The following is a 72,089-nucleotide window of genomic DNA, read 5'->3' on the forward strand; positions in this document are numbered from 1 at the left end:
GAGGGCGTGTGGTCTGGACTCTGACACCCAGTCTGTTTCTCCAGACTGGTACAGCCTCAAGGTGAGACTGGACCCTTCACGACTATCTCCCTGTGCACTAGACAAACATTTGCTTTCTGCTGGGCTAAAATCCATCTTATCAGTCTGTTAGGAGGAAGAGCAAAGAAGCCAGCAAATGAATCTCCCTAAGGAAGGCCAAAGTATGCCTTTCACGCACACACCACTCTTACTTTTCAAGAGAACAAAGACACCCTCCCCTCCCACATGTCCCTTTACCAGGTGTATTTAGACCTTCGTTAAAGGGAAAGCAAAAAGAATCAGGAAACCTCTGAAAACGATAGCTATAAAGAAAGATTGAAAAAGCGGTAGAAATGGGTCCCGTTCTGACATTTGAGGGAAGGTCCCCATATCCCCAACGTTTTGTTTGCCCTCAAGCACTCCGTTTTAAGGGGCAATGGCCTGGCAGCAAAGAGGAAGGATGGCCGTAAGTGGGCCCAACGCGGAGCCCCGGACCCCGAGGACAGCAGCTGAGCAGTGGACGCAGCCACGGCTGGCAGAGAACGGAGCGCCGCAGAAGGACAGCGACCCACGAACGGCTCAGGCCCGGCCCATCTGTCATAAACACCGGGTCCAAAGGCCACAGGTGCAGACAGTACTAAAAAGTAAAAATGACACGCAGGCAGAGGCCACTCGATGGAACAGGAGGAATTAAAATCTAGGACTGGTTTCCAATCAACAAACGGGCTGACAACACTCTATTCATCTTTAGCACCTGTTGTTTCTTCCTCTCTCTGGTTCACCATGAATGAAACAGTTTTATTTATAAAAGATGTGTGTGTACCCAGGACCGGCCTTTCGCCTATTGTGAACGAGGCAAAGTTTATCTTGGGTGCCCTCCCCGGCCAGCTGGCTGCTGCTGCGCCCTCTCTGTCCCAGCAGGTGTCAGGGCCCTCTTCCTGCGGCCAAGACCCTGCTCAGAGCCTCCACTCACTCTCCCGATTCCACAAATGTTTCTTCAACACCTAGCATGCAAAGCACCGTGCTAAACAAGAGGTGAGAGTTTGAAAAAGCTGTGAAAGTCAGCCATGTTGCTGGCACGCAGGTGAGGGACGCAAACACAGACACTGGGAGGCAAGTACGGACATTTCAGTGGTCTGCCAAAGCGCAAGACAACGGCCAGGAAACTACAGAGGCAGGAGGGTCCGTCCCAAATGGCGAGATCTGAAAAACCCTAGGGAAGCAGCAGAATGTGAACTCTGGCCTGAAGATGGGAAGGACTCTGGGCAGGATTCTGACTGGCAGAAGAGAGGAGGAAGGGCACCCCCGTGGAGGGAAGGGGATGAGCAGTGGTGTGGAACTGGGCGGGCTCAGGGAGCGGTAGAGAGGCAGCAGACCATACGTCGTTTTGAATTCTGGATCCGCCAGAGCCTAGCTGTCTGAACTCAGAAAATTAATTAGCCTCTCTGAGCCCTGATTCCTCATCTGCTAAATTAAAACGTGCTCAACACATAATTACTGAGGCTCTTGTAAGGGGCAAGCTCTGACTCGGCGTTAGGACATCATTGAATAAAGAGCACCTTCCCCAGAGGGTTCACACAGTGTCGAAGAACATAGATGTGAAGAGCTTAGCACAGTGGCCGTCAAGGAGTGGTGTCGGCGAGTAGCTGCTGATGCCTGTGGGGACGGTGATGTGGGTGGTGAATGGCTGGGGGGCTAGGATCCCAAATTTAAAGATCTCGAATCAGTGACCAGTCTACCTCCCAAGAGGCCCCCGGATCAGCCCCCAGCTCAGTGGAGCCACGCGGTCCACGATGCAGTCCAGGCATCCACTCCTCCCACTACAGGATCCTCCCAGGACCGTCCCCCTCACTGGAGGGAAAACAAGAAGGGAACACGCAGGGGCGAGGGGCTGAGTCTGCAGCGAGAGGGAAGGGCTTCCCGCGGGGACCTCCTGTCCATCCCGGGGCTCCTGCTACCCAGAGAATTGCATCTCCTGTCCTCTTTTGTCTCCCGTTCTGTGAAATCTCCGTCTTCTGCTGAGATAAAGGTTAGCTTGGGATGCCTCTAAGCTTTCTGTCTTCCCTTTCCATCTTCTCGTTCAGTCGAGGAAAAGAACAGTGAAGTTCACTTCTCACGTCTTCCCTTTGGTGTTTGTGAAGGTAATAAGGTCCCTCAGGTTCCATCCACTACACACCTTGCTCAAATGCGAGGGTCAGGTTGTCTGGTCTCTTTCCCTGGCTTCTACACTCATGTTTTAAAAACATGGCACAATGTTATATATGATTCTTTCTAGCTTCTCTCTTTCTTTAACTTATTTTTCTGTAATTGTTATACTTCACTCTATTATCTTATTGTGAATATCCTCGATGATAATTTTAAAGATCCACTTTTAATATTTTCTTCCAAAAGAGGCTGCCAACTGGTTTTTGGGTACTTGGTTTCCTCATCTATAGAATGTGGATATAATAGTGTCTACCTAGGGGGATGTGAAGCTCTAAAGAGATAAGAATTGTAAACCATGGTGTGTGATCCCAGATTAATAATAAAACCACACAACAGACTAGGGTAAATACTAGCAATACTGTATCTCTCTAGACTAATAGTAAGTTACTGAATAGAGGAGATCAAAAAAGATAAGTGCTGGGCTTCCCTGGTGGCACAGTGGTTGAGAGTCCGCCTGCCGATGCAGGGGACACGGGTTCGTGCCCCCGTCCGGGAAGATCCCACTTGCTGCGGAGCGACTGGGCCCGTGAGCCATGGCCGCTGAGCCTGCGCGTCCGGAGCCTGTTTTCCGCAATGGGAGAGGCCACAGCAGTGAGAGGCCCGCGTACCGCAAAAAAAAAAAAAAAAAAAAAAAGATAAGTGCTACCACTTGGCAACCATCATCGTAATAAGGGATACAGGCAAGAATCATCAATAGATGTTAAAACCAGTGAGATAAAAAATCAGATAGGAAACAGAATCTTTACATAGTCTCAAAACATCTCCCCAGGAGTTATTAACGCTTACAAAGGGAAAAGCAGTAGCCGTTCTGTGAAGAACACCTCACCCACTTAAACTAAGCAGGAATGAGGCAAATCAGCGTCCCTGCCTCCTGACACAATACCCTGAGAAGAACACAGCACCTCTTCTACGGTTTTCCTGCCAGAAATGGACCTTGAATCAGATCACGAGGAACCATCAGACAAGCCCAAATCGAGGGCTGTTTCACACAATAACTGGCCCCTACTCTGCAAACGTATGAGGGTCAGGAGAGGTAGAGACTGGGGGGTGCTCCTGATTAACAGACACTAAAGACACACGACAGTTCAGTACATACCCTGGGTTGGATCCCGCACAGTTTTTTTTTTTTTTTGCCATAACGGACGTTATCTGGATACCTGGCAAGTTCTGAATAAAGTTCGTGGATTGGATCCCTATTAACTGCATGCTTTTGATCTGGCATCATGGGAAGATCAGATAACATCCGTGTTTTGGAATACACACTACGGTAGTCAGCGGGAAAGGGGTCATGTCTAGATCTTACCACAAACGTTTCATGAAAAAATAATTTGTGTACATGCGCGCGCGCGTACGCATAAATACAGAAAGAGAGAAAGAGAAAGCAAATTCGGTAAAACGTTCACAATTGGAAAATCTTGGGGACAGGTATTCAGGAATTCTTGATACTCAGAGCTTTTTCTGAGTGTGACATTGTTTCAAAATAAAAAGTTTTGAAACCGTCAGCACGAAAGCAAGGCCTCCTTAGAGACCGGGCTGTTTCGGAGACAGTGCACTGGGATTTTATCCCAACTCCAGCACTTTCTAGTTCTATGGTCTTGAAAATGTTCCTTACTTCTCTAAAAGTATCAGTTTTGTCACCTGTACAAAGGAGATTATAATAACAACCTTGAAGGGCTCTGAGAGAATTAAATGAAACAATACAGCAAAATGAGACCCATGCCTGACACAAGACAGGGCTGGGATATTTGTTGAAAGAATGAATGGCAGGAACGGAAGGAATCTGAGGCATTCGCAGCCCGTGGAGCAAATGCGCCTCTCATTACTTCTCTGGCTTCATAACATCCTAATATTTAACAGATACAGAGCAGGTGACCCCAGGGATGCAGAAGAAGTGGAAGAAAGGAAGACAAAACGAGGTGTGATCCCCAAAACTCATCACTTAGCAGAAGATACCGAGCAGAGCTGTGGGAGAAGACAGCAAGCAAAGTCCGTCTTCCCATTGCTGTCCCTCTTGGCGCTTTGAGAAGCTTAACGCTAACTCATCCTTTGATGTTTCTACCACTTCTCTATAGTTTCCATCACAATAAGAATATCAACTCCTGTTTCATTTTTAACCAAAACGTTAGCTAAAAACAAAACAAATTCAACAACAAGGTCCTACTGTAGAGCACAGGGAACGATATTCAATACGCTGTGATGAACCATCATGGAAAAGAATCTGGAAAAGCACGCATGTATGTGCATAACTGAATCACTCCACTGTACAGCAGAGATTAACACAGCATTGTAAACCTGTGTAAATTAACACAGCATTGTAAAAGCTATACTCCAATAAAAAAAATTTTTAAATATTAAACAGAAAAAAAATAAAATAAAAAACGAGCTCAATCCTATAGATATATTTTAATGCTCACTCTTTTCTGTAAGATAAAAGTATAAATATACACATATTTGAAACAAAACAGTCTTTCAGGATCTTCCCAGTATTCAAAGCAACTTACAACCCATGACTTTAAGTTACCTGTTCCAGGGCCAGTTACTATTTTAACCAGTTTGTATGTTATGACCTCAGAACCATAATTACGTTTATGCCTCTTGAACAAGCTGATGAAAAGAAACATTTGCTTAAGGCTCCCATCAATGAATGCAGAGCTTAGGCTAGTCTTTAGCTTATACAAACGTTATGCTTATTAATTCAGAATATTCATTCAGTTATTGGAATAGGATGACAAAAGTGTACAGCGAAAGGCTGATTTTCTACTATACATATTAGCTTTGCACGAAAACCCTTGGGCTCGGGAAATGTCCCAGCCTGAGGATTCACACGCCTCTCTGAATTTTTTAAACTGTGATTTAGGTATCAAAACTATCTCACCGGGCTTCCCTGGTGGCGCAGTCGTTGAGAGTCCGCCTGCCAATGCAGGGGACACGGGTTCGTGCCGCGGTCCGGGAAGATCCCACATGCCGCGGAGCGGCTGGGCCCGTGAGCCATGGCCGCTGAGCCTGCGCGTCCGGAGCCTGTGCTCCGCAATGGATGAGGCCACAACGGTGAGAGGCCCGCGAACCAACCCCCCCCCCCAAAAAAAACTATCTCACCAATGCTCATCAATGCACAGATAGACTATAAATGATCAACGTAAGTCCACCCTGATTAACAACTCTCCAGCTGAATTTCAGCTTAAGAAATTCTGAAGCTGCCGATGGGCGGTCCACGCCAACAGTCACAGCATCCTTTAATTAAAAGCCAGCGATGTGACTCAGACCACCTGTTTCCTTAACCCTGCTCTATTCCTATTTTGGTCAGAGTTCTCTCTGGAGTATTTAAACTTTTATGAAAACAAATAGCAAATATTTATTCAAATTGATTACTATTATTTCACACCCTGAAAACTACATTTCCTACTATAAAATTACATTTATCTCCATTAATTTTAACAAGCCAAGGGTTATTATTCAAAGTGATAATCACAGTGGTAACTGTAGTTGGTGGAAGGGCTAGTAGCTAAAGCTACCATATACATAGTTAAAAATACATACATTCTTATTATATATATATAATCCTTATTTAAATTTCTTACAGACCCATGAAAGTGGCTTTTTCAAAATTTGCTTACTTAGATACACGGCAATGAGATGGTCATGTCCCAGTGAGTGTATCAGACAGAACAAAATATAACAAATGCAGAGACAGCGGAATGGTGAGGGGAGGGGCTGGGGAAGGGGTGGAGGCTCTGCCTTTATGGCGGGGTCTGGACAACAGATGACTAACCACTCAGCTCTCTGGACTTTGGGTGCAGCGTGGAGCCGGCAAGGAGGCGTCTGCAGAAGCCCCATACTTGGGCAGCAATCTGCTCCCACTTAAAGAGTTCCACTGGGCTTCCCTGGTGGCGCAGTGGTTGAGAATCCGCCTGCTAATGCAGGGGACATGGGTTCGAGCCCTGGTCTGGGAGGATCCCACATGCTGCGGAGCAACTAGGCCCGTGAGCCACAACTACTGAGCCTGCACTCTACAGCCTGCGAGCCACAACTACTGAGCCTGCGCGTCTGGAGCCTGTGCTCCACAACAAGAGAGGCCGCGACAGTGAGAGGCCCGCGCACCGCGATGAAGAGAGAGTGGCCCCCACTTGCCACAACTAGAGAAAGCCCTCGCACAGAAACGAAGACCCAACACAGCCAAATAAATAAATTAATAATAAACTCCTACCCCCAACATCTTCTTTAAAAAAAAGAGTTCCACTGGCGGGATGTGCAGGCTGTATGTTCTATTGCCATATTTGTCAATCTGTCCAGTCACTAGTCAGTCGGTTGTGTGGACAAGAGGCAAGGTAAAGAAAGAAAAGAATCTTCTAACTGTGCTGTCTGCCTAGATGAGGCGAAATGTTTTATTTTAAACGAAACACAGAATGAATCAACGTGAACAGAGGAACCTTCACAGACCACAGGGGTCAGTGACTCCGATTTCTCCCTCCCGCTCAGCTCTTCAGGAAGGATTCTGGGCTGGAAATAAGCCCAGCAGAACAAGACCCTACTCGTGGCCTCACGACGGGTCAAAGCAAACACGATCTGAGACGGGGTCCCTCTCGAAGGTCAGTGGGTGTGACAGCCAACAGGGACCCCGAGGTGCCACTCAGGCCAGCAGTGGTGGTTTCCTGGGGGCCAGAAATCTGTACCTGAAGGTGTTCTTGGGGTGACGTAGGGTAAGAGTTTGGGGCTCAGGAGTCTGTGCAGGAGCCTCGAGCAGGAGTGAAGCAGATCCCAGGACACGGGGGGCTGACTGTGGTCCCCCCAAGTTAAAATGAGAGCTTGACAAAGTGAACCTGCAGGCAGCCAGCTGAAGTCTTAACCTCCAAGTGGATGTTTTTGTGTGAAATCCATCCATCTCTTCACCAAACCACTCACAACAGCCTGTGACATGAAGCCTTTGCTGTCTCTCCTTCCGCTACACACAGGACTCACACCGAGAAGTGAAGTGACTGGGAGTTCAAGGGCACTTTGACTGGGACCAGATGAATTGTAGCAGTTGCCTGGGAAACCTTTGAAGACAACAATACTTGATATGTCAAATATCTAAAGTCAACATGAGGCAAAGTCATTTAGAAGGTAACCCCAAGAAAGCCAATGGCATAAGAGGGACACCTGGCTTGTGAGAGCAGCTCCAATTTCATATGTGCTCAGGAATTGTGGGGAAGAGAAAAGCGTTCTGCAATCCTAATTAGCCGATAAGAATGATCACCTTAAACGCTAACTTCCAGATTACAGGAGAAAACTCAGTATACAGAGATTGAGATTCCCTCAACATTTATGCCTAGACGATTGGACTAGGGTTTTATAATAACCCTGTGACGAAACAGAACGTGTTTTCATAAAATTGTCCCTCTGAATTCTTTGGGATTCTGTGCCAGGTTAGTCTGTCTTATTCTTTCTGGATTTCCAGCGTAAAACGTTTGTCAAATATTGCATATTACATGTGGGCTTTTTTTTTTTTTAAAGAACATCAAATGTTTGCTGTAGTCATTTGGAGGAGAAAAAATTTAACAAGTGGAACAATGTGCTATCATTTTCATCAAGGAAATGTGCATTTAATGGAAACCTTTCCAAAGCTGCGTTTTGTGTCATATGCTGAGTTTGAAAGGGGTTGTTCCATGAGGCTGAATTATGATTTTTTTCAATATTTTTCAACAGAAAAATCACCCTGAAAAGCTTTATAATGAAAATGTGTGCATATTACTGGTATTTGCATTCACAGAGTCTTTTGTAACAAAATCAATCAAAAGTAAAATCACAGGGCTTCCCTGGTGGTGCAGTGGTTGGGAGTCTGCCTGCCGATGCAGGGGACGTGGGTTCGTGCCCCGGTCCGGGAAGATCCCACATGCCGCGGAGCGGCTGGGCCCGTGAGCCATGGCCGCTGAGCCTGCGCGTCCGGAGCCTGTGCTCCGCAGCGGGAGAGGCCACAACAGTGAGAGGCCCGCGTACAGCAAAAAAAAAAAGTAAATTCACAGTGCAAACACCTCTGATAAGGAAATCAAACTTTGTCCTCACACCTCAACACTTTCACAGTGAGAGGGTTATTTAGAGATTGGCACGTTTGGGCCTTTTAACAATTTATTTTAGAGGTGTATGAGTTCGGGGGAGGATGCTGTCCAAAAAGTACCACTTTCATACAGACATTTTCACTTCAGATTTTTAGACATCTGGTCAGAAAGCCTTCTGAGTCCATTGCTCTGCACTGCCCTCTGCTGGTGATGTCCTGTTAAGTGGTCTCAGGCCTCTACCCACCCCACATTACCACCTGAATTCACACTTACGTTGTTTAAGGGGCCCTATTTCTGATGGTGATGTACAAAGCTGTATTTTAATTTTAAATGTTTAAAGAAATAATTAAGGTAAAACTTTTTTTATAAGTTCAGGGTCTATGAATTTAAGTTTTATCGCACGTTGGAAGTAAAGCTTTTCCCAGAAAACGTACACAGTCACAAGTAACACACTAATGACAAACTGAGGACCCTTTTTCCTCTAAAAAAATGGTTATAAAGTTGGTAAAGAAAACAGTGTTACTGTGAACTTATTTAATCGAGGAAGATTTTATGAGGAATGTCATCATTTTACCTCAACTGCACCACCACGGCTTACAGGAGAATCACTGCTTTTGTGTTATATTCTGTGTTGACCTAAAGAAGTCATTGCAATTAACATGACAGCAACTTATCTGAAACAGAAAAATCAAGGCGCCAAGCTGTATACGACAAATGCACCCACCAACTGTTCAAAAACCAGAGTCGACCACATCACAACGCCTGCAAGATAACAACTTCTGCTTGCGTCATAACTTCGTTTTACCCACCGTCAGGAGACCAAAAAACGGACACGGTCCTGAAAACCAACAGCTTGACCTTTAAGCCTGCTGCAAGACAATCTGGTTACAGTGCTAATGTTACCTGTATATAACCTGCCAACAAGTAACAGTGTTACAGATGCTTTGCTGCAGAAATGCATCTAGAAGCCCAAATAGCCACGACGTGACCCTCTGAACTTCACCCAAAGCACCCGCTGGAGAGTTCTAAATGCTGCTCATTTCTAGCAACCGAAATTAACTGGGGATTAAAAAAAAAGAAAAGCTTTTATTGCTCAAGGGAAGCTCCGGAAAGCTTCCCTTGGCACCTGGACTCCAGAAAAGAAACATACAGAGTGCGGATGGCGCAGGTCCCCTATAGTGACGAGCAAACAGCTCCAGCAGGAGACATGCCTTCATGTTTGATGCTTATGATATGTAAGCAACTTATGTACTTCTCATTTGAGCACCGTAAAAGTGATTTTTAAAGAATCCTAAACAGAAAACGAGTCAGTCCCAGGACAACTATAAACCTAAAAGGAATTCCATACTGGACAAGTAACATTTGCAGCGTTCAACCCACTGACGTTTTAGGAGACGTGCCTGCCAGACACCACAATCCTTCCGGTCCCCTACCCCGTCCACGTGTGCTCTGAAACGGCCCCCGGGGACCGCCACCGTCACAGGGGACCAGGGCTACAGGCCCGTCCTCAGCCCCGCACCCACACGTCCATCCTGCGTCGGCCTCTGTCACAGGGGACCAGGGCTACAGGCCCGTCCTCAGCCCCACACCCACACGTCCATCCTGCGTCGGCCTCTGTGGGCTCCTCCCAAAGTTCAACACCGTGTGACGACATGAAATAACTTGAATCTATTTTTCACAGCATTTTCTTTTCTTACCTTTACCTGGAGAATCTCTGCCGATGTGTAGAGAGTTATCTTTTCCGGGATATATTCCAAAAGGCTCTTATGCTATTTCTCTTAGGGTTTCTCCACGCGGCCCCATTCAGAGATGCTATTGCTTTCTACAGGAGAAAAAAATGTGCACATGAAAACGATCATCACAAAATCACTGATTTTTAAATCAGATCTAAAGAAATGCCAAAGCCATGGGAAGAGCACCTCGGGAAACTCCGTGAGGCATGGGTTTGGGGTGGTGGGCAGAAATCTCCTCTCCTCTTGTAGCTTTGTTAAAAGCTGTGTCTTCCAGGATGTAAATCAGTCAGCACTGTCTCAACAACGTTCTCTCCTTACCTCTAGCGCTCCAGGGAGGTCACGGTCTGTAAAAAACATCCTGCCCTTCTCCCCACAAAAAAGTTCCATGGAGTCAGAATGCAGAAGCTGCAACTTGCTAACTTTGCTCTGGTTATTTACCACGCGCACAAAGAAAATGCTGTCCATTCAGAACTCATTTCAAAACTCTTTTCACGGAGAGCGGGCGAACAAGCGGGCTCATGTCCGAGCGCAGCCGCATCCCCGGCGCCGCGTGGTACGGCCGCCGCCTCCTACAAGGACCTCTTGTGAGCGGAGCGCGGGCGCGGGCCGGGGAGGCGCCCTCTCGGCCCCGAGCCCCGCTTGTCCGCCCCGCACTTGGCGGGGGCGGCCCTCTGCCCGGCCCGCTCAGCGGCCCCCGGCCCCCGGGGCCTGGGGCTGAGGCCCGGCCTTGCTGCTGAGCGGCGGCCTCAGGGCAGCTCGTTTAAACCTCGTGGGCTTCCGTTTCTTTTGTTTCCCGAGCCTCGTGGTGGCGCCCTTTTTGTTCCGTTCGAGGTGAAATCACCCCGAGCCTGGGACGGAGGCCCGCGGGGTTCCAGGGAGCCTGGCCGCCGAGGCTCCACCGCCCAGACCTCCGCCGCGGCCCCCGCACGCCCGCCGCCGCGCGGACGGGGCCCAGGGGCTCCTTCCGGGCTCGGGACCCCGCCCCGGAGCAGGAATACAAGAACGATTAGAGGGGGCCGGACCGGGAGCCCGGGGGACAGACTGCGGGCACGCTCCGCGCAGCTGCAGTGGGCCCCCTGCCTTCCCACCCCCGGCCCCGGCGAGGGCGCTTCTGCACGCCCCCTGCGCTCGCTGGGGAGGGGCGAGGGGGCCCGGAGGAACCCCCAGAACCCGTCTGGGACCACAGAGGAGCCACAGACAGCTCTGGAGGCTGAGGAGGAGCGCAGAGTGCAGGGATGCGGGCTATTGGGGCCGCGCCCACCTAGGGTGGGCAGAGCGCGAATGAGCGTTCCCAGGCCCAGATGTGTGTCCCTAGGGCCGGCAGGAGAAATCTATCCAACGGGGCCCCGCGGAGGGCGGGGGAGGCCCGGCCAGGAAGAGGCTGGAGGGCGGCCACGGGATAGGCACGGCTGAGGAAGGCACGTCCGTCGTGGGGGAGGGGGTGACCTAGGAAATGAGAGGCATCCCCCTGGGGTTCAAGGAGACTCGGAGAAGGAGGACCCTTGCCGCCTGGGACTTCCAAAGACTCGGTGCTTTAGAAAGTCCACGGAGAGAGGGTTGGCTCAAACCGTCCGCCAGGGCAGGACACAGGACACCAGCCAGCCAGCGGAGAAAGGGCTGGGGCTCTGACCTCTGAGGCCACACACACACACACACACACACGCACACACACACACACACATGCGCGCGCGCACGCACACACATACACTACAGCTGTGACGGCGGCAGTGAAATGGGGAAGGAGCAGACGTGAGACAGCAGAAGGCCCCCCCAGCCCGGCTGCAGGCAGACAGGCCCCAGGAGGAGGGCGGGACGAAGTAAAGCTAAGACAAGGCCAGCATCCGGCCAGTGCACGGGACCCGACGTTTCAAGGGCTGAACTGAGAATACCTCCCTGACTCACAGTGGCCAGGAAGGGGCTTTTGTATCATCTGAGAGCAAGCAGTACAGCTGGGGGAGCTGCCGCAGTTCACCAGGGGTCAAGGGCATTGGTCCCAGGGAACAAAGTTGACAACAGGAGGGAAAAGCGCACCTTGTATTTTGGTTCCATCAAGGACAGTGTTTTTTCAACATACCAGTTACTTAAGTGACGCGTGATAAACTCCTCTGTCAGACCAGAAGCTCCAGGAATCGGGGACCGTGTGTTTTGTGTTCCTTGAGGTCTCCCCAGAGGCTAATGCGGCCCCTGGCCCGTGGAAACCAACTGGCTGCCCCACCTGTTCTTAGCTGGGTGTTTTACTTGAAGCCCTCCTGTTCATCTTGGTCTTTCTAGAGAAATCTAGATGCATATATTTTCTCACAAACCTTTTGATCACCTCTAAGACATTCTTACTAATAATTCATTTTTTCCTTTCTGTGCTCGCCTCAGATGCTACCTCTCTCTGCTCCCTCACTTTCAGAGAACCTCACATACCTAGAGCATCATTCCATGTACAGAAGGCCCAAGCTGAGTTTTGTGCAAGTTTTGATTGTCGGTAATCCCAAGACCAATGAAAGAGCACCTCGCCAAGCTCACCTGAGGAGCTCAAGGTGCATCAGAAAACCCACCTGCAATTTCTCTTGTGAGCTGCTTTTTCTAGATCCACATCAATTCTTTGTCTCCGGGGGGGGGGGGGGGGGGGAGAAATGACACCAGAACTTTCTGTGACCTCCCTGTTCACCTACCTTCATGCCACCCCCCATGCTGATGAATTCTCGAGAAGGGCCTTCCCTGCTACGTTCTCTTCTGGGTTGCAGAGAAGTTTGAGCATTTTGAGTGGCACAGAAGCAATTTCTCTTTGGCCAAAAGAGAAACTCGGGGGAAGACAAAAAAAAAAAGGCCAGCCTATTTGCGAGCTTCCCAAACGGAGCAGGTCTGGGTACAGCAGATGCAGACTCAGTTCTGGAATCCACAACATGCCATTCATCCCTCACGAGACAACTGGACACAACATCTCCGAATGTTGCTGCTGAACCAGCCCGGGGAAATGTGCTTTGCTGCCTACCCAAAACAAACTCCAACAGAGGCCAACTTCGACTGCGGCAAATTTTCACATGGGAAGGTTTTCCCTACATATAATTTTGAACTCTTTTTTTCCTTTGTGAAGGGAAGATGTATCGTCTGGGAGCCTATGTGGAGAGGTGGGGTTCTTACTTTATGGACTGTGGATCCAGAACAAAAACGGTGTTGCCCAAAAAGTTTCAGGGACAGCTAAGCAAAGACCCTTCCTCGACTGGAGAACGGGTGTGTGCGCCCTGGGGGTAAGGGGCGTCAGAGATACGGGCCTTCCAATACCCACCTTTGGGGCCAGGGAAACACTCACGATTCATTCCCTTTGGTACTGAAAGCCTGCCATCCATTCCTTAAGGAATCCCCTTCACACTGTCTGCTTTCCTGTGTCTTTGCACACAGGCGCTAACTTCCAGGCCCAGGACTAGGTACACTTCCCAAAAAAAGCCGAGGAATCTCCCCTGGGGCCATGCCCAGGGACACCTTTGGGGAGAAGCACCCATTAGGGCCTTCCTCCTGAAGGCAACTCCGGGAGTCTGCTGGTTCTGAGCTCTTCCCTGGCTCTCTCCTCTTTGTCTCCTCTTTGAGACAAAGGCCCAAATAAAGAGACCTGTCTGTCAGTCCGGAGGCAAATCCCAGTTGTTTGTCCATCAACTCTCTCCCCCCTTCCAAAGCACACGGACAAAGCACGATATCACAGGAACCTAGGGTTCAGGGCTCTGTGCTCTGGGGAAGCTGAATTTGCAGTACTCCACCTACAGAGCATACAGGTCCACTCACAAGAGCCTTCTAGCAAGATGGCAGAGTCCAGACATCCTTCCACAGACGGTGCTGTGAAGATGTGAACTCCTGGCTGCTTCCAAGTGTTCATTAATGGATACAACTGCCATTTTACTAGCACTCATTTTTTACACTATCCTTACAACCGTCACACAGCTGGTTCTACTCAGAAATAACTGCTGCTCAGGGGTTCTACTTTTGCTGGTTCTTTTTCTTTCCGAAATACATTTATTTGAATCGGAGGATCGAACGGCAAAGGTTGGCCTAACGTTTATCCTCAAATTGAGGCTCCAGAAGGAGTACTATGACGAGGTGATAACCTAATAATTACTGGCAGGAACGTCATCCTCTCCGAAGGACTGCGCCCAAGCAAAACAGGGAGTGATTACTCATGCTCGGATCCCGTCGCCGTAATTACCAGCCTTCTGAAGATGGCTTCTGGAGTCTGCAGGCAACACTGGCAAAGACGAAGGAAAAAGAAAACGCTTCCCTGGCAACTTGCAGGGTACAACCAGCGCTCCGGTGGCCGGGCGGGTCAGGCTGGGTCACAGCCTCGAGGAGGGGAAGCCGGCCGGGCCTGTGGCCTCACGTCTCCGACACCATGAACCCAGGACCAGGGAGCCCACGGCTTCTGATGCTTTTTCCTTGAGCCATGTGCCAGTTTTTTTAATTATTCTTTGAGAAACCAGTGGGTGGGCACAGATGGGAAGTGGGAAGCTGCAAAGGGAAGAAGATGGTGTTGGAACGGAGTGCGGGGCCCCACGCCTCTGTGGGCGCATCCCCTGCGGCGCATCCCCTGCGGGCAGACCGGGATGCGCCCCGATGCTGGCGCCAAGCACGAGACCGAGACCCCCCCCACCCGCCTGACTATTTGCCATCAACCACACGGCCACTGCTCAGCATGTAGCCTACGGGCTGTGCTGTGCGCACGGTAAATATTTTTAAAACACAACGGGTCAGAAAAAGTGATTAGGGCCACTTTACAATGTTGTGGAAGCGTTATTGTTTCGTCACTGTTTTATATGTACAATTTGATGCCTTAAATCTTTCAAAAAGCCTCCTAACTTCCCGCCTCCTTCTGTGAAACCAAACTCTGCGTGGGGAAGCGAGTTTGCCTCGACACATCCAGAAAGTGCAGCTGTTTCCCAATGAATCCTCCGCAAATGCCATCGACCTTGAGAAAGTTAGGGCACCTGGGAGGAAGGCTGGTGACCGCAGGACTGGCCGGCTTCAGCGCTGGTGTCACAGCGTACCAGGGGCCACACCTGTCCACACGCTTGTCCTCTTCAGGGTCAGCCTGAAGTCAGAGAGGAGTGTGGCCCTGGGCGGTATCTGCTCTTAGATGTTTGGGAGAAGACCCGCGGGGGAGGAGGGGACTTAGGAGGGAACCCGTTTCTCAGGCCCCCTGCTGGCTCTCAAAACCCAGGACCTCTCCCAGTGCAGGCTCACCTCCCTTGCAGTGAGCTGGCGAGGACTCAGGGGTCTCCTAAACCAGAGACAACGGTGTCCAGCCCACCGTCCTCCTTCTTCTTCAGGCCAGACCTGCTTCCAGCTCCGTGCAGCGCGGCACCTCCGCACAGACCATACCGACACCGGAGGGGAAACTCGAGCAGGGCCAGGACACTAAGATAAAAGCCCATGTGCTGCAGCTGCTTGAGAAGACCTTAGGCGTCAGGGATTACTGGCACTGGCAGTGCTTAAGGTTTCGGCTGCCCGACATGGCATGTGGGATCTCAGTGACCCAGCCAGGCATGGAAGCCACACCCCCAGCATTGGAAGCACTGAGTCTTAACCACTGGACCACCAGGGAAGTCCCAATTTTTCAGTTTTTATGGCAGTAGAGCCTTTCCTTAAATGCCAAAGCGTGACCCCAAAACCTGCAAGATCCAGGTGGCTGTGATGAGCGAGGCTCTGGCTGGACTCATGAGAGCGTGCCTCTGGGCCTGACTGCAGCCTCATGGGCCCTGGAACGGCCCCCCAGCCTCGGCTTCCCCAAGGGATAAATCCCCACTTCCCACGTAGCTTTGTCACGGGAATCGAATTAATTCGTGTTAAGTGCCTGCTACACGGTAAATGGGTCTAGACATTTGTTAATTACAAACATTAAGATGAGTCCGGCCTGTGCAACCTCTTGCTCACCCTGCAGGTGCTCTAAATCCTCCCCCCGGCAAAGGGCCCTCGAGCCCGTGAACTCCAAGACCGCGCGTTATTCGGGCTCCTTCTAGAACAGCCCAGAACCGAATACCGATTTCAGGTTTAGCATGCGTTGAACTAACGGATCTAGCGGGGCTGCTCAAAAACAGCGCTGAGTCCGAGGCAGCCTGGCTACCGAGGGGTGGGTTTTGTGGGGCATCAGTCAGTCGATAGCCCAGTATTTACACGGCATATCCTGTGTGCCAGGCGACGCGGAGGGTTCTGGTAACTCACTGGTGAGGAGGAAGAATTCCACCATTCTGAGCTTGCAGCCCAGTGGCCCCAGCAGAAATGGAACAAGTAGCACGTGGAGGTGAATTTGGAAAAGAGAAGCCGAAGGTGATGTGGATAGATCGGCAAGGGGATGCCGCCCGGTTCCAGGGAAGTGGGAAAGGCCTCCCTGGAGAACGGACGCTTAACCTGAGCTGGCGAAGAACGGTCAGAAGTGGCCAGGGCAGGGCTGGCCCTGACAAGGAGCCTGGGGAAGCAGGTGAAAGTCCAGGGACAGCGGGCGGCAGGGGTGGCAGCCAGGTCGAGAGCAAAGGCTGGGCTCCTGGCAGCGTGGGGCCTCCTGACTTCGGAGGCTGGGATGCCTCACCTGTACGTCTGTTCCAAGTTCTCGCTAAGTGTTCCCTCCAAGTACAGAACGACAGACCTCAGGGAATGTTTCCAGGGGAAATTAAACATGTGATTTATCAGTAAGACAAGATCACAAAGTCCTGTGTAGAAACCTGGGCTGGGCCTTCCCCTTCCCTTCCTGCATTTTGTGAATTTCTGCCTTTCCTTCCCAAAGAGGACCCCCCCCCCGCCCCCAGTCTACCACACCATTTTAATTTTTTTAAATGCATTAAAATTTTCCAAAATAGCTGTTTGTTTTCCTTTTTTGTAAGATCTCTTGTTAATGAAGTTTTTTTTTAAGACTAATTCAGTCATCCTGGTGATGGATTAAGATTTTCATTCAAGATCTTAAAAATATGACCAACGCATGGAAGGCAAATATGTAATATTTTGAATTATAGTCAAAACCCGTAGATAGTTGAAGCTGATGGAGAAGCCTTGCTAGAAAAGGTTTTTTACTTTCGTTCTCCTTCTGTCTTACTTATGTGTCGTAGCTCAGGTCATTCATGTTGCCTCTGAAAGCAGTTAACAGCCCAGAGCTCCTGACTCGGGGTGCGATGGGAAAGCCTCACCGCCCACTCAGAGGGGCGTCCTGGGCCCTTTGCCACCAACCAGCCAGGTGAGCGGAGTGAGCTGAGCGACGTATCCGACTAACGGACTCCCTCTCAACTGAAGCAGGAAAGCTAAACACAGACACCCACACCAGGCAAAGCCCTAACGATGAGCCTGCCTCAAAACAAAGTGTGCTCGTGGGCTCCAGGCCACGTGCCCACCACGGTCCCCCTGCCCACACTCCGCGCTCCAGCGGGGCTCGCCCATGTCCCCGTCCATGTGGGCTCAGAAAAAGGGCAAAAACGCTCCATCTCCGACTTCCTCAGCCCCGCTCCCCACCAGCACTCGGTAAAGCGGGAAGAATTACGCATTGAGAGCATCACCTCCTAGGCTTCACTCCCGTCCGCCCCAGGTCACGGATGCCGGCTGACGTCTCCTCGTGTGTTTAACTTCGTCCTCGCTGCAGCGGGAAGACGGGGGAGGGCGAACGGTAGTGGGGTCTCCGTGGTGCCGCGAGATCCTGGAAAAGGCCCTGGAAGCACAGGGCGCTCAGCACGGGACCCGCGGCAAAGGCATCAGCCGGGACTAGTCTGAGGGGCCGCCTCGCGTGCGAGGCCCGGCACCGCCCTGTGCTTCCGCGTGCCAGGACCACCTCCAACCGGAAGGAATGCAGGGGTGCAGAGCCGAAGGCAGCCTCGTGCCTCTGGGCAAATTTTTGGAAGGAGGCTGTTAGGAGCTAGTGAAATTATTTTTACTCATGGTGAAAAGAACGATGGGGTTTTTTTAAAGAACTGTTTTAATGATAGGGTTAGCGTTTTTACTAGATCACAAACGCGTGCACCTGTACACTTAAGTACATTCACACAGACCCAAGAGCCACATAAAGTCGTGAGTGAGAGAGCAGCTGGCACAGTTTTTTTTTTACTATTCTCTCTCAAAAACATAGGTTCCATTATTTGTAGATAATAATGCGAGTTATTCATCCTCCCTCCAGAAAATTAAGAGAGTTAACTAAAATACATGATTTATACAGCCATTCCTGAATAGGAAAGAAGCGAAGCATTCACACGTAAGGAAAAGAGAACCTTTAAAACTAGGATGAGGACCGATACTTCTCATTTGAAAGAACATTTTAAAACCTCATCGTATCAACATAATGTTGTAGGGTCTTGAAGAGAAGTTTGCATCTGATTTATCCATGTAAACCCACAGAACCTAGCAATGTTACTTGGTGGGGATTGGTTAAATAAACAAATAAATGCCCCCCAAAAGCCCCACCCTGAGATAGGGAAGCCCGTGAGACGCTGGAATTGGGGACGGAAGGAAGCAGAGCTCAATTTTACAGAATAATTCTAGCCATCCTCCAACTTTCCTGGCCATAAAAGTTCCTGCAGATTTCTTGTGAAAAATGTAGATTCCTCCCCAATCTCCGACTCCCAGTAGATTTTGGTTCAACAAGTTGGTCCTGGGCCCAGGAATCTGCCTTGGCGGGTGTTGGACAATTCCTGGTGGGGTCTGACGGCGAAATCTAGGCCTGGACGGGATGGCCTAGGCTCAGCCCTCGGGCAGCCACTTAATACCGCAGGCAGGGGGTGTCTTACCCTCTTCCCCACCCAGCCCCCATCACTGGGCTCACTTCCGGCAGGTGGAGGGGAGCGTCTGAAGTTGGCTCTGGAGGCCAGGGGGATTGTTACTTTCCCTTCAGAAACCATCTTCTTTCACCTTTAGACCTGGTGTTTCTGCACCTTGTGGGATCTGGAAGCATCCAGGGCCTGCACATCCCTCCTGGTTTGTCTGTAGGGAGTTGTCCTTCCGGCCTGGGAAGCTCTCCTTTGTGCAGATGCCCCTTTACTCCTGAGCTTGCCTGTCCTGAGCTAAGGTGCGTGTTCCCATCCCCAAAATGAACACTCTGGACAAAAACATTCAAATGCTGGAATAATGTATGAAATTGTCTCACATGCTGTTTGAGACAATGATTCTGGTGTGACGATACATTGAAAGCAGTCATCGTGGCTTATTCATCTAAGTGTCTTCAGTGCCGAGCTCACAGTGCCCTGGACAGGTTCGAGGGATGAAAGAAGGAAGGAAGGAAGGAACGAAGGGATGGGATTTGCCTCAGTAATTATTACACACCGTGATGAGCCACGAGTAAACTGGGGGGATTTCCCATCCTTTGGGGTCTGGGGAGCTGCTGGACTTCCCTCTTTCCACTGTAGCAGTTAGTATGTAATTTGCCTAAGTCCTTTTATTTAATAAAACCACATACAGTAGGAAAACTGCGCTTTATAACAACTTTTCTAAAGTGACCAGAATCCTATAGAAAGAACACCTACCTCAAAACCATCATGAAAATAAAAGTCTCCAAACCTCTTGGGACTTCCCTGGTGGCGCAGTGGTTAGGAATCCACCTGCCAGTGCAGGGGACATGGGTTCGAGCCCTGGTCCAGGAAGGTCCCACACGCTGTGGAGCAACGAAGCCCGTGCGCCACAACTACCGAGCCTGCGCTCTAGAGCCTGCGAGCCACAACTACTGAAGCCCGCGCACCTAGAGCCCGTGCTCCGCAACAAGGGAAGCCACCGCAATGAGAAGCCCGTGCACCGCAATGAAGAGTAGGCCCCGCTCTCTGCAACTAGAGAAAGCCTGTGCACAGCAACGAAGACCCAACGCAGCCAAAACAAAAAAAATTCTCCAAGCCTCTTGCTACAGCAGTCAAGTAAACTCCAGGTGTGTTTATTTTTTTTAATAATATGCTTTTTTTCTGGATTGAAGCACATATTTCTTTCAGGGGATCCAACTTTTACTGTATTTTTAAAAGAATAGTGGTTTGTATCACTAGAGGGAGACACAGTTTACCAAAAAGCTATTATCAGATTGAACTGAAAACTCTCTAGTTCTTAAGACTAAAACACCAAAAAGTAAAGCTGCTACGGTTTGTAACAAATGTGCATCATTTTGTGAAATTAATAGGTTCTTACCTAGAATTACTGAACCAATAGGTTAATTTTTCCTTTCTCAAGTCATATGGAAACAGTGAAAAAAAAGGTATGAGACGGAAATTGCCAAACTTTAGTAAAAGAGTAAAATGCAAATATGGTGACATCGAAATACCAGAATTTTCAACTCTCTCAGGATTAGTCCCCCAGAGTAAAAGTTAGTACTCAAAGGCTCTGTGCGTGTAAGGCTCTGCCTCTGCAAACACTGAATGTGAATTCATCTAAATCTATCTCCCAGGTAAAGAAGTCAAAGCCAAATTCTGTACTCACGTCACCATGCAGAACACAAGGCCCACACCGAGCTCTTGCTGTAGAAGAAACAGGTCAGATTTCCAGTTCTTAACCAAACAAGCAACAAACATCATACATGTGTGTGTGTCTGTGTGTTTCCGTGTCTGTGTGTGTGTCTGTGTCTGTGTGTGTGTCTGTGTGTGTGTGTCTGTGTGTCTGTGTGTGTGTGTCTGTGTGTGTGTCTGTGTGTGTCTGTGTGTGTGTCTGTGTGTGTCTGTGTGTGTGTGTCGGTGTGTGTCTGTGTGTCTGTGTGTGTGTGTCTGTGTGTGTGTGTGTCTGTGCATATATGTTGGGGCTTATGTATAAATCACAGTTCAGGAAAATAAAGGAAACGTGATTAGTTTCTGGCAATTGGATGTTTTTTGTTTAGCTTTGTTTTTTACTTGCAGGCAGCTTAATTCACTTACATTTCCTACCCGGTCCCTGAAGACTTTGTGTGTTTCATGTCTATTCCAAAATGTAGGGTTGGGAGCAATTCAGTATTGGTAAGCAAAGTTAACCTACCAAAGGCAACGTCTTTTAGTTAAGAAGTGAGAGCAACCTGAAGGCCACAGTCCTGGCGAACAACTGGTTTAAATCTTAATATGAATTAACTAATTCTCACTAGAGTGGCCCCTTTCCTTCTTTCCTCCTTTGGGACACTCTACTCCTGTCCCTTTCTCACCACTTTTTCTACTTGTGTGTGTTTTTCTACTTTCTACTTTTTCTACTTTCCCGAGACCGATTCTATCCTCTTTCTCCAAATCTTTCTGTTTTCACCACCCCTTCTATATTTAATGAAAGATACTATTTTGCGGTATGCGGGCCTCTCACTGTTGTGGCCTCTCCCGTTGCGGAGCACAGGCTTCAGACGCACAGGCTCAGCGGCCATGGCTCACGGGCCCAGCTGCTCCGTGGCATGTGGGATCTTCCTGGACTGGGGCACGAACCTGCGTCCCCTGCCTCGACAGGCGGACTCCCAACCACTGCGCCACCAGGGAAGCCCGAAAGATACTATTTTTATCGTAGTATTTGTTCTACTTATTGATACAACATCCTATTCCCTGTTGTCTACTTTTAAATCATATTGGTTAGGCATTTAATGTGCCACCTTTAAAAACTCACTATATTTCCTCTTATGCATGTCACATCAATTGATTTTTTCCTTTCTAACTCAATGATCTTCAACAAAAACAATCCCGCCCCTCCATGTCTTCTCTTCCAAACTCCTATGACTATGACTTTCGGCCCTCCTATTCCTAGTAGCCGCAGTCACTGTTTTCCAGGCCACCGTGTTTCCAGAGAAAGCCCAGAGAGAAATACCAGGGTCCGAGGAGAGGTGGTGACACAACTGCTCCCACATCACAGCCACTGCCTGCAGTGAGTGTCCCTGGGTGTCTGGAATCCTTTGGGAAAGAACTGAGGATGCAAAGCCCTGAAGCCAGCCCCACAGAAACGCCGTGGTGTGAGTGTCGAACTTGGAAACCAAGCCGGCGTCCCCAGCTCTGAGAGCACAGACACACCAGTGCCTAGAGCAAGGGGCAGCTGCTGGCACAGGAAGGAGGTGCCGGGGCTTTGCTGCCGCAGAGCATCCATCCCGTCCGCACTGCCCCGCCCAGCATAACCACAGCCTCGGACGGACGCGTGTCTTCCCAGAAGCCGTCGTTAGAAAGTCAGATTTGCCACGGCATCGTTTGTGCAAGAATAATGCCATTCCCTTTAATGTTGTCCGCAGCCTGTCTCAGTTTGTGATTACCTAGCATAGAGAGAAAAAGGACACCAAAAAGGACATTTGGCGCTAATCACCGCGTAGGCTGAGCTCTGGTCCTCGCCTCCTTGGAAATAAACACCTTCCAGGGTGAGCCACTGCTGCCTGCTTCCTAAGCCGTCAGGGGCTGAGCTGTGGGAGGCATGGACTCCCCTTCCCGTGTTATTTCTCAGATATTTGAAACCTTCTGCTGTGACTGTAAAGCCCATGTCTGACAGCACTACTCTCTGCACGCCAGATCAGCATTTCATAAGGTCTGGCTAAAAAAGAAAATATAATCAATCAATCAATAAAAAATAACAAGTGCTAACCTTTTAGAAAATGCTGAGAGTACAAACTTCACCTGTGTATTAAAAACTCAGTTTATTTATAAAACTATGGTAGCCCAATATTAAAGGTTGCCCCTCCTTTATCAGCTTAATAGTGATGGTATACTTCAGACAGGGCAAGAGAATAATACATCCATGTAGGACAACTTCCCTTCTTCCCTGGGAAATACTCCAAGTGAGATGTCAGAAGACAGCTGTTTTCTTCCAGATGTTTTCAGAGATCGCCAGTGCACAATTAGCCTGCGAGTTAAGCTAAAGACAGGGATTTAAAAATATAAAATAGCTCTTTCATGATGCATTTGAATTAATTTCTTTTAGCATTTAGAATAAAGGAAGAACAGATGGTGAAGACTTAGTTTAAAGTGAGAGCTATTAAAATAATCTTAGCTGGATAGAAGGTTTTCCAGAATAGAGATTCATGAACCATAAAACTTTAAGCAAAGTTTTCATGACCTGTATAGTAAGGGAATCTCTATCCTTACAATTATACTCCGTATACTAACAGATACGTGATAAATACACTCCACATTTCCATGTTATGTTAGAAAACTAAAAATGGTAAAATGTCACTGAGAGAGGAGCTGAAGAAATACTGATACAATGACACATTATTTTCTTCAAAATTTGACTCAGATTATATAATGGTTCCAAGTTTGAAATCTCCAATTATTAGTCATCATTTATATGTAATTTGTATATGTCTTATATTCATAGATAGGAAAGTAACATATAACTTTAGCATGATAATGTTATTTATGACTTCTGTGGTTTTTGGGGTTTTTTTTTCAAAACTTATTTATTTGATTTATTTTTGGCTGCATTGGGTCTTCGTTGCTGTGCACGGGTTTTCTCTAGTTGCAGCAAGCGGGGGCTACTCTTCGTTGCAGTACGTGGGCTTCTCATTGCAGTGGCTTCTCTTGTTGAGGAGCACAGGCTCTAGGCGTGCGGCTCAGTAGTTGTGGCGCACGGGCTTAGTGCTCCGCCGCATGTGGGATCCTCCTGGACCAGGAGTTGAACCCGTGTTCCCTGCATTGGCAGACGGATTCTTAACCACTGTGCCACCAGGGAAGTCCCACGACTTCTGTGTTTTAAACTACCCAGTTCCCTTCTTTACATGGCATTTTTTAGCAGAGGATGGTAGCCAATTTGCATAGTTTCCACTGATAAAGTGATTTCTACCTCCAGATACTGCTGAACAATTTCTTAAAACTCCATAGAAAACCATCCTTGTGCGTAGGTACATGATTTAACATACATACATTCACGTATTACTATAATTCTCACACCCGGGGTCTTGCTGAACGAGTAAGCCTGCAGCTGCTCAGCTCGCATGGCTTAGTCCGTAATTTGGGATTGCAACAACAGCTATCATCTTATTGATAACTCCCAGCGAGAGACAACTGTCAGTGATGGTGACGGAGCCAGAGTTTGATGAAAGGGCTGGGTTGGCCCAGTGATAACAGCCGAGGCATAAAGTTTAAACCTCTTTATTGCGTGGCTGACACCAATTACATCTCAAGACAAATAACACCCTTCACTCGAACACCTGGTACCAAATGTGGCCACTTCAAATTTCTCCCTCCCGGGAGCCTGTAATCATTCGGGGACCGTTCGGACAATAGGCATTAATTACCATCCTTGTATTTGATAAGCTAGACCTCTCTGAAATGGAGCAAATTATTTTTGTAAATGCCTTGGTTTATTGAGCATGGTTTTTAATAGCACTTCCCTTAACTCATGCTTTGTACACATTTTTTTAAAAATGATGCCACAAGCCAAGGTAGAGACGAGGCACATAACAGACAGTTCATGCAAAATGCAGCGTGCTCTGTAATCACACCTGAACGTCCTGGGTACATCAAAAATAGAGGGATTTTTCAGAGATGATAAAAATCACTCAAAACATGAGGAACTGCCACTTGGTACTGACATGGAGCATTTGAACAGAACATTTTAAATTCGGGATTTCTGGAAGGAAAGGCCCAGGTCATTTGTCTCCAGTTATATTTGACCTAAATAACAGAACTCTGGGATCAGGCAGGCAGAGGTTGGACTCAGGTGTTGGGAGCCTGTGCTCAGTATCCTCATCCACGAGACAGAGTTATAACAGCACCTGTTATGAGTTAATAAGTGTAAGGATCCTGGAGCTACCTCTGGGCCATAGGAACATCCAACCTGTATTTTTATTGTTAGGATTATGGGCATAAATCTGGCTCAGATAATGGCTATGGAAGTCTTTAACTAAGCAGTGACTCGTCTCTAACGAAGCGCCTGGACAAACTCCGAAAGGATTGATTTCAAAGTCCTTTATTTGTCAATCAAAGAGCCAGACCCTGGACCAAGCACCTATTCCTTTTCTCAACAGGCTTAGAGTCTAAATCCTTTTTAAGACGAGAAACTCAGTGCTATGGACTGAATGCTGTGTCGTCCCCCCCAAAATTCATACATTAGAGCCGTAACACCAATGTGACTGTATTTGTAGGTGGGGCCTTTGGAAGGTGATTAGGGTTAGATGAGGTCATGGGGGTGGGTCCTCGGGACGGGATTAATAGCCTTATAAAAAGAGGGAGAGACAGAGGAAAATACCTTTCTCCATCTCTCACAAACGAAGGACTGGCCATGTGAGGGCGGAAGGAGAATACTGCAACTGCAAACCAGGAGGAGAGATCTCACCAGACATTGGACCTGCCGGCACCTTGGTGTTGGACTTCCGGCCTCCAGAACCAAGGGAGACAGATGTTTGCTTGTTTGTTTCCCGGTCCTTGTGTTTTGCTACAGCAGCCAGAGCTGACGAGTGCGCGCGGGGGTCACAGCCCCGTGACCCTGTGCTGAGAACAGCAGCCGCTGTGGGTGCCGTAGGGCCAGGAGCACAGGGGCAGAGGCGTGGAGATGCGGAGGACAGGACAAGAGGGACGCGGGACAAGGGGGACGAGGGCAGTGCCACCCAAGAGCAGGAGGACACACGGTCACCAGAAGGAGACCACGCTGCTCTGCGTACGCGCTGTCGTTAGTGCTACGGCACGGTGGGTGCACCCCTTACTTTATGGATCAGGCCAGGGCTTACTAAACTGGGGTCCACCTCGCCTCCCAGATCTTCTCCTGCCAGCCAACCCCCATACAGTTTCTCTCTTCCTGATTATTATGTCCTTATTTAGATTCTGGTTTGTCCAGGGTCTACCTGAAATGTCCTCGAGCTGGTGGAAGGGTTTAAATTTCAACCTAAGGAGCAGTGCAAATAGGATGCGATAACCAGAGAAACCTAGACTGATGTCTTGGTCCTCCAAAAGCAATATCAAAGCCAGGTGACGTCTCCCGGTTACACCATGCTACGACTGTGCTGAAAGTTAAAGCTAAAGACACTGAAATTAAGAGTAAGGGAAAGTGCTGTCATCTGGCATTTCTCTCCCCCTTTCTGACTTACGTCACTCAGTGTGGTAACCTCTAGGTCCATCCACGTAGCCGCAAATGGCATTATGCTGTTGTTTTTCGGCTGAGTAATATTCCATTGTATATAGACCTCATCTTTTTTTTTTTAATTTATTTATTGGCTGCGTTGGGTCTTCGTTGTTGTGTGCGGGCTTTCTCTAGTTGCAGCAAGCGGGGCTACTCTTCGTTGCAGTGCGCGGGCTTCTCATCGCAGTGGCTTCCCTTGTTGTGGAGCACAGGCTCTAGGCGCGTGGGCTTCAGTAGTTGTAGCACGTGGGCTCAGTAGTTGTGGCTCGCGGGTTCTAGAGTGCAGGCTCAGTAGTTGTGGCGCACGGGATCAGTTGCTCCGCGGCATGTGGGATCTTCTCAGACCAGGGCTTGAAGCTGCGTCCCCTGCACTGGCAGGCAGATTCTTAACCACTGCACCACCAAGGCAGTCCCTAGACCGCATCTTCTTTATTCATTCCTCTGTTGATGGACATTTAGGTTGTTTCCGTGTCTTGGCTATTGTAAATAGTGCTGCTGTGAACATTGGGGTGCATGTATCTTTTCAAATTAGGGTTTTCTCAGGATATACGCCCAGGAGTGGGATTGCTGGATCGTACAGTAGTTCTATTTTTAGTTTTTTAAGGAACCTCCATAGCGGTTGTTTTATGAGGTTTCATTACACTGGCTGATTGACTAAACCATCGGTCACTGACAATTGATTCAACCTCCAGCCCCTCTCCGCTCCTCAGAGGTCTGGGAGGGGGTGGGACTGAGAGTCTGACCCTCTGATCCATGGTTGGTTCCCCTGACAACCAGCCTCATCCTTAGGGGGTTTCCAAGAGTCACCTCATTCCCATTAACTCAGTGGTGTTGGAAAGGGGCCTGTTATGAATAACAAGACACCCATTCCACCTTCGTGGTTCTGAAGCATTTTCAGGAACTAAAGACAAGAGACCAAATATTATTTTAAAAATACTCCCATTGCTCTTATTGTTTCCAAGGGTTTGGGAAGCTCTGTGCCAGCAAATGGACCAAGACCAAACATATGTTTCTTATTATGAATCACAACATCCCGGCCAGCGGTCCTCAGTGTGTGGCCCCCGGGGCAGCACCTTCAGCGGCACCTGAACCTGTTAGGAATGCAAGGTGTCGGGCCCCACCCAGACCTGCTGGCTCTGAGCGTCTGGCCATGGGGCCCAGCAGTCCGTGGTCCACCAGGGCCCCAGGTGACCCTGATGTGGGCTGAGCATGGGGACGTCTGGTCTAACGCTGAGGCCAGGGCTGCGTTACAGCTACCTGGGATCTTTTGACAGCAACCAGTGCTGGAGCTCGACTTCAGATGGACTGAGTTAGAACCGTTGAAAAGATTCTGGGGAGAGGCGCTAGTAGATTCGAGCTGTGGAGAAAGGGAAGGAAAGTATGTGTCCAACCCTTAGAGAAGCGAAAGGCTCCAGTGTCGTGGCTGAGAGACTCTAAGATGGTGGTGTGCCGAGGAGAACCCTGGCACCGTGTGAGAATGTCAGGCACCCATGCACGCGGGAGTAGCGCCCCATCTTCCCCGTCCTTGGTCCCCACCACTGCCAACAGCTGGAACCCCAGCTCCGGAGCCCGGCAGGTGAGACGATCCACAGACGGCCCCTCCCTGCCCAGTCGCTCTTGTTTGTCAGGAGTCTGGGTCTTGATCTCAGAGCGCAGCCTAATTAATTTATGTGTTATTTTCTAAACACATCAGGAGCGAGCCTCTGTCTGTTTCTTTGCTTGTAATATGGAACTTACATGCCCAGCGAGGGTTTGTTTTGCCATAAGAAGCAAGACAGAGATCGAGATTAGTTTTTCTCCAAGTATCTAGACAGTCAACCGTCAAACACTCCCTTCCCCAGGAATTTCAAATGCCCTTTTTAACACCTTGATTCTCTCTTTGAATCTGCATCTATTTCTGGGTGTTCCGTTTTGCTCTGTGTACTGTTTATCTCTTCTGGCAGAAGCTATAAAACGTTTTAGCTGCTGTAGGTCTCCAACCCTGTGACCCTGTGACACTACCCTTACTGAGGGTCTTTGGGACCTTTAATCAGAATGTTCTTTAAATAAGGCCTTTGCAGCAGCACAGATGGACCTAGAGATTATCATACTAAGTGAAGTGAGTCAGACAGAGACAAATATGATATCACATAGATGTGGAATCTAAACAATAATACTAATGAACTTATTTACAAAACAGAAACAGACTCACAGACACAGAAAACAAACTTATGGTCACCAAAGGAGAACGGGGTAAGGAATAAATTAGGGGTATGGGATTAGCAGATACACACCACTCTATGCAAAATAGATAAACAACAAGGATTTACTGTATAGCACAGAGAACTATATTCAATATCTTGTAATAATCTGTAATGGAAAAGAATATATATACATACATATATATATATGTATGTATGACTGAATCACTTTGCTGTACACCTGAAACTAACACAACATTGTAAATCAACTCTACTTCAATTAGAAAGACAGAAAGAAATGATACACATTTGGAGCCAGTAACCACTGTATGCTAATTCCTTTTTACTGTTTTTCTAAATAAAATACACCTTTTAAAAAAAGAAATGTTCTTTACATCAGGATTAACTAGAAAACCACTTGTGATCTCATTTGCTTCAACTCCAGCAAGGGTTGCTTTTGGAATCCTTTCTTTCCACTTCTAGAGAGTAAACTAAAGGCAAAACCTGTATTTTGTTCTTTCCTGCCCCCCCCCATAGCATCCAGGCTCCATGAGGAGGCTCAGTGCCTCCCTGCTGAAAGGAAGACGGAAAAACGACACAACAGAAGTGTCAGATTAAAAGACACATTCTTTGGAAGGCATTACAGGCTGCCTGGATTATGGTTTTCTCAGGGTACATGCCCAGCAGAGAGTGAAGTAAGCCAGAAAAAGGAAACAAACATTGTATATTAACCATGTACGTGGCATCTAGAAAACTGGTACAGATGAACCTAGTTTGAGGGCAGGAATAGAGATGTAGACGTAGAGAATGGACGTGTGGACACATGGGGGGAAGGGGAGGGTGGGACGAATTGGGAGATTAGGCTTGACATAAATACACTACCATGTGTAAAATAGATAGCTAGTGGGAAGCTGCTGTATAGCACAGGAAGCTCAGCTTGGTGCTCTGTGGTGACCTAGATGGGTCAGATGGGGGGTGGGGTAGGAGGGAGGTCCAAGAGGCAGGGGATATAAGTATACACAGAGCTGCTTCACTTTGTTGTACAACAGAAACTAACACAACAGTGTAAAGCAGCTATACTCCAATAAAAAACAAACAAGCAAAACAAAACAAACGAAAAAAAACGGGCTGCCTGGGACGAAAGTCAACCTCGTTGGGAATTCAACGAAGCCGGCTCGCAGAGCGAAGCCGTCACTAGGGGGTGCGGGTCAGGGTCATCCTATCACGTTGGAGCACTGCTTGATCCACGGCTCTTCCTGATGTTCTGCCAGAAACCGTCACTAGAAATACCATCTTTCACTTACGTGTAATGCACGAATCACACACACACACCCCCTGCCATCTCTGCTGCTGGAGTAGCCAGTTTCAATGACTGCAACATACTCAACGTAAAGATAAACTTGAAATCTAGCAAAATACACCACTCCATCTCTCTTCAGCGTCGAACTGGGTGAGTACGCATTGCTATAACCTGAGCTGCACATGAAGGAGCTTCTGCACAAGCAATAGAAGGAGTCGAGCTCCTCACCTGGACCCGGGTGACAGGAATGAAAAGGCTCTTTTCTCTCATGGCCAAAACAGTCCCCAGGGCGGGACACTGGGCATCACAAAGTACATACTGGGGCCTCAGTAGTATTCCCCATGGAACCCTTCTTGAGAAGTCTGCAAGTGCAAGAGAATTTCCAGCTCCCAATAATTCCAGGGTGTGCACGGACCTCAGAGTGTCCAGTGACTGTGATCTCTGCCCAGTTCAACAGGGTGGGCCCGGCACACGTGGCGTCTGAGCACCTGAGATGTGCGTCAAACTCAGATGTGTGGTAAATGTAAACCACGCGCTGGGTTTCACAGACGTGGCACGAATAAGAAAAGAAGGTAAAATAACTTGCTAATAAATGTTATACTGATTAGATGTTGAAATGTTAATATTTTAGATATACCGAGTTCAATAAAGTATTTTAAATTTTTACCTTTTTCTTTTTTTAACGTAGCTACTAAAAATTTTTAAATTACATATGCAGCTTGTAGTTGTGGCTGAAATTGTATATTGGATAACGCTCACCAGTATGGCTGTCCATACAGCCTTACTATGTAAATCAGATGATCAGATACGAAGCATATAACTTCCTCTTCTGGCCATGACTAACGGGGATCAGATTTGCCCTCTTCCACCTTAAGCAGCTAGAAAACCACACAAACGCACGAAATAACAAGTTTGGGGTGTGGGCCCTGGGTACGCAGGACGGAACGCTGAATGCAGCACAGACAGGAAGCACCTTCCAAGCCACAGCCCAGGACCTGAGGGTTTGGCTTTGTGGAGAAGACACAGATCTGGGTCCTGACAGGCAAGGCGGGTGGTCGGCTGCACTGAGGAAAGGAGAGAGCCCCTCAGATCTTCAGACTGAAATAAACTCCCCTCGAATCCTCAGCTGATTGCTGGTCTGTGCATGCCCGAGAGGCAAGCTCTCAGGAGAACATTGCCTTAAAAATGGGACTAAATGAGCTCAAGACAAAAGGCTGTTCTAGACCCTCCCTAAAGCATAAAAGCAAGCCTTGAAAGCATCCAACTTGCTACAAGGAACTGCATTCCAGAAGAAACTCCAACACTATTTAAAGAAATACAACACAATCTGGTCCCCAGTGTCATTCACAATGATCCATGATGGCCAACATCTAATCATAATTTACAAGGCAAACCCACAGCTAATGCATACTCAACAGTGAACATCTGAAAGCTTTTCCTCTAAGACCAGGAATAAGACAAGGATGCCAACTCTCACCATTTCTATTCAGCGTGGTACTGGAAGTCTTAGCCACAGCAGTTAGGCAAGAAAAAGAAATAAAAGGCATTGAAATCAGAAAGGAAGATGTAAAATTGTCTCTTTTTGCTGATGACATGATTTTGTATATAGAAAATCCTAAAGACTCCACCAAAAACAAAACAAAACTGTTGGAACTAATAAACAAATTCAATAAAGCTGCAAATTACAAATTCAACATATAAAAGTCAGTTACTTTTCTAAAGACTAAGAAGGAACTGTCCAAAAAAAGAAATTAAGAAAACAATCCCATTTACAAAAGTATTAAAAGGAATAAAATACTTAGGAATAGATTCAACCAAGGTGGTGAAAGATTTGTACACTGAAAGCTATAAATCATTGGTGAAAGAAATTTCCATAAACGGATATTCATATTCATGGACTGGAAGAATTAATATCGTTAAGATGTCCATGCTACGCAAAGTGAGGTGCAAATTCAATGTAATCCCTATCAAAATTCCAATGGCGTTTTCCACAGAAATAGAAAAAATCCTAAAATTTGTAGGGAACCACAAAGACCCTAAACAGCTGAAGCAAGAACAACAAAGTTATAGGTATCACACTTCCTGATTTCAGATATATTACAAAGCTATCTAAACAGTAATCTGAACAGTATGGTATAGGTATAGAAAAGGACACATAGAACAATGGAACAGAATAGAGAGCCCAAATACACACTACATATTATATTAGTTGACATATATAGTCAACTAATCTTTGACAAAATTGTCAATACGCAATGAGGAGAATCTCTTCAATAAATGGTGCTGGGAAAATTGGATATTCACATGCAAAAGAATGAAATTAGACCCTTATACACAAAAATCAACTCAAAATAAAAGATTTAAATGTAAGATCTGAAATGGTAAAACCCCTAGAAAAAAGAAATAGGGAAAATCTCCTTGAAATTTGTCTTGTCAGTGATTTTTTTAATTTAAAACCAAAAGTAGAGGCAACAAAAGCAAAAATAAACAAGTGGGACTACACCAGATTAAAAGGTTTCTGCCCAGCAAAGGAAACAATCAACAGAGTGAGTAGACAACACACAGAATGGGAGAAAATATTTGCAGATCGTATATGCGATAAGGGGTTAATATCCAAAACATGTAGGGAACTCATACGACTCAATAGCAAAAATAAATAAATAACCTGACTTAAAAGTGGGCAAATGGTCATTTTTTCCAAAGCAAACATACAAATGGCCAACGGGTATATGAAAAGACGCTCAGCATCACTAATAAGCAGGGAAACGCAAATCAAAACCACAATGAGATGTCACCTCCCACCTGTCAGAATGACTATCATCAAAAAACAAGAGATGAAAGTCTTGGCGAGGATGTGAAGAAAGGGAACCCTTGTCCACTGTCAGTGGGAATGTAAATTGGTGCAGCCGCTATGGAAGACAGTGTGAAGGTTCCTCAAAAAATTAAAAAATAGAACTATCATATGATCCAGCAATTCCACTTCTTGTTCTATAGTCAAAGGAAATGAAGTGAAATCAGTATCTCAAAGAGATATGTGCACCCCCGTGTTCATTGCAGCATTAGCCACAGTACTCATGATAAGGGAACAGCCTAAGTGTTCGACAAGGAATGAATGGATTAAAAGAAAAGTGATATATATACGTACACAGTGGAATCTTTTTTTTTTTTTGGCGGTACGCGGGCCTCTCACTGCTGTGGCCTCTCCCCATGCAGAGCACAGGCCCCGGACGCGCAGGCCCAGCGGCCACGCCCACGGGCCCAGCCGCTCCGCGGCACGTGGGATCCTCCCGGGCCGGGGCACGAACCCGCGTCCCCTGCATCGGCAGGCGGACCCCCAACCACTGCGCCACCAGGGAAGCCCCCACAATGGAATCTTATTCAGCCTTAAAAAGAAGGAAATCCTGCCATCTGCAACAACATGGACGAACCTGGAAGACATTATGATAAGTGAAATAAGCCAAACACAGAAAGAAAAATTCTGATCTCATTCATTTGTGGAATCTGAAAATCTTGAACCCACAGTAACAGAGAGTAAATGCTGGTTACCAGAGGCTGGGGTGGGGGAAATGGGCAGATGTCGGTCAAAGAGTACGCTCAGTTGTAAGATGAATAATTCTGGGGACCTAATGTATAGCCTGGTGACTGTAGTTAATAAAATACTGTACAGTTGAAAGCAGCTAAAAGAGTAGATCCCAAGTGTTCTCACCACAGGAGAGGAAGCAAGGTAACTACGTGAGGAGATGGATACATTAATTAGCTTGATTGTGGTGTTTATTGCACCATGTATGCATATGTCAAAACATCACATTGTACACCTTAAATATACACAGTCACACTTCAGTAAAGCTGGGAAAAAATGTACCAGGCATGAAAGGAACAGGGAGAAGTGACTCATTAGTAAGAGATACATTAATTAAAAGAACAGATTCAGAAATGTCGGAGATGATGGCATTAGCAGATAGGAACACTGAAATAACTCTTTTAAATGTTTCTTACATTCAAGAACCTAGAGGGAAACAGGAGCATAACTTAGCGAGAAAAGGAAGCTATAAAGAAGACCCGTGCAGAATTTCTGGTGATCAAAAAACACCACGTCTGAAATGAAAAATACATTGGGTGAATATAAAGGATACTATTGTGCTAATTCCTTAGTGTATCATTCTAACCACGAAATATAAGTCACTGGACCATCTTTGTTCATAAACACAAAAGCTCTCCAGTGGCTCCACAAACAAACAAGCACAACGTTAATCGCACTTTCAGGCTGGACCGTCCGAGCCACCCCTGTGCCAGGAGCCCTAGTCCCCCTCCAGGTTCATGGACGTTGACGCTATGGAACATTGAGACACACTTGCCTATGCGTGTCAGAATCCACGAGTTTAATTAAAGTTATGATGTGAACAAAGAGTGTCCATTAGACAAGAAAAATTTGGTCCTGGCGAGGGATATTTGCATCAATTTGCTTAATTAGATCAGTACTTTTAAAACAATTTGTAAAGCATCGGATTAAAGGCCTGAATTTCAAAGGATTTAGCAGAAGCCACAATCATGGTTTCAAACAAATCATCTGCAAGAAATTGGAGGCTGAAAATAGCAATTAGCAGCCCACAGAAAAAAAATTTAATGGAGACCGCTTCTATCAGTTGAATAACCATGTCTAACGTGGCTTGGCTGGAATCGCGGGTAACTTAACCTTCACCAAATTTCTCAGAGTGGAAGCAAACTGCCCCTCTTGTTTATTTCAGAACTCGATTTCAAATAAAAATTCATCCCAGGTGCAATAATATGGTGTCATTTTGGCTTGGAGGGGAAAGCAACAAAGGAGGCAGGGCTGGCAAAGCTCAGTCCTCGCTCTGCTTCTCATCCTGACGCTGTAAAAAAGTCAACACAGCCCTCCACATATGGGGTCAGTCAGAGCCACTGACTCGAGACGTCTACCTGCAGTTAAAGTTATAATTCAAAAGCCCATTGAAAATGCAGTTTATTAAATAGCTTAATCCGTAACCTTGACCATTCCTCTTCCTAAAAGAGAAAAGAAATATTTGAGGGGAAAGTAATTCTGTGGAGGAGGTGATTTTTTAAAATTTTACTGGAAAATAAAGAATATCCTCTGGTTTACGCCAAATCTTGTTTCAGAGGCTTTCCGAGGACCGCAGAGCAGCCTCACTGTCGTCAAGCAGCTTCCTACCTGACCTCCCTCTAAATCCATCCTTCAGGGTTTTCCTGACTCACTGATCACCATTATTCGTAAGACCCTGAGATTCTCCCAAATCCTGAAGTCTCTTCGGACTCAGAGAAAGAGTGAAAGGGTTCAGTAAGTCTAATGCATCTCCGTTTAAAAAAATAACGTGCATGTCCCTATTTTTTCCTGCTGCTCTCCCCTCACTCACTGCCTCACAGATGACAGATCCAAAGAGTAGTCATTATAGACACTGACACAGAAGTTCTCTTCCGACAAGTGTCAAGGGCAAAACGGATGAACTATTAATATAATGAGGAACCTTAAATCAAAACTGAAACCAACTTACGTCTCCCAAGATGAAGACGGGACTTAGACCCTGCAGACGCCCACCACTTTCCAGAGCTATGAAGCTGTTCTTGGGGCACATTCTTTACGCTCAAAGAACGTCTCTTTAGGATGTCTCTTTAGTATAAAAGCCCTGTGTGGGTTCCTGCTGGTGTTTGGGGGGAGGGATGGGGGACACAGAGTCATCTTGTTCACCGTCGGTTCCCTGCGAGCAGCCCAGGCCCGAGGCTGCTCTGCAGCCGTTGGTCTCATAAGGACCCACAGGATATTCATGTACTGTGAGTCATTTTGAAGACAATTTTCCAGGCAAATGAATATGAGGTGCAATAAAGACGCAGATGTAGAGAATGGACTTGAGGACACGGGGAGGGGGAAGGGGAAGCTGGGACGAAGTGAGAGAGTGGCATGGACATATATACACTACCACATGTAAAAAAGATAGCTAGTGGGAAGGGAAGCAGCCGCATAGCACAGGGAGATCAGCTCGGTGCTTTGTGACCACCTAGAGGGGTGGGATAGGGAGGGTGGGAGGGAGACGCAAGAGGGAAGAGATGTGGGGATATGTGTATACGTATAGCTGATTCACTGTGTTATACAGCAGAAACTAACACACCGTTGTAAAGCAATTACACTCCAATAAAGATGTTAAAATAAATGAGGTGCATATATTAACTGCATTGAAATAGCAAACAGGAAAAGGCATTTAAGACCATATTTTCAAACACATCTATATTTTGCATCTTGGCTGAATATGTTTACTTGAATAATCGACAGGCATTTTTAAACTGAATAAGCCCAATTCTCACTCTTGAATCACACACCCCATCCCCTCAATCTGCTCCCCCAGTTTTCCCTGTTCCAGGAAATGCAATTCCATTATTCCAAACCTTCCCTGTCATCCTTGTTTTGTCTCCCCTTAAACCTCAATCCAAGGCATCAGCAAACCCTGTTGGGTTTTATTTTTTTATTTTATTATTTATTTATTTGGCTGTGTTGGGTCTTCATTGCTGCACGCAGGCTTCTCATTGCGGTGGCTTCTCTTGTTGCAGAGCACAGGCTCTAGCTGTGCGGGTTCAGTAGTTGTGGCACGTGGGCTTAGTAGTTGTGGCTTGCAGGCTCTAGAGCACAGACTCAGTAGTTGTAGCTCGTGGGCTCTAGGCGCGCGGGCTCAGTAGTTGTGGCACGTGGGATCAGTAGTTGTGGCGCATGGGCTTAGTTGCTCTGCGTCATGCAGGATCTTCCCAGACCAGGGCTCAAACCCGTGTCCCCTGCATTGGCAGGCGGATTCTTAACCACTGCGCCACCAGGGAAGCCCTGTCTTGTCATTTCTTAGAGACCCTTCCTGCTATCTCATCCCGCTGTCCCAGAAGAAAACACCATTCAGCTTCAAACAGCTGCCTCCTGGTTTGATTACGTTTCAAGACATCGGAGGCAGGAACGGCTTGGCGATCAGAAACTATTCTGTCTGTTACACCAGGAGCCCCCAAATCAAGGGGGATGTTACGTTTTATTAGTTGACGCAGAGGCACTCACCTTAGGAAACGATCTCCATTCCGTCAAGGTTTGTGAGAAGCTTAAGTTTCCTATTATCTCCATGTATAGACCAGAAGAGTGGGCAGTGCCCCTGAAATCACTGTTTCTGAAATTCTTCTGAATGACCACCACTTCCTTCCCTTCCCTAGGCTTGTTCCCGTTGTCTGGTTCTAGTTCTTCCAGGGATCACTGTTTGAACGTGCAGTAATCTACGTTTAAGCTCCATTTCTTGACTTTCCAGCATTCGATTCACTGCGAAAAATCAGTAGTTTTGCATATTACAGTTCCTCCCCTCCTTTCCCACCCCTCCCTAACTTTGATTAAATAAACCATTATTTTATGTTCTTATTTCTTTTAAATCGTTGTATGCTTAATTCTGTTCTTTGATTAATGAGCTTTAAAGACCGACTTTTTTTTTTTTTTTTTTTTGCGGTACGCGGGCCTCTCACTGCCGCGGCCTCTCCCGTCGTGGAACACAGGCTCCGGACGCGCAGGCTCAGCGGCCACGGCTCACGGGCCCAGCCGCTCCGCGGCATGTGGGATCTTCCCGGACCGGGGCACGAACCCGCGTCCCCTGCATCGGCAGGCGGACTCTCAACCACTGCGCCACCAGGGAAGCCCAAAGACCGACTTTTGTCTCACCCTTTTTTGTGGGCCCTTATTCATTCCTATGCATTTTAGAATCAGTTTTCTCAGTGCCCTCAAATATCTGCTGGGATTTTATTTGAAACTGAATTGAATATATAATTTGGAAAAATTTACGTTTTTATCATTATGAGTTACCCCATCCATGAGTATACTATAAATCTTTTTCGAGTCTCTCTAAAATGCTTGTAAACAGTTTTAAATTTCCCCCTAAAGGTATGGCTGGTTCTTCGCTAGCTAATCTACAAACACTGCAGTGGTAGTGCTATTTCTATTGAAAACATCTCAGTCACTCTTGTAGGTGACCAAGGGTGGCGTGTGCGATCACGAGTGAGTTTCGTGGGTCCGCTTACGGCTGGGGACCTGGCTGGGTCTTTTTCTTGATTTTTCTAAGTAGATCAAGTTCGCAGCAAATAAGGACCATTTGCTCGCTTCCCTCCACTCTTTTTATAGCTTATTTCTTTTCTTGGCCCAAAACGTCTGGGAACTTGTTAAATGGCAACAGTAATAAAAAGGAGGATAGGAAGGGGAAAAAAGGAAGAGGAACAGAGAAGGAGAAGAAGAAAGAAGAGTTCAGGTTATTTTCCAGACACTGATCCCAGCACTTTATTGAAATGAATGAGCCTGGTCTTTTGAACCTTGTGATGAAGGTACTACTGTGCTTCCCCTTTTAAAGGAGAAGAAAATGAGATGCAGAGATTTAGGGAAACTGCCCCAGGTCTGAAGCCAGCAAGTCCCCTCTCTGGGGACAGAAGACATTGTTATTTTGCTTCCAACATTGAGGAGTCCTTGGACTTTTAAATGAAGGGCGACCTCTTGTGTATTTGAATGTTCTTGTGTAGATTTTTAAAAATCTTTACTTCAGGAATATCTCCAGAATTCTCTTTCACTCCCCATCATTCAGTGTGCGTCCAAATATTTTTTTTTTTTTTTTTTTTTGCGGTAAGCGGGCCTCTCACTTGTGGCCTCTCCCGTCGCGGAGCACAGGCTCCGGACGCGCAGGCTCAGCGGCCACGGCTCACGGGCCCAGCCGCTCCGCGGCATGTGGGATCCTCCCGGACCGGGGCACGAACCCGCGTCCCCTGCATCGGCAGGCAGATGCTCAACCACTGCGCCACCAGGGAAGCCCCAAATATTTTTTCATTATTATTTTTCATGCCACTTATTTATCTGTCCTTCGTGACCACAACTGTTGTGTCAAAAGTATCCAATCTCTTGATCTACATAAGTGACTCTCCTTTCTAAGATCCTCTTTAAGCTCCAGGTCTTTTCTGAACTCTGTCAACTCATGTCACGTTTCCTTCCACTGTTTTATCATCTCGTCTTGTTCAATAAGGACAAACTATCATTTTTCTATGTTGTGGAGAAATATCAAGGATCCACACTTTAGCAGTTTGCTTTCATATGTGTTCTTGAAAGGGTTTTTGCTTTGTAAATTTCTGCTTTATTTTGCCTTTTGGTATCTAGGTCCCAGGCTAGGTTTTGGTCCAATGTTTATTCATAGTTTATGGGATCCATTACTCTTAGCCAAGCTCTTTGCTTTGAGAGGGAAAAAAAAGGGAGTGATCTCAGGGGGCAGGAAGCCTCAGTTAGAGGGTCTGCTCTGCCCTTCCTGCCCCCCCTTGGTGACAGCAGGCTTCTCACCCTCGTGAAGGTGCCTTGATGCAGGCCTTGTGCTGATGCCAAGGCCATGTGCCTTGATGCAGGCCTTGTGCTGATGCCAAGGCCATGTGCCTTGATGCAGGCCTTGTGCTGATGCCAAGGCCACGTGCCTTGATGCAGGCCTTGAACTGACGCACGTGAGTGCATGATGACGCACTGTGAACAGCGGCCCCAAAGCCGATGGGCACCTCGGAGCCTTTCCTTCTAAAGACGTCTTTGGGGTCTCTGCCTGCCCCAGGCCCCTCTACTCTAGGCTGGCAGGGGGGTCAGGAACCCTGCAGATTCCAGGGGCCCCTGACCCTGCTGGCCCGTGGAAGGGTCATGAATTACACCCGTCCGATCAGTGCCACCTCCTGCCAGAAAATGTGACCTAACACGAACTTTCAGAAATATGTTTCCACGCCACGTGTCTCCCTTCATTCTGCCCAAACTCTACTGCATTTGTCAGATATTTTCGTGACTTAGGACTTCAGGTTATGAAAACTGAGATTTTCTTCTTTGTTCACCATCTTTCTTGCTTTTTTTCATTTGGGGGCCATAAATAGCGTTGCTCTGCTATTTCCAACCAGAATGCCCTGAAATATCTACCTCTCTGTCCAGTTTTCTCCGTGTCTCCTCCTGTCACTGGAGCTTCAGCCGCCGGCCCCGCAAATGGGCACCCGTGTCCCCTCCGGCCCCGCCCTCCCACTGTCCACTCACAATAGAGCGGTCTTGTCTTCAAATGTTAGATGGAGCCCATCACATCCCAGATGAAAACCTTCCTCACAGTCTTGCTCTTACATACATGCCCTCTCCACACCCCACCGCCCCCGGCCTGGGGCTCTGTGCCCTCTCCCCTCTGCGCCCCGCACCATGTCCTCTTCCCATCACACTGGACCACCCTCGCTTCCCCAAACCTACCCAGCCCTCTCGTGCCCTTCCCTCCAGCTGAGACAGCCTCCCTGCCCCTTTCACCTGACTGATTCCCACTCTCAAGCTTCAAACGACAAATGACGCTTCCTCCAGGAAGACTCCCCTGACTGTTCCCCGGTAGACAGGTGGCTGAGCGCTACTGTCCTGTGACGATCTTGATAACCTTCTACCCCAGGGCCTACAGTAAGGACTGGCAAGTTGTGAGTAATTAGCAAACACGTTTATTAGGATGGAATGAGCAGGCAATATACCAAGCCCTGAAGACACAGACGTAGAAAGATGAAGATTATTTTCCTCAAGGGGTTCCATACTGATACAAAATATAGATTATACAACATCTGATATGGAAGACTGTGGCAAAGATCAAGACGCATTTTCTTTTTATAGTAGTTGCATCTGACATATCCTAATGTAATAAAGGAGCACATTAAAAATAATACTTCTACTGGGAAAGCGAAATAAATGTGCTCAGTAAATCTAAATAAGAACTTAACGTCCCAGACTGACTGAGACTCTCCAGCCAAGGGCAGTCAGCAACCAGAAGCCCTCCTGAGCTCTGTCCTTCCCAGGTGTGTGTCCACCACGCCTTGCACAGAGCAGTATAATGCAGTGACTTCGTTCCTTGTCCCCAAACACCCTTTTAACGAATGCACTGTTTTCAAACTATGTTTAATGGCAGACCTTTGGTGGCTAAGAATCCAGAAACTCACATTCCATCAGGGAGGCTTATTTGCGCAGATATTAAAAACTAAGGTCAACTGCAACTAAAAGGGTCCCAGTACGATGCCCTCGTACAGCACCAAACAAACATCCGTGGAAACCGCCTGCTACCACATTGGCCCAGGCGTGGGCTCTGCTTCTTGCCAGTTTGTTGGGACTCTTCTTAACCCTGTAAGTATAAGTTCACTATTTGATTCAGAACATGGACTAACCTCAGAAAAAGAGAGGAACCCAAACATTTAGCTTCAATAGCATCTGTTTAAGATGCCCCCATCACAGTTTCTTTCAACTTCCCATAAAATAACTACAGGAAAAATATATATATATACATTTATGCTATTTCTAAAACCTAGTGCCAGAATCTTAGAAGTCTCTTCACGAAAAAGACTTATTTTTCCACTTTAAAAGTAAGGTTGATGAAAGCAAACCGAAAGCATACACACATGTGCACACGGACACAACACAAAGGCTGGTGGATCGAGAGCTCTCAGAAGGCACCTCGCAGCCGCTTTTCTCCCCAAGGCCACACCCGTGTAGGCTCCCTGAATTTGTGATAAAGAAAAAACTTCTCTATACATCTATGTAGGGAGAAAATGATCACAGGGAAATATCCACTTTGTTTTTAAAGAGTTATAAAGCCAAATATTATCATTAGCTGTGTTATCTCTCATGTGTGACACTAACAGATAAAATTCTAAGGAAGGGCTTACAATCCGACAACTCCACTCCTAGATACATACCCAAGAGAAATGAAAACATATCTACACAAAGCACCTGTACACAAATGTTCATAGCAGCGTTATCGTAATAGCCAAAAAGTATAAAAACCGAATGTCTATCAACAGATGAATGGAAACCAAGATTTGGTCTTTCCATACAATGGAATATTATTCAGCCATAAAAAGGCATGAAATAGTCATACAAGCTACAACATGGATGAATCTTGCAAACATGTTAAGTGAAAGAAGCCAGATATAAAAGGTCATATATTGTATGATTTCATTTTGATAAAATGTTCAGAATAAGGAAATCTGTAGGGACAGAAACAAAATTGTAAGTCGCCAGAGGCTGGGGGGAGGGGAAGGCAGAATAACTACAAATAGGTATAGGGTTTCTTTAGGGGATGTTGGAAATGTTCTGGAGTTAAATAGTATTAGATTAAAAAACAAAAAAGAAATTGGATATTCAGAAAGATACTGTTATTGGTCCAAAGTCACACAGCTGGTTGGTAGCAGAGCCAAAACTATGAAATAAATGTTTATTCCTACCATGGCTAAAAACATTGCTTATTTAAGTTTTATTATACATCATTCTATATTAAATCCAAATGGCACTTTTAATAAATAAATAGTATTACACACTGCCGATGGTGCACAACTTTGGGAATATACCCAAAACCGCTGATTCGCACACTTTAACAGGATGAATCTTGTGGTATGTGAATTATATCTCAATTTAAAAAAAGAAAAGGCTTAGAAAGCATATTCCTGATGTGTTCTTGAGGAAAAAAAAATTGGAAATATATTCCAACCAATTAAGCTACCAATAAAATACAAGAATTGAGACTTCCTAGTATTAGAAAATTATTAGAAATCTGGTTATCAAATAGGGTAATAAGCGGAACAAGATCTTGGTCATCCTTTGAAGTGAGGTAATGGCGTACTGTACCTGCACAGGAAGACTTCCTCCTTTGCTTGCCCTCCCACTCACCCCACCCCCTGCCATGCACCCAGGCTGAGGATTAGTATGTAAAACCATCCCTTATTTCCACCACAAGCATCAGAGTCTGTGAGAATGATCTGTTGATAGATCAGAAAACACTGATCTAAGAAAAACAATAATGAACTTTGGTACTCCTTTCCCCCCCGCAAATAACAGCAGTTATGTACAGACCTCTATGCCTAAAAGCCATGCTCCTTTACCACACCTCACCCTCTGGCCTCACTGTTCTCTTTGACCTATGCCTCTTTGACTCCTGGGTTGGAGACCCAGGAGATCATTAAGGGTGAAACAATGTAATAGCCTCAGTGAGAAGCACGGGGAGGGTCACTCCCTGTGACTTATCCCTGTCAACATTATCACAGGCTCTTCTCCATCAGTAGCCTGGAGGGTTTCCGTAGGTCATTTCCACATTGGCAGATGTGGTTGATGATTTTTCCAGGCATCAATTTTTTTAATTGAGATATACTTGTCCTATAACGTTCCATTAGTTTCAGGTGTTGATACTTCATCCCATCATGATAACTGGGATGCAGTAGAGGGTAGGAAGATGTTGAGCGGGAAACTGTCAGCAGCATGAGCACGATAATAAAGCCATGGTTCCAAGAAAAGGCAAATTACTCCCAGATGCCTGTTTACCTCTAGTGGGATGGGAAGGCAGGAACACTCAGCGGAGAGATGAAAAATATAAAGAGAATCAAATGGAAATTCCAGAGCTGTTTTCAGTTCTGAAATTTAAAAAAACATACTGAATGAGCTTAACAGCAGAATGGAGGTGACAGAGTAAAATGTCAATCAACTTGAAAACATATCAATAGAAATTACCCAATCAAAAAAAAAGAAGAGAGAGAGAGAGAGAGAGATGATAATAGAGCCTCAAAGGCCAGTGGGACAATATCCAAAATTCTAATATACTATAATAGCATATTACACAACTTCAGAAAGACAGGACAGAGAGTGGGGCAGAACAGTATTTGAAGAAATAATGGCCAGACAATTTCTCAACTTGGTGAAAGACATGAATGTAGAGACTCAAGAAGCTCAGTGTACCCAAAGCAGGATAAATACATACGAAGCCACGCCTCGTTGCATATCGCCAATTTGCCAAAAACCAAAGACAAAGAGAAAATCTTGAGAGCAGCCAGAGAAAAACAACACGTTACGTACTAGGGAACAATGTTTGAATAATCACTGACTTCTCATCCGAAACTAAGGAAGCCAAAAAACAGTGGGATAACGTCTTTTAAGTGAGAAAAAACTGTCAAACCATCAAACCACTGAAAATATCCTCTAAGAACGAAGAAAAAATAAAGCATTAATGAGGAAGAAGAAGAAGGAAGAGGAAGAGAAGCAGAAGGGGAGGAGGACAAAAGCTAAGGATCCTCTGACAGTGAACATGTGCTACAAGATACTCCACAGAAGGTTATTCAGGCTGAAGGGAAATAATGCCTGAGGAAACTCAGATGCCCAGAAACAGTACAAATCTAGGTAAATATAAAAGGACTTTCAAATTCTCACTTTTTAAAACAATACATTTTATTGTTTAAAGCAAAAATTATAACACCATTTAGTGGGACTTATAATGTATGTAAATGTAATCATATGACAACTACAGCATAAATGATAGCAGGGTGACGGGAAATAGTCCTAAGTCATTATAGTTTCTACGTTTCATGAAGTCTACAATTCTAGTCCTAAGTAGATTGTGAAAAGTTAAGAAGATACATCCCTAGAACAACCATTTAAAACACACACACACATATGTAAAGATTAAAAAAACTTAATAGACAAATTAAAATGGAATTCTAACAAATATTCAAAAGCCCAAAAGAAGGCAAGAAAGGAGGAACAAAGGAATAGAAAACATAGAAGATTAAATAATACATTATTAATAATGATGTGATTATAATTACATTTAAAGTTATTGGATTAACCACTCCAACAAAAAGGCAGAAATTGTCAGAAGACAAAAATAGCAAGACCAATTATATGTTGTCTCAGGAAGCAATCTATAAAAATAAAGACCCAGATAGGTTAAATGTCAGTGGATAGAAAAAGACATCCCGTACAAACAATAAGCTTAAGAAGGCTGGAATAACTATATTAACATCACATTAAACATACTTCAAGACAGAAAGTATTGGGACTTCCCGGGGGTCCAGTGGTTATGACTTTGCCTTCCAGTGCAGGGGGTGTGGGTTCGATCCCTGGTCAGGGAACTAAGATCCCGCATGCCTCATGGCCAAAAAAACAAAACATAAAAAAAACGAAATAAAACAAAACAAAAAACAGAAAAAAGAAAAAAAAACAGAAGCAATATTGTAACAAATTCAATAGAGACTTAAATAAAAAAAGACAGAAATTATTAACAGAGATAAAGAGGGACGTTTTATAATGATGGAAGAGTCGATTCATCAGGAAGATAGACAATCATAAATGTGTATGTGCCTAGTAAAACATTTTTAAATGCATAAATCAAAAACTGACAGAGGTAAAAGGAGAAATAGATCATTCTGTCTATAACTATACTCAAAAATTTTAACACTCTTCTCTTACAAATTGATAAAAACAATTAGGCAAAATGTAAGTACACAGGTGATCTGAAGATTATCAACCATATGTCCTGATTGATATTTATAGCACGATTACAGGATACGCATTCTTTTCAAGTACACATAGTACATGGAAAAAAAAAAAGGCCATATGCAGGGCCATAAAACAAGTCTAAACAGATTTAAAAGGTTTAAAGTCCCAAAGAGAATGTTGTCTGATCACAATAGAATATAATTGGAAATCAATAAGATAATTAGGAAATCCTTACGTATTTAAAAATCAAACAGCACACTTCTCAATGATCCATTGATCAAAGAATAAATCACAAGGGAAATTAGAAAATATTTCTAACTAAATCAGAATAAAAAATATAAAGATTTGTGAGATGTCACTAAAATGTTTAGAGAGCAATTTGTAGCTTTACATGCCTATATTAAAAAGAAGAAAGTTCTAAAATCAATGACCAAGTTTCCACTTTATGAAAGGTAAAAGTAAGCCCAGTGTAGATAGGAAAAAGGAAATAACGAAGAGCAGAAATCAATAGATTTTTTTTTTAAAAGAGAGAAAAAAAAATAGAGAAATTAACAAAGTCAAAAGATGGTTCTCTGGAAAGACCAACAAAATTGATACACTAGATTGAACAAGAAAAGGAAAAAGCGAAAATACAAATTTTCAACATCGGCAATGAAAAAGACATTATTGATACAATTGCTACAAACATTAAAAGATAGTTATAACATTATGAACAACTTTATGCCACTAAATATGAAATAGAAAATTTCTTTGAGAAATACATTTTCCAAAAATTGACACAAAAATGAAACAGAAAATCTGAACAGCCCTATAGTTATCTAAGAAAACAAATTTCTTTTTTAAAGAAAATTCCAGGTTCGGATTATTTCTCTGGTAAATTACAATACAATCTGATATAAACTCTTTCAGAAAACAGAAGAGGTATTTTGCAGCTCATCATATATGGTGAGTATAACTCTAATCCTCAAATCTGACAGAGAGATTACAAAAGAAAAAAGAAAATTGCAGACCAATATCTTTCATGAAAATAGATGCAAATATACCTTACAAAATTACCAAATTGAACCCAGCAATTGTGACCGAGTTAATCCCAGTAATGCAAGATCAATTTAACATTTGAGAATCAATGTAAGCATCACATTAGTAGAATAAAATTGAAAACCATATGATCATTTTAATAGACACACAAAAAATATTTGACAAAAAAAATCCATTTTTGATTTTTAAAAAATACCCAGCAAACCAGGATAAAAGGAAACGTCCTCAATCTAATAAAGGGGTTCTTAAAGAACCTATAGCTAAAACCGAACTTAATGGTGAAACACTGAATACTATCTTCCAAAGATCAGGAACAAAACAAGAATGCCCACTCTTTCTACTTCTATTCAACATTGTACTAGAGGTGCTAGCCATGGCAGAGGCAAAACGAAATAAAAGGCATAAAGATCAAAAAGAAAGAAAAACAGTATTTACACAAAACACGATTGTTTTTATAGAAAATCCAGCAATTATTGAACTAATAAGTGATATTAACAAGGTTGCAGGATACCAGGTCAATATACAAAAATCAAATGCATTTTATATACTAACAGAAAACAAATAAAAACTAAATTTTTAAAAATCCAATTACAATACCACCAAAAATATGAAATAATAAGGAATAAATTAAACAGAAAATGGACAAAACCTCTACATTTAAAACTTCAGAATACTGTTGAGTAAAATTAAAGAAATGAAGAGATATGCCATGTTCAAGAATTGCAAAACTCAATACTATATGATGTCAATTCTCCTCCAAATTGATCTGTCAAGTCAAAAGAGTCATAACATAATCCTAGCAGGCTTTGTGTGTGTGTGTGTGTATGTGTGTGTGTGTGTGTAAAATTTGACAGACTGACTGTAAAGTTTTTATACAAATGATAAAGGACCTAAAATGTCTAAAGCAATATTGTGAAAGAATAACCAAGTTGGAGGACTCACAACCACCTGACTGCAAGAATTACCTTAAAGTTCCAATAATCAGGATAGCACAGCATTTAAATAAGGATCCACAAATAGATCAAAGGAAAAGAATAGAAAGCCTAGCAATAGACACACACACACACACACACACACACACACTTAAATCGTAATCTGATTTTTGAAAATGTCACCAGAGTAATCCATTGGAGAAAGAAAATCATCTTTCCAAAAGTGGCGTTAGAATAACTGAACGTCTGTATGGGAAAAAAGAAACTCAATCCATACCTCACACCATACACAAAAATTAACACAGGATGGACCACAGACCCAAATGCAAAAGCTAAGACCATAAAGCCCTTAGAGGATAACATAGAATAGCTTCCATATTTGAGGGTAGGCAAAGGGTTCTCAGTTCACAGAAAGTGATAATCATGAAAGGAAAAATAATAAATTAGACTTCATCAAAATTAAAACTTCATGTTCACAAAAAGACACCATTAAGAAAATGAATGAGATTCTCACGCTGGAAGAAAATATTCAAAAACATTTCTCTGACAAAAAAAACTAGCATCTGGGATACATAAAGAATCTCTACTACCTAAGACTATGACAACCCAATTTTTTAAATGGACAAGTTTTGAGCAGATACTTCAGAAAAGATGTAGAGGTGACCAATGCATATGTGAAAAAGCACTCAACATCATTAGTCAACAGGGAAATACAATGAAAACCGGAATGTCTAAAATTGAAAAGATCAGTAACACTAAACGCTGGTGAAGGTAAGGAGGAAGTGGAACTCCTACATTGTTGGTGGGAGACTTAATATATATATACATATATATATAGTTTTGGGGCTGCGGGGTCTCTGTTGCTGCGCGCGGGCTTTCTCTGGTTGCTGCGAACAGGTGCTACTCTTCGTTGTGGTGAGCAGGCTTCTCATTGCGGTGGCTTCTCTTGTTGCGGAGCACAGGCTCAGTAGTTGTGGCTCGCGGGCTTAGTTGCTCCACGGCATGTGGGATCTTCCCAGCCGAGGGCTCGAACCTGTGTCCCCTGCATTGGCAGGGGGATTCTTAACCACTGCGCCACCAGGGAAGCCCTGGGACAGTTAAATGGCACAACTACTTTGCGCTGCAGTCAGTTCTTGATACAACTGAATATACACGTGCTCTCTGACCCAACAATTTCACACTCAGATATTTATCCAAAATAAATGCAAACAAGCATGTTGAAAGCAGTTTTGTTTGGAATAGCCCAAAGCTGGAAAGAGCCTAGGCGACCAGCCCTCAGTAAGAGAATGAATAAACAAACGGTGATATATTCATAGGATGGAATAATACTCAGCATCTAAAAAAGGAGAAGATAGGGCTTTCCTGGTGGCGCAGTGGTTGAGAGTCCGCCTGCCGATATAGGGGATACGGGTTCGTGCCCCGGTCCGGGAAGATCCCACATGCCGCGGAGTAGCTGGGCCCGTGAGCCATGGCCACTGAGCCTGCGCGTTCGGAGCCTGTGCTCTGCAACGGGAGAGGCCACGACAGTGAGGGGCCCGCGAACCGCAAAAATAAATAAATAAATAAATAGCCTTTTACTGTACAGTTCTTTCAACTTTGTGATATGCTTGCAGTTTTTCAAAATAAAAACATTAGCTCACGAAATATACTGGAACTTTTTTTTCTGCTGCTACTAAAAAAAAAAAAAAAAGATTCATTCCCTGAAAGATACATAGATCCTTTGATCAAACCAGAGTCTCCTACATCTAAAAACAGCCTTATCAAAATAGCTGACAGACTATCCTACGGTCTCTCCCTAGAACCAGCATCGTGCTCTGAACGACTGAAGCATGTTACAAGAAACGAGTAAGAAATCGTTATTGTAAATATTATAAGGATGTATTGATCCCACAGACCAGTGTCATTCAGTGTCCAAATTATGAGAACGCAAGATAGCCATCCCACTGATTTCATTTTCAGGAAAAGCTTTACTTATCCTTAGTGGCTGGTTTATTTTTATATGGATAGCGTGAACATGGTAACTATTTGCCAACAGGAAGCTCAAAGCCAAATTTGTCCTGCACTTCAAGAAGCGACCCCGGGACTTCCCTGGTGGTCCAGCGGTTAGGACTCTGCGCTTTCACTGCCGGGGCCGGGGTTCAATCCCTGGTTGGGGAACTGAGATCCCGAAAGCCATGGGGCGTGGCCCCCAAAAAGCGATAATTAGTACTCTTAGATAAGCACCCTGGAATCATAAAACTTCTTTTCCCTTCCCCATATTTTCTAACTGCATTTATTAAAACTAGAGTCAATGTCTCATTGTAATGGACCCTATCTTTTTTTTTCAATGAGACAGCTGTTTCCTTATAACTCGGATTAGCCCCTATAATAGTTTCTGTCTTTAAAACAATCATTAGTGATCACCATCTAATTTGTTTACCACTAGTATCTCTCTGTTCAACTAGTTCTCTATCTCTGATACTATATGTTATGTTTTATAACCATGAAAATAATTTTGGGCACCTCTTCGAAGTAACTAAAATAAATCAAGGACTGGCTCATTTTAAAGAAATCAGGAAATATTTCAGCATGGGACTCTGGAGTCTCTGCCTAAGCGGGAAAGATATGAGATGTTCACAGAATGTCACCCTCTGCTGACTCCCTGGAATCCAACTAAATATGAATTTATTTAATCACCAGCATTGAGCAACCCATTATTCTACTATCTCCATAACAGATGAAGAAAAGAGTGGATTTACGGTTTACTAGTAATGAGTGTAGGTGATCATGCCCCACAAGGGTCTTTCCCAACTAGTTTTGTGAATTATTGTTTTAGGGAGAAAGCAGTCACCTCACACCTTTTCTTCTGTAGAAGACAGAAGATATTTTTTTACCACAAACTTTACATGGATTATGGGACAGATATTTCACCATCAGAGTCAAAAAATAAACAGAACTCATAAGAGAATTTTATGGTATCAAAAAAATAACAATAACTGTTTACAAATAAAGAGGCATTTAACTTCATCCCTTTAGCTATAATGCTTTGAATGTCTGTTTTCCACTCAACACGACATCACTTCAGGATAGCTAGCGATGAAAAAAACACTTTAAAGAAGACAACACAATATTTGTCCCAAGAGGTTCTTAAATTTAGGTGAGCAGTCAAAACACAAATCCATGAAATGCCCAAAGGCCACATGCGAAGAGACACACAACCAGAGGCGGTGAGGGGCTCTGAGTTTGAAGCACAAGGTCTGGGGGAGGAGAGGGGGAGGGGACCAGCCCAGTAAGGCTCCTGGGGTCTGTGCCTTAGGACGTGTCCTGGGATTTTAGGAAGCCTTGTGGCCGAAGTGCTGGTGAGCAACACAGCGCAGTTCCACGAGAGGTGAGTGACTCACTGAGATTTGGAAAAAATATCGATTTCCTCACTTATAAGAGTAGCAAAGTTTTGGACATACTTTCACATCCCCGTCCCCAGCTTGGATCAGGTAATGCAGCACAAATACATGCTTTTATGGACACATCTATCAATTTTCTTCAAACTTTACTCACCAAGTGTAAACGATACAAAGTAGAGACTATTAAGTTCCCTTTAAAAGTCGGCACAAACTAGTCAAAAATAACACAGAAGAAAAAAAAAAAAGCATCCCAAACCAAACATCAATAATCTTACACTACAAAGAAAGACCATTTCTTACCCAGGCAGTAAAACTTTAAAATGTCCCAATAAACTTGTGTCAGAAACAAAATGAGAGGTAGAAAAAGGAGAATTCTTAGCAAGGAAACCACAACTACACTTCTATTCAAATTTTGAAGAAAAAAGCCAGAGTATCATTTCTTTTAAATTGTTTAAAAATCTTACTTGTGAAAGCAGTTGGAAAATCAGCTCCAAACCAGAGAAACGTAGTTGACAACTTTGAAGGACTCACCTCTGACTCCTTGACACACACACAGAACATGAGAAAAGGAAAAAAAACTTTCCACAAACTTTGAAACCACATGACTCCAACTTCAGTCCTGCTGTAAGTTCTCCTTTTTCCCTGTTTGTTCATATTCAAAACTTTCATGCTAATGTACACAGATTTATTTATCAATGGCAGGTGGTTTGCATTTAATTCTTCATGTAAGACAATCAGAAACTAAGTAACATGTTTTGGTGAAAAGCTGGACATCTTTTCTCTGACTGTTAATGACTGCAAAGATTCTAATCTGTCATTTTAAAGAGCAAAGACTTTTAATTGCTCTTTATATCTTCACCATTAGAGTCACTTAATTCATCAGAGGGTATTAATGGTCAATGGTATAGACAGTAAATGAAAACCCAAGAGGGGGAATGTCAGTCAGCACCCCACGATACCCCTTCCCCAGCTTCTGAGTAGAGCCTTCTGAGGGGAGGGGCCAGCAGCAGAGCACATCAGGGAAAAGTAACATACAGAATACGGGAAGATTTATTTATAAAGCACTATTCGGTGAAGTATTTGACATTAGCCTTTACATTACCTTTAGTTAATTAACCTATTATGAAAGAAGCAAAATTCATACATATATTACTGAGTTTAAATAGTATTTGGGCCCCAGATGAACTAGGATAAGTTTTATTTTAGAAATGAGTGTTCATGGAAAAGCTAAAAATTAAGACAACAGCAAACAAACAAACTAAATCCATGCCCAACTACCATAATGTGGTCTCTGGGTTCAATATGTTTCAGACTAGTTTTAACCATGCCCTACTTGGATTAATATAGAAATCCCTTTCTCATCTTCAAAAAAGAACGAAATCATGCCATTTGCAGCAACATGGATGGACCTAGAGATTATCATAGTGAAGTAAGCCAGACAGAGAAAGACAAATATCATACGATATCACTTATATGTGGAATCTAAAAAAAATGATACAAACTTATTTACAAAACAGAAATAGACTCACAGACACAGAAGACAAACTTATGGTCACCAAAGGGGAAGGGGGGAGGGATAAATTTGGAGTTTGGGATTAACAGATACACACTACTAGATATAAAATAGATAAACAACAAAGTCCTACTGTATAGCACAGGGAACTATAGTCAGTATTTTGTAATAACCTATAAGGGAAAAGAATCTGAAAAAGTATATATATATGTATTATATATATATATACATATATATATATATACATTCTTTTATATATATATATAACTGAATCAATCTGCTATACACCTGAAACTAACATATATACCTGAAACTACCACAACATTGTCAATCAACTATACTTCAATTTAAAAAATTAACATAAATTAAAAATAAAAATGAATTTATAAAAGAGATTAGGGAAAGAAAAAAAGGATCAATAGATTTGTAGTATAGTTACATGAATAATCAAGAGAGAAAATTAAAGTCTTAAAAAATTGCTTTTGTTGTGTAAGAGATTCAGGCTTGTGTCTGCTGATAAATTTGACTTTGTAAATAAAGATTTTTAACCACAATCCAAGTGGTCAAAATATGCAAGGAGTTTCTTGGAAGGAACAACAAGTTAAAGATAAGTCTTCCCTTAGCTCTTTGTTTCTTAAAGCACATTATTTTTTTTAAACCCAGCCCCAGTTGTAAGTGTACACAATGGAGTGGAGTGGCAAATATCTACTTACATCTCTAATGAAATTTATTGACCATTTTTTAAAAAAACCTAAGACCACTTTTGCAGAAAGATTATGAAAACTATGTTAAATTTACTTTTCAAAAATAGTAGAGAGGGTTTCCCTGGTGGCGCAGTGGTTGAGAGTCCGCCTGCCGATGCAGGGGACACGGGTTCATGCCCTGGTCCGGGAAGATCCCACATGCCGCGGAGTGGCTGGGCCTGTGAACCGTGGCCGCTGAGCCTGCGTGTCTGGAGCCTGTGCTCCGCAACGGGAGAGGTCACAGAAGTGAGAGGCCCGCGTACCGCAAAAAAAAAAAAAAAAAAAAAAAAAAAAGAATGGATAAACAACAAGGTCCTACTGTATAGAACAGGGGACTACATAAAATATCCTGTGATAAACCATAACGGAAAAGAATATGAAAAACAATGTATATACATGTATAACTGAATCACTCTGCTGAATGGCAGAAGTTAACCACAGCATATTGTAAATCAACTATACTTCAATCAAATAAATTAAAAAAAAAATAGTGAGTCCTCCAATACTCAATAGTGAAATCGACAACTTCACGCACTGAAAAAATCCCCAGAGAGACTCAGCACACAGAGAAGGAAAACTGAAGCAAATAAAGATTGAGTGGCTTGTCTAAGTCAGCGGTTCTCACCCATGAAATCCAGACACGCTGATATGTCACAGCCCATTGTAGCACGCAAAGCCAAGTAGCATCAAATAATTTGTTACTAATAGAGTGTCGACATTTGTGAATGATCCACTTTAAAAGCTCGTAATGGATGGATTCCAGATCAGCCTTCTAATGCTTCACTTTTCTATTTGTGTCTTTTGTGCCTCTTCTGAATAACACTCAAAGCTACGATGCTACAATATCTCCTACCAGTTTTTCTTGCCATTTGGTGACCACGTGCCAGTCAAGGTGACGTGGGTTCTCTAAGGCACAAAGCCAATTTATCCAACCCAGTATGATGTTTCCTTCTTTCAGCTTTCCCATCACTTCATAAAGAATTGGACTCAAGAAAGATGCAAAGCGTAATTTGTAAAAGCTCTTAATTGTATATATATCAATAAAATAGACAACGTTCTGTTGAACAACTGTGTATCAAATCCAGCATATAAAATTATCAACTTTAGAATGAAGATATCTATGTGGATTTAAAGACTCATCAGAAAACACTTTCCTCAATAGATTTTCTTTTTAATTGAATATTATTTCTCTTCGGAAGCTGACAAAATTTAAATAATTTAGGTAAGTTACCGAATTGTCTGTTTGTCACTTTTGTTTGATCAAGAAGTTAGATACCTAAAATCTTAATCCAACTAACTGGATCTGTTCAAAAGTGCTTTTGTTAATAATTTTTTTGCCATTTTATTTCTAGCCTTATATTATCAGGATACTCTAATTTCCAAAAGAAATTAGGTTTTCATAATAACTTTGAAGCTTGAATTTCCCTGAGTTTAAAAAAATAGTTCTTTTTGATTTTGAATCAAAATTTAGCATAAGCTAATTTCAATTCAAAAATGAAAACTGTCTTGGTTTTCATTTGAGCAGGTTACCACAGCTTCCTATATCTGATTTATGGCCTCACTCAATCTACAATGACACGAAGTGTGAGAACAACCTCTTAGCCACTTCACACAGTGACTTAAAGAATTTTAAAATGCGTTAGTCCAGGGAGAGAAATTTTTAATTTGCAATGCAGAGAATGGCAAATTAATATTTAATGTTTAACTGTGGTTATATCAGTTTGTAAAGTTTATAGATAGATAAATTATATATAACATGGCTTTCTGTAAATATGTGATTAAAAATAGTTTTTGTTAGTTCCATGGTTGTACCACACTTTAAAAACTAGACCAGTTTTCTAAAAAATCGTCAAACCACCCCAGCATTTGTCTTTAAAATAAAGGTACACTCTGCTGACTTGAATTCTGGAGACTTTTCTTCACTCTTTTTAAAGGGGTTATTTTCCTTAAAGATAAAACAAGGAAAAGCAAGCCGGTGTTTCTTGTTTCTCCTGAAACAGCTGAATACTTAGCCGTTTTCCTAAGAAGCCACTTCAGTACAAAACAAAACTTTGACCCGACAGATGGCTTTATTGACGTAGGTAAAGTCCACATCTGAAGAGCGTGCCAGGCTCGTAAACTGCATCGTCCACCAAGATTGCCAGCCAAGCAAAGCCCACCAGGTCTGCAGCGTGAATGCTCACCATGGGGGCGTGGCCCCCCAAGACGCCTGATCCACCCACTCCCGGCCCCTCCCGGGAAGAACTCCCCAAGGGCATCTCACCCCGAGACAGAGGTCACCGAAGCACAGTGCATCCCACCTTGATTCAAGAAAACCTACCTCACTGAGGTCGCTTATTTTCTCTCCTCCTCTCTTAGCATTTCTCTTCCAAGAGCTTGGCGTTGTTTTTCAAGGAGGGAGTTTCTGCCACTGGAGTGAGGGGTGTTTAATTACTTCAGACTGAGGACACCTGGCCACCCAGCTTCCACAGGACAGGGGGGAGGATTTTAAAGCGATGACTCCTGCACTGCCTCCAGGCAACCGAACAAAAGCTGAATTCTGCCCACCTGGGGCTGCCCGTTTGCTCAGAGCGCCACCGAGTTCCCTGGATGTGGGTCCCGGCAGACGCCTCCCCCATGTCCTCCGTCCCCGGAGCGTCTGGATTCCCATGTTCACGTGTCAGAATAAACTTCTATCGAAGATCAAGCTTTTCTCCTTTCCCAATATCCACTTCTTTAATTATGTGTGTTTAATTGATATACATGTTCTTAATTGTGGTTAATACGGCACAGAGCTGCCTTTCCATGTCCAAATAGCCTCCTACGGATGCTGGAAATCATGGGCATGGAGCCGGGGTCCTAGGCCCTGGACCCGTCGGTCCAGTCTCACCCCGGGCAGTGGCACTCCAAGGGGAAGCTGCAAACACTCAGCTGGTCAGTGGCAGAGCCTGAGCGACACAGAGCGGTGCTGGGAACGCAGCGAGTGTGTGCCACGTTTGCGCACCGAACTTCCCGTGGGCAATAACACTGTGATCTTAAATGGATCCCACGCCTAACCCATCAGCCAACCCTCAGCTCAACCCGAGAAGCAGCTGCAGATTTCAGCTCCTTTTCCTTGTGGCCACTGCCACCAGCCTGGCCCAGGCCACAGCCTCTTGCCTGGATTAGAATGGAAGCCTTGAACCCTGCCTGCTTCCACCCCTGCCTCTGCCCTGCACACACCTGCCACGGGATCCCTGCAAAGACGCCACCTGTCAACCTGCTCAGGGCCCTCCTGTGGATCCACGACCTCTGAGGTCCAGTCCCAGGCCTTGGCAGTGGCCTGGGGGCCTGTCTGTCTCGCCCCAGGCCCCTCGCAGACCACTGCCCTCCTTCCTGCAGTCGGGTCACCACCCTCCCCCATTCCTAGGGCAGGTGAGGCTGGCGCTGCTCTCACGCCCTCTACCTGGAAGCCTCTTCCCAGGCCCCCTGGGGGCTTCCTCCTCCTCTGCTCACCCACCACCCGTCCAGAGGCCTCCCTTCAGCCCCGGGTAGGAGGAGCACCCATCCTTCTCTGCCTGCAGTCAGACACCTGTGCCCTCACCTGCTGCTTCCTCCTGCAGTGGACACTTGGAGGGCGTTTGAGGGCCTGAAACGGTCCTTGGGTGGGATGGGCCCTCGGTACAAACTGATGGATGGACGAATGAATGCACAGTTCTGACAGCTGGGCAACTCCAGCCGGTCGGTACCTGCTTAGGTTACAGGATGCCTGAAAGGTGAGGGACCCTGACCTCCCCCATAGAGCCGTGGTCCTCAGATCTGTGGGCCTGATTAAGTGGCCTGTGGTCAGACACATCTGGGAAACACACTGGCTTAAGTGAAGTTAAGCAAGTGTATCTACTGCAGGACTTCTCAGTGCTTTTAATGCTCTAACCTGCATGAAAGGAGAATAGTACCCGCGGCAAGCTCCAAGCTGGCCCCTCTGTTAGGATAATCATCTCACATCACCGACCTGATCTGAGAACGTGGATGGGTTGATGTCGCAGCCAGGCTGCCCCAGGGCTGGGAGGGTGCCGGGCAACATTCCACTTGGGCTTCTCCCCCGCCTCGGATAAACGGGTAAAGATCTGACGTGTATATACAATGGGCTATTACTCATCCATGAAAAAGATGGGAATCCCACCATTTGTGACAACACGGATGGACCTACAGGGAGTTATGGTAGGTGAGAGAAGCCAGACAGAGAGAGACACACCGTGTGCTCTTACTCATGTGAGGGATCTAAAACAACTGAATTTATAGATACAAAGAACAGACTGGTGGTCACCAGAGGCGGGGCTGGAGGGTGGGTAAGTAAGTCCTGGGGATGGAAGGTAGAGGATGGGACTACGGTTAACAACACTTTACTGTGTATTTGCAACTTGCTAAGATCCTAAACGTTGTCACAAGAAAAAAATTATATTTATAAGGTGACAGCTATTTACTAAATTTATCGTGCTAATCATTTCAAAATATACACATATATCCCAGGATGCCTGGGGATTCAGGGCGTGGCTGAAAGCACGTTTCTCACCAGCGTCATCAGACACCACCCACGTCCTTACACTTCACCATCCATCTTAGCAAGGCAGCGGAGGGGCGTTAGTTACCTACCTTTAGGTAGATTGCATCACAACTTTATTCTGAGAGTTTCCAGGGAAGCCTCCAAACAGCCCCTGTTCGTGGAGCCCAATTTTATCTGCAAAACAGTCTAAGAAAAGGTACAGGATGAAGATGCACAAATAAAGGGCGTGGAAAGTAAAGAAACAATTCCTAAGGCAGAATAAATGTCACCTATAGCTTGCTGGTGGGTCAGGTCAAAGGACAGGCAGCTCCCATGTAGCCAATGGCCAAAGGCCAATGTTCAGTGCAGAACCGCTAGCCCTAAGGGCCGGCCTGCCCCCTCCCCTGGCCCTGCTCCATGATCCCTGGTCACCCCCGGCCCTCCCAAGCCTGCCGCTGCCTGGGAAGCTCTAGTCTTAGAAATAAAGGAGCCCCCAGTAATCGTATTAAGCCCTATCTGTTTCTTATCATCAAGTAAATAATATTAAAGCACTATGAGACCCTAATTGCCTTTGTGTTAAAACCGGTTGCGGATAAGTATTTAAAATATATATAACTATTTGAGGAATTCAAGTCCTTCACAAGGCATCACCAAAACTTTCCTGCACATGAAGGACGCTGCCTGCAGGAAGTTAAACCGATCTGAACAGGTGTATTGTGTGTCATTGCTGTAGCCAGAGAGGCTGAAAAACAGCCTGGCACATAGTGGGTGTTCAATAAATATTTGTTCAATGAATGTTCTCTTGATCACACTACATGCAAAACATCTAAAACTGTTACAACAGGGGATTAGCAAGCCTGGGGGCGTGACTTTTGTTCTAATATTGACAAGATGGTAGCACATAGCAATCTACTCCATGCCGCTCATTAAAGGTATTTGCTTCCCACTAAGACAGACAAGTTATCTGAAGCAAGACCTTACACTGGCCTTAGGGTAACCTCGGAGGATTTGGAGACGGAAGGTCTCTATCACTTTGTTGTTTCCATGGTGTTTTCAGCTACTGGGGATTTGTGTCGAATCACAGGAAGTGTCCTGACATTTTTCTTTACATTTTCAACAGCATCCCCGAGTTTGTTGTATTCTCCTCTCTTCAGAAATTAGGAAATGGAGGCTCAGAGAGATCCAGTAATTTGCCGAATGTGATGTTGCTTGTGAGTGGAGAGACGGGCTCCAGCCCAGGTCAGCGGGAGCCTGGAGGGGGTTCTTCACTGGCTCCTGAAATGAGAATCCCAGAGACAGGGGCGCTCGGGAACTGCCCTCCGAGACTCCACACCCTGGCAAGGGGACAGCTCTCCCTGACTCTGTGCTCTGCTGCGCACCTCTTCGCCTGCAACTCCCAGCCTCGGACGCCCGCCGCTCTCCGGGGCTCCACGCTTTCCCACTGCGTCCGAAGCCTTTGTGAGAACGGATGTGATCTCCCGGGGAAGACCCATCTCAGGCCCTGACACCCTGTAACCCCATAACCTGGTTAAAAAAGTAAGAAAATGAGATCCATGTGGACGACGTGGGGTTTAGCTTGGGCCTGATGAAGGTAATATTCAGATAGCACAAGTACTCCTCAAAACGCCTCGATCAGTGGCACCTGCAGCTCCTGGGAATCTGTTAGGAATGCATCTTCCCAGGCCCCACCCTGCCCTCCGGGGTGGGCCCAGCACCCTCTGCTTTGACAAGGCCTCCCAGCTCTAGATGGAGAGTCATGGGGTCTGGGTGCACTCAGGACCTCTGACCCGGGAACCAGACCACACGCGATGCCTTGGGGGGACCGCAGGTAACGTATGGAAAGTAAGATGTGTCATAAACAAACAAGCCCGCAATCACCCTGCCACGCCGGTCCCTCACATTTGTCTGGCGGGTACCTGTAAAGCCGTATTCCTGTGTAACCACCGGCCACCGATGTACCCACGGTTCTCCTGCCCCAGGGAAAACCCAGCCTGGATGGAACAGTTGTTTCATCCTTAAAACAGAAGCATCTGAATAAATCACGCCGGGGATACAAAGACCACGTAAGACGGTGTTATGCTTGTTTAGTTCACATTTAGCACTCCACCCGCACCAATTAAATGATAAATTTGTTCAGATCCTGGGTAAAAGAGTGTGCTCTTTGAAAGTGGTAAGAAGCCAACAGGTTTCAGAGCAGTAATGCGCCTCCAATATGTTCCACGTACAGAATGTGTCTCATGATTAAAGAGGAGCTACAGTTAGTAATAAAAAATATGAAAATGAGTTCATTGAATTGCAGAATTGAGGTGCATTAATCACAAAAAGCTTCATTTCAGAAAACCATTTGCACCATTTGAACAACCAATAAGAAATCATTGAGTCAGAGGCGTGGCTTACAGCTTCTGGTACCCGAACGTTTGGGGTTGTGTCAGGGACTATAATTGATCTGTGCGTAAGAGGGATGACAAGGAAGCACGGCGCCCCAGTGAAAGGTCTTTTTCATTTTAGTGAGCTGGAGGGATCTAGCTTTTTTTAAAATGTCTCATTTTATTATTTATTAAGTAAACTCTTTGGTAAGATCTGTGTTTATTCAGCTCGTAATAATGTTTAAGGCTAAGTGTCTCCCTACTCAAGAATCATTTTGCAGATACTAAAAGAAAGAAGCTACAAGCCAAGGGGGAAGGGGAGTGGAGGGAGGGATAGAGTGGGAGTCTGGGGTCAGCAGATGTGAGCTATTATATGTAGAATGGATACACAACAAGGTCCTACTGTAGAGCACAGGGAATTGTATTCAGTATCCTGTGGTAAACCATAATGGAAAAGAACATGAAAAAGAATGTATATATTTGTACAACTGAATCACTTTGCTGTACAGCAGAGATGAACACAACATTGTAAAGCAACTATACTTCTATTAAAAAAAGAAAGAAAGAAAGAAGTTAATGCAGCAATGTTGTAGTAAATACAGAAAAGGAAATCCTATAGTCAGGGACCCACAATCCTGCCTGGATTTTACTTCACGTGTATATTTAGTCAATAGGATTTTGGAGAAGATAGATAGCCAGCAGAGCTCTGGGAAGACGCTAGACAGGATCTGACCAGTAGAGTTAAAAAGTGTCTTGTGTCTACAGTTGTGTAACTGCCATTATGTTATCTTCTGCTAAATTCTTTTCTTGCTTTCAGAGTAAACATACAAGAAGTTATCTCATATATAATATCTTCTTTACTCATAGACTTTAGTTTATTGCTTGTGCATTAAAATGCTATAATTTGACACAAATTATTTTTGAGAAGTTTTTGCTTCGTGTTGCCTAGCAGTTAGGAAATGTTCAGAGTGTACATTTTTGACTGGGTAAAAATCAGCCGTCACCAGAGTGACGAGTAAAAAGAAAAAGATTTACTCTTCTTTAAAAATCAGGCATTTAACATGTAGCTTGTTGTATAGCTGTTAAAAACACCTCTTCAAGCAATTTCACAAACGTCCAGAGTACGCCTAGTAAATGCAAACATATTCGTCTACGCATCTGAATAATCCTGTAATCAGAATTATGTTGTATTAGAATTCTGTAATTAGAATTATGTTTCCCGAATAAATAGCATGGTATAAGGTAGATAATAACCAGAAATTGAATCTAGGTGCTTTTTTTTTTGATTAACCATACTGGTTTTACGTACTTTGTAAGTGCGTTCAATGTATTCCATAAAGACAGAAAGAAATTTTTCTGCACCACTGGTGAAAGATATCAGCTGTTATGATTTATTGATTTCATGCTGTTTCTTTTCTTTGTGTCTTTTTCTGAAAATGCAGTAAATAATTCGGAGAAAGTCCACTAGGAGGCGTTCTTGCTGCAACTATAAAATAAAAGACAGCTCTTGCTAGTTGCCGACTGAGACCTTTGGTAGCTGTGTTAAATTTTTCTACTTCAATTGGCAAACACAACACACTGTCCACAGACATCCGATGAAAATAGTAAAACATTCAAGAAAAGAATTTACTAAATCAAAGAAGCAAGGATGGTAATCTAGGATAATTTTAATAAAAGTTGTATTACTGTTGAAGGCAAAAAAATATGCATATCTGCTGGCAATTAAACATGACAAATACCTTCAAAAGAGTAATGTTTTCCACAGCAGCTTATAAAGCTGTGAGTTTCTCAAAACTTCAGTTAAATATTTCTATTTCAAAAACACTCCAATTCTCTTTGCTGATGGTTCTTAAACTCTAGTGATCAAATGTACACCTGTCGATGCTCCTACAGAACCCCAAAGCTTACCTGCGCCCCCAAGTTATTTTCACTCACACGACCTTGATTCTTTGCGTTGTGAATGAACTGATTCTCCATCTCTTAAGTGAGAACGATTTTTATCATGAATTTTAGCTTGGCATTTATTTTAAAAACTAACATGGACAGAATAAGCTTTCACACACAGAGTTTTAGCGAGCTGTACCTATGGAAGATTTATTTTGAACTGCAGTGTGCGTGTGTGTTGTAACACGTTCCTGAGTGTCTATTAGGACCATCGTGCTGGCCCACACTGATAGTAATTGGAAGACGGTCCATATTATTTCTTTCTCTTTATGTGAGAATTAGCCAAAGGCTTGGCCTCACCAGAAGGAGAGGTGGCCTTCAGTCCTGCGCGGAAGGATGGATGGGAAGGTGATCCAGGGCGGCAGGAGAGAACGCGCAGCTGCACCCCCAGCCTGTCCTGGCGTGCGCCTTGCTCCCAGGCCCTGCGAAGGCGCCAGGCCTCCGAGAGCGCGGAGCAGATGGAACGCGCAGTCGTAGGACATTATCCACGTTTTTGAAAATGACTCTACGAAGCCAAGTGGCCTGCGCGGAGTGAAGGGGCAGGCTGAGGAGACAGCAGCTCCTGACTTTCAGATTGTTCGGCAGGTGGCAAATGCGACCGAATGATGCTGGGATTCGAACCGCCGGGCCGGGGCGGCCGGGGGAGCGCGCGAGAGGACCAGGTGCTCGGGCTCCCACCCGGGGCTGCCCGCGCGTCCTGGCCTCCTCTGCACACACAGACGTTTGTTTTCAGCTCGGATCCCCGGCCAAAAGCTGCGGCGGGTCCGGCCCAGCCAAAGGCAGGAGCATCCGGAACGCACACGAGATGCTGTTCGGGCCGCACCCGCAGGCGAGCACCCAGATCGTCCTCGTGCCCTGCGCGGCTCACAGTCAGGCCCGGCCACGTGCGCCCGCTTCACTTCCCGCAGCCCTGCCCCCCGGTGCCCTCAGCATTTCTGCTCCTGCGCTGCCGCCACCCTGCCCTCTCCGTGCCCTTCCTGTCCACCTGTCAGGGCCTCCCAGGCGCCTCTGGAGGCCACGTCCTGGGAGGGCTCCTCCAGGCCGCTTCACCAGCCCAGATGCCCCAACTGCGCTGGATCATCCCTTCCTTACATCATTCGGGTAGGTGCTCAGGTGTAGCTGTTTGTCTCCCCTACCAGGGGTCCTCAGGGGCCGGCTGGCCGCCTGCTGGTTGGGGCAGCCCTGCTGTGCTGCCAGGAGAGACCCCTCACCGTGGACACCCACTGCTTGCAGAGCCGCATTTTAACCTGCCGTGGGTGGAAGCCCCTGTGCCCCATGCCACCTGCGCAGGCCTGGCTGCCTAGACTACCAACGCCTCGGCGACCCCTGCTCACGGGGTGAGAGTGCGGCACGTGACACAGATGCGTCATCTACAACATACATGACGTGCACTACAGTCATCCCGCAGTCTCCTCGGAGAACTGGTTCCAGGGACGACCCCGCAGCAAACCCCAAAATCCTGGATGCTCCAGTCCCTTATGTAACATGGCCTAGTGTTTACGTGTGCTCTGTGCACATCCTCCCAGGCTCTAATTCGTCTCTAAATCATTTAGAATACCTAATACAACGTAAGGGCCACGGAAGTGGTTGTCAGTGTGGCTAAGTTATGCTTTGCTTTTGGGAACTTTCTGGAATTTTTTTCCTGTTATTGATGCTGCAGTTGGTTGAATCCACGGGTGCGGGACCTGTGGATACGGAGGACCGACTGTGTACATCTGTAACTTACACTGTGTGGCTGGTTCCTGGCCTATAGCATGGGCTCAAAACCCACTAACTGTTGTTTTTATTATTATTACTGCAGCTGTTTACTCAGCACAGTGATACTCTTAACATCGGTATGATCCCAACCTTTGGCCAAAGCCTTCCAGCAGTAAAGGTGGAGTCAGGGTTCACGGTCAGGCCCGACTCAGGAGCCAGTGCCATGCCCTCTCCATACGTTTAATATTGTTTCTTAAATAAAAGAAGAAGAATTTGTAATGTTTATTGAATATGTAAGAAATGAATTAGAGTAACTGGCTTTAAATGATTTGTGTTAGGATATCAGAACCAGAAAAGACCTCCAAGATCATTAAATCTAAACTCTATTCTTTATAAATGAGGACATTCAGGCATATTCATGCATTTAGAAAATGTATCGAGCAGCTATCGTTTATTATTATTGTTATATTATTATATAACATATATAGTAACATTTTATATTATTATTGTTAGAAAATGTACTGAGCAACTATTAATCATGTATTATTGTTGTTACTGTATAACACATATCATTTTATATTATTATTGTTAGAAAATGTACTGAGCAGCTATTAACCATGTATTACTGTTGTTATATTATTGTATAACATATATCATGTCATTTTATATTATTATTGTTAGAAAATGTACTGAGCAGCTATTAATCATGTATTACTGTTGTTATATTATTGTATAACATATATAATGTCATTTTGTATTATTATTGTTAGAAAACGGATTGAGCAGCTATTAGTATGAAACACTGATGTAGTTACTTGGCAGGAGAGCAAAAGAAGTGATGCCTGTGTCCTCGAAGAGGTGATGGACCAGCAGGAAATCTCCGTCTCCCACCCCTGCGAGGGGCGTGACCTGCTGAGCTTGTTAGTAACAGTCTCGACCCCAAACGTCCTGGCTTCTTGCTCCGAACGCCTCCATTCTATCCTTGCGTTACAGGGTGACGATAAAAAAGGCTACTCAGATTAACATGGAAAATTCTCTGCGAAGATGTTTTGCTTTTCACAAGCCTCGCATGCCAGGGATTCACCTTTCCCATAGCAACGCTGGTGGCCCTGAGTGTGCCTTGAACGAGGAACATTAAACACAACTACCATCTTCTCTCCCAGAGCTTCAAAGGCAAGAAAGGCTCCGCCGCATGGCTCCAGAAAGGCTGAAACTGCCTGTTCCCACCTGCCTTTCCACACAGTTCCTCTTTCTCTGTGTATTTTTGTCAGTGAGTTCGTATCCATTGCACGGGATCACATGAGGATTAAATAAATCAAACAGCTAATGGAGAAATGCCAGTTTCTGTAAATCAGTAATAAATGTTGATTTGCCTAGGAATAAAGGACGGAAGTCTCGTAAGGAGATGCACGTTAGTGCCCTGGCTGAATTGACAGTGGAATACATCTGGGTATAGCCTCAGTCAGATTTTTGTCAGTGGAGTCCCCGTGTAAAATGTAAAGTTGGGCGCTATGCTGGCTTGTTCAGTGCCTGCTAGCACTGACTGTAGGTCAGAAAATGGATACTAAAAGTATAATTTAATGTATCTTTAGAGTGATGTCAGCAAAAGTGGCAGAGGAGGGACACCCAGAGGCCATCCCTTCCAAGTAACACTGAGAAACCTGGCAAAAACTGTCAGGATCAACCTTCTCAGAGCTCTGGAGAACAGAAGCTGGGGGGACACACAGCAGTGTTGGTAGAGTGACAGGGTGGGAGACCTTCGTGGCATCACCCTAACCCTCCTCTCCCCCCTGAATTTTGGTGACTCACCGAGATTGTGGTTGGTTTCCAATGTTGACAGAAGGTGTTTAGTCATCTGGTCTTTGTCTTGACACTTGGAAAAGATCCACTGCGTTAAGCAAAATGGAGTTCTGTGCTGAAATAAATAAATCAGTAAATTACAGGCTTCACATTTCTTCGTCATCTGTTGCTTGACTTAATGCTCCTGGTTTGTCATAAGTCTTTGGAAGCTGAATACAGTTTTTAAAAAACACTCGGTCTAGACCAAAGTCCCTGCGTTTTGCAATTCAATTCTGACTTCAAATAGAAGTGACTCCTTCATTAAAAAAAAAATTATACATATATATATTTAGTATACTACTAACATCGCCTCCAAGTAGTAACAAAGGTTAATGATTCCTTGCACTTTTTTCAGCTCATTTAAACTTATCGAAGATGAATGCCACATGCTGAAATTAGGAGCCCAGCGAATAATCATGAGTAACCATTGGCTTTAGAACGTTCCAGGCAGAGGCCGCTGAGCCATAATGCTCAGGAGGTTTAAGCCTCACGACCCTTCCTGTACCTGGGCCCCCTCCTAAGGAAGCCCTGAGAAGGGTCCTAGCCCTGGGCTCACATGGTCACGTCTTCATACAATGTGTGAAATGGGATATTTTAACTGTAATTTGTTATGACCACAGTTTGGGGATACAGCTAACTGGAAGTTGAGATTGGTATACGTGTATTGGGGCACTAGTGGGATGCATTTATGAAGTCGGCAGTCACTTCTGTGTATACTTTAGTATTCGTTCTCAAAATTGTATAAGCTTCAGTCTCCACAAAAACCCAGGTTCTCCCTGGAGACCACTGCCACACGGGCTGTCCCACGTGGTTCAGCAACTCCGTGTAAATGTAAAGGAAACAGAGGCTTGCAATGGCCCCAGGTCACCTGCCCCAGGTCACTCGGTCATCTGAGAGGCAGGGCTTGGCTGTGAGCCGGGGTCTAACTCCAAGGCCAGAGCGCTTTGTCACAGGACAGGGGCACTTCTGGGGAAGTGGTCCCCAGAGTGTGTCGGACCTGCCGAGTCAGAGCCTCCACGGCGCCCACAAGCCCTGCGGGTGATTCGGAGGCACTCGGGTCTGAGAAGCAGGCCCACGGCGTATGCTCAGACCTCTGTCTGGAGGCCAGCCGCCCGCCAGCCCCCGACGTCACAGGCAGCCCTGCGCCATCCGTCTGCTGTGACTGCCCCGGCATGAGAGCAGTGACCCGGGGACGCTCCGAAATGTTCCTCGTCGCTGGAATCATGCCTCTGTTCGCCTGCTGAGGATAAAGAATTACACCAGGGGTCGATCTACTGTTCAGGGCTGGCCTCCGCTTCTACCCTTTAACCGCAGCGGGGCAGCCCCCCTCGGCCTCTCCCGCCCAGGATGCCCCCGCCTTTAGGAGCAACTCTGGCGCTAAGGCGACACCTGGTGGAAAAAGCTGAGCACTGCATGAAAGTAGCACTGGGGGCAGACAAGGTTTCGAGGGGCTTGGGGGCGGGGGTTTGCTTTATTTGTCCTCAGATCTGTCGCGGACTAAGAATACTTTGGTAAAAGACAATGAAGTTTCAGAGAAATAAAGTGGAGAAAACAGGTTAAAAACTAAAACTCAGCTGAGTACATTTTGAGATCTTATTGGCTTTATTCAAGGATCCATGGATGGGGCGGCATCCCATCCAGCGGACGGAAAGGCGCTCCGAGGGGCTGCACACAGTGAGACTTTACAGGCAGGGAGCAAGGAGGTTACGCCAGCAAACAGCAGGCTAGTTGGGTCAAGGTCACTCCCTTCAGGGCACGCTCGGGGTCTACGAGGCACATGACCTCGCTGGTGCTGGACGGCCATTCCTGATTGACTGCTTTCAGATTCTATATCTGATTTTTTTTTAAAAAAAGAATGAAACTTTGCCATTTGCAGCAACATGAGTGGACTTGGCGGGCACTGTGCTAAGTGACGTAAGTCAGACAGAGAAAGACAAATGCTGTATGATCTCATGTATATGTGGAATCGAAAACACACACGAGACTAGTGAATATAACAAAAAAGAAGCAGACTCACAGACAGAGAACAAGCTAGGGGTGACCAGTGGGGAGAGGAGGGAAGGGGGGAGGGAAGGGGGGAGGGGCACTAGAGGGATAGGGGGAGTAAGAGGTATAAACTATCAGGTATAAAATAAGCTACAAGGACCTATTGCACAGCACAGGGAATATAGCCAATATTTTAAATAACTGTAAATGGAGTATAACCTTTAAAAATTGTGAATCACTATATTGTACACCTGTAACTTATATGATATTGGTACCTCCACTATACTTCAATTTAAAAATAAAAAGAAAAAAGATTCCATTTCTGGGAGAGCAGAGACTGTAATGAAATTAGGTCTCAGTTTGGTGACATGGGGCTCAGTATAATAACTTCATTTGGGGCTTGCTGTCTTGTTTTTTAACATATACAAAATGCACAAAGCATCCAAAGAAGGTTGTTTTCAGATTCCAGTCGCTGTAAATTTCCTACACCTTCCTCTCGCCTCTGTCCTCCTCGCGGGCAGTAAATGCTGCAGACCAGCTCGCAGCTGCAGCGTGAGTACCCCTGCACCGCTTAGCGTGCAGTTTTACTCCTAAGAACCTTTATTTTTGCAGAAAGGGTTTCCTTTTCCAGACGGCTGAAAGAACAAACGTGCATGTCCGAATGCTGCGTCGGTTCTGGACTGACCACCACGGGACCTCTCACCCGTCATCGGGCAGTCATAAGATTTCCAGTCTTTATTTACAATTTTTTTTGCTGTTTGCATTTTGTTTTGCTTCCTTTCCTCGTATTAATAGAAGGACTTCACATTCTTAGGACATATTTCTGCTACGAGTTAGCATGAGACTGTATTCTTTAAACTCTCTGCGTCTGTTATTTTCTTTCCGGTATTTACTTTGCATGTAGCACTTCAGTGCCTTTTACACAATGATGATGAATTAGTGAGGAGTTAAAAATGCAGTGCAATGGCTACAAGAAACATAGGTGTTTGGGTCTTTAAAAAAAAAAAAATCTAATTGACCAATCAGCTGGCTGGTTAGAGACAAGTGGCCCAGAAGGTGGGAATTCAGGCTCTACCCTGTGAAAGGCAGATATAGGTCTTTTTAGCTTCTAGCGGCCCCTGCGTTCCTTGGCTCACGGCCCCTTCTTTGGGTCACTCCAAGGTCGCATCTCCTACTACTTACTCTGACCCTCTTGCCTCCCTGCTTAAGGACTTTTGCAATTACACGTAACCCAGGATAATCTCCGCATCTCAAGATCCTTAACGTAGTTCGAAAACAACTTCACAGCAAAACTTAGATTAATACTGGATTGAGTAACTCGGGCCTACTGCCTAACCAAGCTTCCACGTGTCAGGATCACTCAAACTGGCATTATAGGTAGCATAACACGGTGTGAGGATGGAGGGCAAGTTACTAGGACAGCAGGTGTCCGTGGCACAGCGGACACGATAGTGGTGGTAAAGGTGGTGGGACCATGCTACTTCTCCTGATGGCCCTAGAGAGCAAGCGTACCAGGGGAAAGGGGAAGTGAAAAATAAAGCGTGAATTCAAATGCGAACATGAATACGAATATGAGAACACATTGAGAATATTGAGAGAACCAGAAAACCCTCCACACAGCTTTGAGTGGGTCCCCCAACCCCTAGTCACAGAGTAGATAGAACCGACACATAACTGAGCCAGAGGCTGATGACAGGATGAGCGGAGTTACAGCACCAGGGAAATGCTTGACCCCCTCAGGTGTGTTGCACTAAAATAAGTGAAGTGGGACTCTGAATCACAGAACGGGGACATTAAGTCAGACATGGAGCAAGTTAAAAACTGAGCTTCTAAGTTCACTGAAATCCCATTCTCTCTCTTCACCCCATTCTGAGAAAATCCGTCCTCCTCGGCATACAAGTCTTTCAGTGATACAGTCATAAAAGTTGGCTTCCAAACTAATGCCCGTTCGTCTCAGGACACACACCCACGACCTCCCATTGCCTCTAGGCCCTGATGAGTTAGATCCCCAGATATCCCAGAGGGGGAGGAATAACACCTGCTCTACAGGGAGATCGTCTGTACACTAAAGGGTCCAAAGACCTAGCTGAACTTGCTGACAGAGCCTGTGAGCATCGGTGGACGTGGATTCTACAGACGCAAGACCAAGGAGGCTGGAATGGGAGACTCAGCCTCTCTGAATTCACTGACGTGAGTCAATCTCATCTGGGATGTGGGATTCACTGGGCTGGTTTGAGCCCCTGTGAATGGTATGAAAGTCTGTTCCGCTGGCTAACTGAAGCTTGAACTTAGCCATGGACGGCTGTTCAAGAGGTCAGATGCCAGGACATCAGGAGAACGCTGAAGAGGATCCTGAAGGTTCTGAGAAATGGGAATTTTATCTGATTCCACTGAGGCCAATCTGCTAGCCACCCCTTATGAGGGCTGTGAAGAAACGCCATTCACCAAGGCAACAAGAAGAGCTTTCCAGCTCTGCAGGCAGAGACTGGTGGCAGACACTACAGTGGAGTTAATGTACCTGATCTAGTGGGAATAATGGGATTCTGGAATGGTAGGGGCCAGGTGCAGAACTTAACCATCAGAGAGAAGCTGGGAAGAATTACCTGGTCTATGAATGGGTCTGCATGTTACATGGGCTTAAGCAAGAAGTGTCTGGGTTCAGTCCATGGGAAGCAGCTTTTGACCATCCGGAGCATCAGTTCTGGGGACAGCCTACGTATCTGAAATTGTACACCCGTCAGCCAACAGCTTATAACTTCGCATTCCATCCACATCAAACCCATTTCACCACCTCTTGCTTTAGTCAACATACTTGGAACCATGTGGGTCCTTGGTCCAAGGACCCACCCCATTATTAGGAAACACAACCAAAATCCTTGGAATAAGAGATCCTAGCTCCCAAGCACCACAGGCAATACTGTCCAGTACCTGATTCAACAAAACAACTGTGGCTGGAGACATATATCTGGGATCTCATTTCATAGACGCTTCCAGACACAATATGGATTCCCACCAAAAAGCCCCAGAGAAACCCTGGTTCTGTATAGTTTGGCAAGTTACAGGACATAGGAAGAAAGGAAACACCAGCTCCACAGAGCTCCTCTGAGCAAGAGATCCCACTCAGTGCTCTCCTGTGCACCCAATACATCTGCTCTAGTCCTGTTCACAGACTGTCTCTTAAATGTCTAAACTAAAGGCCCCATAAATCTCTGCTCTCTGCACTTCCTGGACACCAAGCTTCTGTCTCTGCTGTATCCTAGGCTCACATCTAAGGGTGCATGCTTCTGCCTTTTCTGGTGATGACTTTGTCTTTTTTTTAAAAAATTTATTTATTTATTTATGGCTGCACTGGGTCTTCGTTGCTGAGCGCAGGCTTTCTCTAGTTGCGGCGTGCTGGGGCTACTCTTTGCTGCAGTGCGCAGGCTTCTCACTGCGGTGGCTTCTCTTGTCGCAAAGCACGGGCTGTAAGTGAGCAGGCTCAGTCGTTGTGGCACACGGGCTTAGTTGTGTCGCGGCAGGTGGGATCTTCCCGGACCAGGGCTCGAACCTGTGTCCCCTGCATTGGCAGGCGGATTCTTAGCCACTGCGCCACCAGGGAAGTCCATGACTTTGGCTTTGGATGTAACCCATCCTCTCTGTCCAAGCTGATTCTTGAGCCCCTCTTCCTGTCAGGTCTGCCCTGCAGACACCAGGACCCAAGCTCCCTTCCATGGACAGCGACACAGCCCGTGGGCTCGTGTGACACAACGGGAAGCACTCAGACGCTACGAGTCATGTGGTAACATCCAAAGAATATCAGACTTAGAGTCAGAGAACCCGGGACCAAGTCTTCACTCTGCTACATGTTCTCCACACACACCTGAGGGGGTTATTAATCTGCTACATGTTCTCCACACACACCTGAGGGGGTTATTAAAAACCTTGAAGCTTCAGTCCTCTGCCTCTAAAATAAGGCTGAACACTGATGCTCCCTACCTCACAATTTAACTTTATAAGAATGAAATAAACGTGAGAACAGCTCAGTCTAATCTTTTGCACACAACCCACATTCAAAAATAGATAGTTACTGTCTGTGTTTCACCCTCATACACATGAAATAGTTTCCATTAGAACCCGGTTCAGAACATCTTTAATTTATGGATATTTTCATAGTTAAAGTCATTCCACAAGTGCTTTGGAGCTGATGAACTCTAATTCTAATTTTGGAGGCTGCTATTTTAATAAAATGACAGAACCCCAAACAGTGATGGAGGTAGAGTCTAATTCTTTACAGCAAAGCAAGTACTTTCCATGAATCACTGAAGGCCCTTCTGCGCACTGGTGATAAATCAGTGGGGCAGCGGAATTAGCAGAATAAACAGAACTCAGCTCCTTCCTCCTCAGCCCTATTGTAGCTTCTCTTCTTGGCTTTTAGTCAAGCAAACGGATTAAAGAGATGTTCAATGTTTCACAGAAGTGAGAAGCTTTGACAGGCTGTTGAAAATATGGAACCACCAGGAGGCAACACAGCCAGTGAGTAGCAGACTGTTTTTCCCCATAAAGAAGCTCACTCAGTAAGTCAGAAAGAGAAGGACAAATACCGTATGCTAACACATATATATGGAATCTAAGGAAAAAAAAAAATGTCAGGAAGAACCTAGGGGCAAGACGGGAATAAAGACACAGACCTACTAGAGAATGGACTTGAGGACACAGGGAGGGGGAAGGGTAAGCTGGGATGAAGTGAGAGAGTAGCATGGACATATATACACTACCAAATGTAAAATAGCTAGTGGGAAGCAGCCGCGTAGCACAGGGAGATCAGCTCGGTGCTTTGTGACCACCTAGAGGGGTGTGATAGGGAGGGTGGGAGGGAGACGCAAGAGGGAGGGGATATGGGGATATATGTATACATATAGCTGAGTCACTTTGCTATAAAGCAGAAACTAACACACCATTGTAAAGCAATTATGCTCCAATAAAGATGTTTAAAAAAATAAAGAAAAAAAGATTAAAAAAAAAAAAGCTCACTCTTTGATGTCAGCACAGGATCTGATCTGGGCTAGTCAGGTCCTCCTTATCAAAAACTTTAACATTTGAATGGAAAAACATGGAAATTGAGCATTTTAAAAAGCTAAATCTCACCAGTGGCGGTCTTCTCGAGGGCAGGTCCATAAATTTTTTTTTCTATGTCTTCATTGGAGTAGAATGTTTTTAACCATAAATTCTTACTGTTAAGGGCCAGGGCCCCTGGATGCCTGTCTGTCTCAAGGTCAAAGTTGGAACCCATGAGTTACCCCAGTATCCTGCCATAAATGGTCTTTTCTTTTTTTAATCGAAAACTTGTTGTTTCTACAAGGACCTACTGTATAGCACAGGGAACTCTACTCAGTACTCTGTAATAACCTATATGGGAAAAGAATCTGGAAAAGAATGAATATGTGTATATGTAT

The sequence above is a fragment of the Orcinus orca genome, chromosome 17, assembly GCF_937001465.1.
Source record: "Orcinus orca chromosome 17, mOrcOrc1.1, whole genome shotgun sequence".
Classification (NCBI taxonomy): Eukaryota; Metazoa; Chordata; class Mammalia; order Artiodactyla; family Delphinidae; genus Orcinus; species Orcinus orca.